Raw genomic sequence first — 72,089 nt, 5'->3', positions numbered from 1 at the left:
AGGGTTCGAATTACTGCAGGGTTCTATGGTCTGTTGGCAGGGTACCTTTCGGAGTAGTTGTCCTTGGTGGGAGTAGTGGGGATTGGTGTGAGCTCATAGGCTCAGCGGCCATGTTGTCGTTGGTGCTTCTTCCGGTTGTGGGGTCTGTCTGGACGGAAGGTAGTTTCGGATTTTCCTTCTTCAGTCCCTCCCTCCCTCATTGCAACCACTTCTGCTGTCGTCTTGCATTTTTGTATGCATACCTTTATTCCACAAATTAACACAGTCAGGCCGTTTGATAGTCAGGATGGCATCCAGGACCCGATGTACAAGAGCCTGCTCCCTTCCTCCTTCGTACCCTTAGATTCTTCTTCCATTTTAGCGTGCATCTGTGCCAAATGTGCTACTGCTTCTGACAATGTTCCATTGTCCTCGTCGTTTGCCGGTGTGAATGTGCAGCAGAAACGTCCTATTTTGGCACAAACTCCTCCTTCCATTGCTGTGAGGAGATCCAGGACGTATCTGTTCTGTAGTGCCACCTCGTATTTCTCTAAGCACTTCTTGAATTGTGTTGGACCTGTTCACTGTTGAGTTTATAGTCATCATCAGCTCCCAGCACATTATTTGGAGCCACTTGGCGTTGGCATAAGTTTCAAATCCGGGATGTATCAGTGCTGAGAAAAACATAGCAGTCCTGCTGAATAACCTGTGAGATGGTGGCACCTCATCGAGTGCCATCTCCGACCGCCCTCAAAGGTAATTTCCTTCTCTTTTTACACTCCTCAGTGTCTCCTTTTGGTTTGTAGCATTACTCTGAGGGTGTTGTGTTGATAGCTTCGATCTCTTCTTCCTACTGTTGCCTTCATCCATTTTGGGGAAGTCATCTGTTTTGACATGTTTCTTAGGCACTATCAACAAGGGTATGTTGACATGTACCAATGAGCATATTCCTCCCCAATTTGGTGGGAGTTTGTCATATGCTTTGGACCCAGAGGCCCAATAGTGGTCCATCAGTACCGCAATTCCTGTCCCCATTTCCGGAATCTTCTCTATTATTTGCAGCCTTCATTTTCACCTACTTCATCATCGCCTTCGTGCTGGTAACACAAGGCAGGTGTCGTCAAGGGGATTATTGTGAGTGGTCCGTCTTCCTTATCCACCCAAGTCAGTAGGCTTGCACCTTTAGCCCATTCCTTGAGGCACTTATCATTTTCTTTTTGAACCTTGTTCACTGCTGCTTTTATTAACGTCAGCGCCTCGCTCCCCACTACTCCATCCTCCCTTTTGTCTTTTGTGTACACTTTCCCACTGTACTTCAACATCTACCAAACCCCAGTTATCAGAATCTTCAAGAAACACAACATCACATGCCACAACTACGCAGACAATACTCAAATCATCTACAAAATCAAAGACACCCAAGCCGATCATTCAAACCTAACCGACTGTCTAAAAGAAGCCTACAACTGGATGAATACCAACAACCTGAAAATCAACCCAGGAAAAACAGAAATCATGATCATATCCAAAGACCAAGAGAAGGAAACTGCCATCCCATGGCCAACGGAAATGGGAATCGCACCATCACCATCTAAGGTAGTAAAAAATCTGGGAGTCCTGATGGACAACACCCTAACCTTAGAGTCGCAAATAAACAAAACAGTCAAGAAACGCTTCTTCCTCCTCCACACGGCAAGAAAAATACTACCTTTCCTCTCCTTCACACACAAAACACTCACTATCATCGGCCTCATCATGTCAAGTATCGACTATGCAAACAGCCTCTGCCTAGGAATACCAGAATACCTACTAAAGAAGCTACAACGGATCCAAAACACAGCAGCCAGACTACTCCTCAAACTATCCAGAAGAGACCACATCACCCCTGCCCTAAAAACACTACACTGGCTCCCAGTAAAACACTGTATCACCTTCAAAACAATGTGCATAACGCACAGGGCAATCTGCGGACAAGGAGCAGAATTCCTTCAAAAGAAAATAACAATCTACAAGCCAACGAGACCCCTCAGGGCAACCAACGAAATCCGCCTGGAACTAAAACCTTACATCAAGAAAAAACTCGGAGGCACCGCCTTCTACCACTTAGCCGCAAAAACCTGGAACAACATCCCAAAAGAAATAAGGAACACCAAAGATCACCTTAAATTCAGAAAATTATTAAAAACCTGGCTCTTCAATACCAGAGACCAAAACCGAAACGACAGTAAGACAAACGACTAAACGGGAAATGACATTGACAAGCCCCAGAACCGACTCATAAGCACTCAGGGCACCGGGAGGGGTGAGTGGTGCACATGCGAAACCCACGGAGACGGAGGCAACAACCCCAGCCAATCCTTACCATCCCCTACCGCCCTATAGCTACAACTAGGTACCACTGAGTTATGGAACTGGCGAGATACCACCAATCACCACACTAACTGAGATATGGACACTGGCAGGTGCACTAGCCATGTGGGTGGGGGTGAGGAACATGCAAGGTTGTTGACGGAACGGGCGGAAGAGGCAGCGAGATGCTCAAGGGGCCTCAAATACAAAACGAGCACGAACCTCCAGAGGCACATGTTGCCCAAGCACCCCATCGATCGAGATTACGCGAGCCCAACTGGTCAACCCAGGATAGAGATGCCAACTAACCAATACCACTAACAATTTCCTCCTCTGCATACACCTCTCAAACTCCAAACCAAACACAACCACAAACCTCCAGCACAACAAACCGCACAAACTTCACCACACTGCAACAACTAAACAATAAATGCACATAAACCCGCACATCATTACACGACGACTTCCGGCCGCATACACACCAGGCCCAGCCGACGGACCCACCGGGCAGAGGCTGCCAACAGTACATCACTGCTCTCTTGCACTTTTCCAGCCTCCACCCACTAACTCACCTGCCCTCCCTCTTTCAGAGCCACCAGAGCACCAGGGGACCACTCCGGTGGTGATAGTGCGCGGTACAAATGTCCTTTAACATTAACATATACCAAAATCTATGGTCATTCCCAGCAGCCAGGCTCGCCTTCTATCTCCTTTGCTCTCCATTTGCAGGGTAAGTATTCCAATGTCACTTGTTTAGTTTCCCCCTTTTCTGGACCATAAGTTATGTATTGTAGAGCTTCAGTGTGTTGCCAGTAGTTGTCCATCATCAGTAATGTCTTGATGAAATTGTCTTCGTAAGGAAATGTTGTCTTGGACCTCCACCTGAAAGTTGCCATTTTCCCTTGGAATCTTCCTCGTGTTTGGAACATTGCAAGGTACAAGAGGCATTGTGCTGTTGCTGCTGGTACTTCCGTCGCTATGAATGTCCTGGAGGCGCTCATGGCATATGGGATCAGTGAGCAGACATAGCAGCTCTCCCGAGTTATATGCTTGCCAATTTTTTACATGTACTTATACCACATGTTGTTTGTTATGTGTGCAGTGCCGGTGAGGAATGTGTCAACTCCATTATTGTCTGTAACAACTCTACGCTTACCTCTCCTTACCTGATCAGCAGTGTCTTCTGTACCACTTGACACAGTAGTCCTTACAGCTTGGGTGGGGGAAATGTTAGCATTGGATACAGCAGAGGCATGCAACGCTAGGTACAGTTGCTAAGAGACCTGTTGACAGCAGTAACCACACAGTTATTGAAATTACTTTTAATAGTAAGACCATTATTTCCCTTTACTTACACTGCTATTGAGTGACTCCCGAGATGATAGAGTTGCCCACCTGAAAATCACGATAAAAAGTGTTATTGTTTTAGTATTTATAAGTACCTTTAAGCTCAGCATACTAAATAATCACTCAATGCCCATGCAAATATTTGTTCCCAAATTTTCTGTATGGAACAGTGTCTGGGTGTGGGCAGGACAAGGTGTGCGCTTTGCTCAAGTTGTGGGTATATTTGTACTAGATACTCCAGGAAAGTGTAGTAGTAAATTTGTGGTGATCGAGGTCTAAAATGTGTAGGCCTTCTTATAGCATGGGTGAATTGATGAGATAGTGCTTCAGGGTGTTCAATAGGAAGCAACATCTATGTCATTCCCTAATATCAACGCCTATCAATACCTACATATTAACAATCAACAGTCGCCGAACCCTGCATGTGCGAATAAGAAGAATGTTAAGACAGTGTTAACACAGTGCAGTGACCCATGAGACTGTGCGTGCAGAATGAGCAGATTCACTTAGAGTGCAGCAATATTTTTTACAACATTTCATTCGAGGCAATAGAAGAGATGTTGTACAAGATATGTATGTATCCCGTCCGGGTGCTGATTGCTCCAGCTATGGGGGCGATGTTCTTTTACTAGTCAATTTGTACCAAGGTTGCAGTGGGGGTATCAGGGACATGGGAGCATCCGACCATCGGATGGCCAGTACACTCTTGTTCATTTATATTTAGGGAATCATCCATTTCTGGAGTGTTTGGTATTGGGGCATTAATACTGTTGGGAACGTTGCTTGTTGCTGTAGCGTTGGCCCTGTCAATTTCTGTGGAGGCATGTTGGGGCGAGGCTGATGCTTTGTACGGCTTGATGTCTTGTGTGTGATGCTAGATGGACCGTCCTTCAAGTTTAACGGCCCGTTCTGTGACTGCCTCGACAGTGTTTGGGCCCGTGAACCGAGGCGCGTTCCAACGCCTCGTAAAATTTCTCAGGAGCACCTTGTCTCCTATTTTAATGTGCAGTTATTTTTCATTTTCTGGGATGTTGTCTTCTTGTGCGTTATCATCTGACCTCCCCTTTACCTGTTGTATCTGGCGAGAGATAAAAGAAGCGCTAGAAACAAGTGAATTCACATATTCATACATTTCAGTTCCAAAGATTTCGGTGGCACCTTCACAATCCCTTAAAGCCCTCATGTATGGCGCTAGTGGGAGGTGCATGCGGCGCCCTGTCACCACCTCGTGAGGCGTCAGATAGTGGTCAGACCCAGGTTTATTTCGTAATGCAAACAGGGCCAGAGGCAGACAGTGTAACCAGTTCTATTTGGTGCTTTGCTGGGTTTTGGCTATGCTTTCTTTCAGGAATCCATTGAGGCATTCACACACGCCATTTGCTTGCAGGTGATAGGCACATGCAAACTTGTGCTTTATCCCTAGCAGCGCAGTTATGTGTTGGAACATTTCATTGGCGAAGTGAGGACCGTTGTCGGATCGCAGGACCTCACAGACTCCCCATCTTGGGAATACTTCTCGGACCAGGAATTTGGCTTCTCTGAGAGCGTTGGTGTGGGAGCATGGCCCAGCCTCTATTTGGCTTGAGAAGGGGCAGACCACCACGATCATGTATCGGTAGCCTTGACATACGTTGTTCATGTCCACGTAGTCAATATGGAGATGAAGAAATGGGCCTGCAGGACAAGGAATTGCTCCTCTTATCACCCTTAGTGTGTGTCCAGCTGTGAATTGTTGGCACATAAGGCAATTGCAGATGAAGTTAGCAACATGGGCATTTAAATCGGGACAGAACCATGATTCTCCAATGCTTGTTGCAATGACCTCTTTCCCTGTGTGTGTGGGATGATGTAGTTCTGTTAATGCTGTTTCCAGTAAAGCCAGAGGCATCACTACTTTCCCTGTATTATTTTAAGACGTCTGTAGGAGACATTGAACACCCTCTTTTTACCCAGAGTTCTTTTTCATCCATGGGTGCGGCTGCCTGTAGTTCCATAATTTGAGTTTCTGGTAAGTGGTTGTACCGCTCTTTCATTAGCATTTGTCTCACCCTTTTTGTTTTTCTTTTAAATGCCACATTTCTCCAAAATATGATGCTAGTTCCGTTGGATATGTAACAGCCTCTATTAGCTCTCCCAACAGTAAAGCATGTTATACAGGGTTCTCATCTGCTCTCCTGAACCCTCTTCTCAACCATCTTGCTAGCCCAGAGTGTACTGTTGATGTCACATAGGCACTGTCAGAGTAAATCGTAACCCTCTTACCATCACATTCCCTGAGGGCTAGTATCAGAGCCACTAACTAATTCTGCTGCCTGGGCTGAATATTGTGGAGGTAATCGTACACTCTTTACTACTTCACCTGTCCAATCCTCCTTCAACCTGACCACTGCTGCTTCTGTTCTCCTTATACCATCGGCTTGATCAATTGTTGAAGACCCTTCAATGTACAGTACCTCTCCCACCTCCAGCGCATCTTCCTCTACTTTCTGTGAAAAACTCAATGTTTTATGTGCAATCATGAGCATATTCTCCTTTCTTGTACTCCTCTGTCAGGAATTGTGCTGGATTTACATTTTTGAGCCTTACTTTTTTCATTTCAGGCCGGGATAATATTATCTCATACCCTGTTGTTCGTTGTGTTGCCAGTGTGCTTTTTGGCTCATGCAGAATTGCAAAGAGGGTGTGTTCCACATACAGTGTGGTGGAGCATCCCATAGTTATTGATGGTGCTTTTTCTATTGCAAAAGCTGCAGAAGCCATGTGTTGTTTGCAAGGGAATTGTCCTTTCATCACCGGATCTAATTGTCCACTGTAGTAGGCAATTGGCTTGTGACCCATGCTTGTCTTCTGTGTCAGTACTGCTTTTATAACCAAACCATCGGAGTGTGAGAAAAGAAAGAATTATTTTTTGTAGTCTGGGGTCGCTAGAACTGGAGCCGTAGATATTGCTTCCTTTAGCTCGTTGAATGCCTCTGTCATCTTCCTAGTCCAACCCAGCTGCCTTCTTTCCCTCTGCGCTTCCTTGAGTGCTGTGAGAAGAGGACATGTGTAAGTGCAGTAATCAAAGACCCATGCGCTGCAATAATTGCATAACCCTAGGAATTGTTGTAACTCCCGTATCATTTTTGGTTGGGGTGTGTCAAGTATTGCTTGAGCTCTTTTTGGTGTTATGTGCCTGCCGTTTTGAGAGATTAGTTGTCCAATGTACAGTACCTACTTTTGACAGTACTGGAGTTTGGCCTTGTCTACCTTGTACCTTTTTCCTGCCAGTACAGTAAGCATGTGTACTGAGTCCTTCTTACATTATTCAGTGGTGCTGCAGATGAGTATTTAATCTATGTATTGTAAGACTGTGCTTTCTGTTTGGACATTACCCAAATCCATCTGTATTATTCTGTTAAAGATGGATGGAGATTCACAGTATCCTTGTGGTAATCTAGTGTGCTTCCATTTCTTGTTGCGGTACATGAAGCTTGTCAAATCTTGTGAATATGGATGCAATGGGATTGAGAAAACAGTGTTTTTGAGATCAATAACGGTGAAACATGTTGCTTCAACTGGGATGCCAAATAAGATTGTGGCAGGGTTAGCCTCCACAGGGTACTCTGTTTCTACAATATGGTTAAGGGGGCGTAAATCATGAATGAAATGTCACAACCCCCCATTCACCTTGCGAACGGGGTACACAGCAGGGTTGCATGGAGATGTCTCATAAATACCTTCATCCGCTTCTTTTGTTAAGGGGTATTGTCTGACCCTTGGTAGGATAGCTCCTCGTTTCAACTCTATCTGTACTCCGCCTATGCTTTTTATGCACCCTACATAATAAAGACTTGTTGTCCAAAGTGTGTCGGGTACCTTTGCCAGATATTCTTCACAGAAGGGAGGTGGTGCCTCCAATGCCATTGCCCTTTTCTGTGCCACCTCTCCGTATGTTATGCGCAACCAGACGTACACGCTCATCCCCAACATCATCTCACTTTCCCCTTTCTCTTGTGAGAAGAGTTCCTCATCGGACACTTGTGTTAATCGACACCCTTCAGATAGTGCAATTATTGCCCTCCATGCCTTCCCCTCATTATGGGGTGTACAGCAACCCAATCCTCCCTTGCCACAATTCCCTCAATATCAATTGACACAAATGCTCCCTCTTTCTCATCTGCTGGTGTCTCTGGCCTAAAAAGGTACTCACCTGGTCTTCTCCAAACCTTCCCTGCAATTCCGGGCAGCCATGCGAGGGCCATGTCTGTCCCGTATTGGAACAATTCTGGGTCAATTGGCTCCCCCCTCTGTACACGTTTCCCACAATATGCCTGTAGTATTTGCCTGGCAGTGAGCATGTGAATCCCTGGTGAGGCGCATACTACGCCTTTGTCTGTAAATGAGATGGCCATGTTTAGTCTGCTCATTATGTCGCGTTCCAATATGTTTACATGTGCTTGCTTAGAGTAGAGTAGAGTAGAGGTAAAGATAAGGAGATGTTATCAGTAAAAGGAACCACTTTTCAAGCTATAGAGAATCCTTGAGTGTGCATGGCATCACCTGACAGTGTGTATTTCCCCTCCCGTATGCATGACCTAGTCGCCCCAGTGTCAACAAGAAAAGAAAAGGTTTTGTCACCTATCGCCACCTTTATGCAAGGTTCCTCCACAGGAATAGGTGTGACCAACAGGATGGGACACAACAAGTTCATCTGTGGGCTGTCCTATTGAGGATATAATGACTGTCCATCCCCTGTGTAGGGGTTATGTCCCACTATGGTTACCCCTCCCATCCATGTCATTGGCACCATTGCCGTCGTGTCCATGGGTTGTGACTAGTTGTCCTGTAACTGTGTCTGTTGTTGTGCAGTTTGTAACTGTTGGGGCAACTGTCCTGCAATGTGTTGTGTTGTTTGTTGGGGTGCCGGTGTTTGTGGTGTCATTGCCATTATCTGTTGTTGGGTCTGTGCTCAATGCATGGTTTGCTGTGGCATAGTTTGTTGTTGCCTGTGTGAAGGTTCTCTGTGTAGTAGCCTGTCTGCCCACCCTGGTAGCTCTGTTGCCCTTGTTCACCCCAACCTTGTTGCATCCCTCTGCTCCTACATATGCGGGAAATGTGACATAACTGCCTGCAGGTCCAGCACTGGGGTGGCTCACGTGCTTGCCATGGGAATCCTCCTCCTCCTCCCTCACCCTGTCCTTGTTGCATCTGCTGTGAGTATCCCCTGAATCCCCCTCCTGGGTGATGTGATTGTGGTCTGAAGCCCCGCCCTGTTTGGTATCCTCCCCTTCCTCTACTGTTATCCTGGTAACCACCCATTTCCATATACCCTCCTCCCGTTTGTGGTACGTATTGCTGCATAGTGTTGTATTGCTGCGGTAATTAGAGTTGAGGTTGGGGTTGTTATACTGCCGTCTGGGCTTGTGGGACTAGCCTTGTTATAAGCGTGCCTTCTAGTGCATATTTAGATCATTTCTTTTGGACCAATTTTGCTTCATCTGCCTTCCTGTCTTCTGCTTTTTGCTTCATCTTTTCTTGCCATAGCCTACAATGGTGTATTATAGTGAGCTGTATTTATGACCATGCTTTAGCCTCCATCCCTACCAATCTTTTCAAATGTCTCTGTACTGGCTCTGGTAACCCTTGGAGCAAAATGTGATAAAAGATAGCTGTATTATTATCCAACAGCTCTCTAGTTTTGTGGCGCCAAACCTCTTGAATCCCTTGGATGAATTAACAGGATCTTTGTTGACACGCATCTTGCGTGACGTAATCACTCCTATATCTGATGTGTCGGGGTATTGTGTTCGCAATGCCTGCCATACTGTGTGTCTGCATATATCTGTTAGTCCTATCGCGTGGGACGTATGTGGTATGCCCTGTGCCCCGGTCAACCCTCCCTGCGGGCATGAGTGTCTTCTGTTTTGTATTATCGCGGCCCCATCCCCGGAAGGTCTTGGAGCCTGTTGTTGTAAGGTGTTTGCCGGGCCACCCCTTCTGTTATGTCTTGAGTTTTGTTGTCAATGTCCTGTCCCCCGCTCCTCTCTTCTTGTGCTCTGTACTCCCATGACATCCTGCCACCCGTTCGTGTTCTATAGAGTTTACCAGGCCCCTCCCTTTCTTCATCACTGATTTTACTGTCCCCATCCATCTAATCCTCCGAATTGCTAAATAATCTGTTAGAGAAGGTCAATTTACGTGGAAAGGGATAGCGTAATGTTACTGTGTCAAGATCAATGTTTGTGAATCCACATGTATTCTCCACCCCCTCTTCCCCCGAGTGTGTGACCTCGCTCCCTGCCGTATGCACCTTAGACGTACTCGTGCTGCCCACTGTGCATGCGTTAGAGGCGTTTCCATTATGTTGTCCTCCCCGTTGCTCTTCATCGTTTGTTTTCCGATCTAGCTCTTCCTTTATTGCTTTGCTCACCCTTTTGAGTGTCCGTTCGTTCCTCTGATCACGTTCTTTTACCATCCTTGCCAACCTTAACTCCTTCAATCTCCCCTCTTCATATTTATGTGTTTGTTGCAATAGTATTTATTTTCTCCAAAAAGCCATTTCCCTCACCGTCTCTTCCTCTCCCTCTATTTATTTCCTTCCTTTCTCCATCCCCGCAACTTGCTATGTTCCCTTTGTGTTTCTCTCTATTACCTCCTTTGACTCCATCTCCAGTAATGCCAAACGTTCCTTCCGTTCCTGCTCCTGCAGCTCCAGTTCCCTAGCTAACTCTCTCTTCTGCTCCCTGACCTCCTCTTCCAATTTTGCTTCTTCATCTCCCCGCAGTTGCCCTTTGCTTGCCAGATGTGTTGCCCTTCCTTTACACCTCTGTCCCAGCTCTATTTCCTTTAATGCCCTTGTCGCACCTTCTATCTCCCCTGTTGTGACCCCTTGTAATTTCAAAAGTACCTGTGCCGCTACCCATTCGTCTGGACCTATTCTTGCAAACTCATTTTTTGCATGCCGCAGCCCTTCCTCGCCGAGGCCTGGGATCTCGGCCTACCCCCCCATCCCTTGTTGTTGGACGCTTGGGGCATAAACGTTTGGGGCATATGGTGGCGGTTTATATGTGGGGTTTCAGTATCCTTCTGCAGCTTTTAATTCTCGTGATTCCTCTGCTTCCTTTAGCTGCGTAACGGGTATAAGCCCTGCTGCTCCTCCTCCTCCTCTACGTCATCGGAGGTGACCCTGGGTGGTGCGGGAGCCTATGGAGCGCAGGAGTTCGCTCCCTCCTCCTTCACCCACTACAGACTCATCAACCATGGCCTATCCTCCTGGAACATACGTCGCAGTTCGAATATCTCCATACGTTTGGCTAATTTCTTCCCTTTGTATGCGCTCTGCAAGTGGGTCAATAGTGATTGTTGCACGTCTTTGGAGAAACTGCCATTAGGCAGCCATGGTCTTCCTAACTTCCCTTCCGTACCTTTGGACCAGTGTGTGCTATATTTTACAATTTTGTCTTTGTAGGGAGGCAATGTTTTGCAGAGGTGCTGGATGGGAGTTACTAGGGTTCTTGATCAGCTATAAGTTGTTCCCCCACCCCTCTGAGCGAATACATAGCAATCTTATATTTTACCTGACTTCTAGTCGAGGATTTCGATTCTCTGCAGTCACAGGGGAAAAAACTTTGGGTATTATACAATGCAGGTTGCCTTTTATTGTCTATGAGCCTCTGCGGCCCTGCACCTTACGCAGCGTACCTTGTACTGCACCACCTTCACCAGAGCTGCCGTAGTCCGGCACACCACCTCAATCATGCGTAGGCCGCTCGTTCACCTGTCTAGCAATCCCAGTGCGGTACTGCTAATCCTTCACCATTTACAACACAATGTCCTATGCAATGGCTTATGGGTGAGGTCGCCAAACTAAAGTTCACATGAAAGAAACACCTTGTGCGTGCACAAAACAACAACGAGTTATTTTGACCCCACAATGCCCCACAGCTGTCTTCCCACCTCCCAGGAGTGGAGTATGCTTATCAACTCTATATCAACTCTGTGATTAAACTGCACCTGTCGCATCGCCTGATGTGTGATATGCTTCTCACCGGGGAAATTTAACCAGTTAATGCACCTTCCGCAATCTAAGATACCTCCAGCTAACTCTTACAGGAATATGTCATCTATTCACCGAACTAAAGCCTCCGATTTACAGGAATGAATCACATCTACATCTACATTCACAATCCAAGTCTATCGAGCGGTCGATCCTTCGTAACACAAGAACCTGTTGCCTCGCAAACCTAAACACTCACTAATCATAGAAAAGGGACTTCTACCTCCGCTCCGATCCCTACCACCATACACGTGCTACCAACACTTCAATGCCAATGATGATCACAAATTACATTCCCCTTGTTCTATTTACACATCCCCCCCCGACACAAGAATGTGTTGCTTATTGCGTAGACCACACTTACTTTTGTTCCACATCTGCCGGCACTGCTCGGCTGCTCACTCCCCGCTCTGCTCGTCTCGCCCCCCTCTGGACTGCGTGCACACCTCGCTGACCGCGGGCGGATAATTTTGAAGTCAGCTCCCGACAACCAATCTCCGGTTGCTCTGTCTGGTTATCTCGCAATTCTCACGAGGGTCCTGCCATCCTCCGAGGTCTGACGGACGAGGAGGCAGCCCCTGGCCAGGCTGACGTCACAAACAATCTTGCTGGGGCCTCCAACTTGTTAGGGAAATTTCTGGGCAGGCGAAGCCATGCCAAGGGTCCGCGGACTCCCAGCTCCTGAAGTCGAGGTCCACACAAGGAGTAAAGGTTTTTGTGGATTTAGTACAGAAAACAAAACGCACAGGGGTCATATGCACGCAGGGAAGTTCAGGCACATCTCCTTGCATTCTGGCACGCAGGCCAGTTTTGTAGACATGTGATGTCACAGTATGCGTTACTCAGCCGGCTCCCTCCCTAAACCTAACAGCACTCAGGATTGGCCACTGAGTGGTAGTTCCAGTATAGGAACCTATAGGGAAATTAAATTATTGGATGCCGCTGTGCCAGGTGGTGTACTTGGATCATCCCCGAAAATTGCTACTCTAAAAATGTTACATTGGGTAAACCCTGTGATTGGTCGATAGCCCCCGCCATCTGCTCCCAGATTCCAGTGTCCTGATTGGTCAGGGCGCAAGCCCCCAAGCCTGGGACAAACTCTTTTCCCAGCCTGCGAGACACCTGTTTTCGTTACATGTATACTATGTGTCAGCGAGGTGCAACTATGTGTTTGCGTTATACAATAGTGCGTAGAAGACTAATACCATGAGAGCGTTCCATTCCCATCGTACAAGGTAACTGGAGAGTAGCGAGTAGGTTGCGAACCATTGTCTAATCGTGGGACGGCTGCTCTTTCTCAGCCTCCAAGTTTTGGCCCAATATCAGCTCGGCCGTGTCACCTGGTTGGAGACCACACTTGCAGGCTCAATTGCTTTGAATTAGCTTATATTTTGCAGAGAATATTCTTTGCTGCAGCCGGTGTCACCTTGGCTCTGTGTGTGTGGAATGCTGTTCGCAACATCGTGGCCTTGGCTGCCTTAGCCCCGGCCATAACGGTTCTGCTTGTACAGCATCTTGTGGCTTGAGATTTCTATGAGACGATCATAGCCTACTGTACTTTTCCTAAAACCTGCTCTGACTTCTATTATGTGTTCTTCGTAGTGTCCATGGGTTAGTGTGTATCATGGTTGATCAGGTCCCTCGGGTGCTCCTGTTTTTCATAAGGTTAGTTGCATGTAAGCATTTGCAAGCACGTACACAAGCTATTCTGCTTTCTTGCGTTTCTGCGTTGCTGTTGCGAGCTTAATGGCAAAATAATAAACGTGCCGACAGTATGTATATGTCACTGTCCTCTAACTCATAGGGCTGTACGTGTGTGTTCTTCGTGTAGATTGGGTGTGTGAGTGCCCCGATTGTGCGGACTGAACGTGTGCTTCCTGTCTAATGTAGCTATGGCATCGTGATGTCTCTAACGACTTGAGGCATGGCTTCTTGGCACTTTTAGTCGATTCTGTCCATGTAGTCATCTCCAGCTCTGTCTTGTCTCTCCTCATCCACTTTAGGTAGGGTTCAAATTACTGCAGGATTGTATAGTCTTCTGGCTGGGTACCTTTTGGAGTAGTTTTCCATGGTGGGAGCAGTGGGGATTGGTATGAGCTCATAGGATCGGCGGCCATGTTGCCGTTGGTGCTTCTTCCGGTTGGGGGGTCTCTCAGGATGGAAGGTAGTTTCGGATTTCCACTCTTAAGAGGACCTGGGGTCTACACTGTACTTGTCACGGATGGCACTCTATTATGAGTGGCACAGGACACCCAGGAAGGGTTTGGGTGGGTGTGCCAAAGTAAAGTGGACAGATAAGTACACACACAGCTGAAAGAAAGGAGAACGAAGAGTAGGCAAGTGTAGCAAGGAAAAAGGTACAGAATGGATTCCCTCTTGGGGTGTATGCAGATATAGGAAAAGAGTATTCCACGGACCTTAGGAAAACTCTAGCCTTCCGCACAGTTTGCTATAACAGAGGCCCACGCTGTTTGCTCATGGCCTGGAACAACAGCTATGGGTGTCTGTAACACAGAAACGAAACAAGGGAAGGGGCAGAGGTTGCCTGACGGAAACCAACAGACAAGCTCTGTACAAGGGGTCTACAAACAGTACAGGAGAAGACACTAACAGACAAATCCTGGGAAAAGGAGGTCGAAATAGCAAACTATCAGAAGGAAATGAAGGGAAAGCCGTACAACGGGATTGGATAGGAATAAAGAAACAGAGGGTTGAAAACAAGAAAGAAAGGAAGGGAGCAGCAGTCAGGAAACAGGGGGACTGCAGTAACTGAAAGTAAATAATGTAGGTAAGCTGTTGTGGATAGCAGAAGATGGTAGGGTACAAGGTTGAAAGCTCAAAGAAGCAAGGAAGCAATGAGCAAGCCCAAAAAGGAGCAGGGCTGGAAGGAAGGAAGCCCAGAGGGAAAGGGCTTAGGGCAGCGGAGTGAAGCAGGCTGCATGGCAAGGAGCCCTGAAGGGCCGGGCAGCAAGGAGTGAGCCCAAAGGAGTAAGGCCGATGACTGTAGAAGGCTGCAGGAGGACTGTAGAAGGCTGCTAGACTGGAAGCCCAGCGGACGAAGACTGTAGGTTGAAGGCAGCGGAGCCTGATCGGCTGCAAGCCAGGAGCCTGGAAGGTAGCAGCGGAGCGTGATCGGCTACAAGGCTGGAGCCTGGAAGGCAAGGACAGAAGGTAGCAGCAGAGCGTGATCGGCTGCAAGGCTGGATCCTGGAAGGCAAGGACGGAAGCTAGCAGCTAGTGTGATCGGCTGCAAGACTGGAGCCTGGAAGGCAAGGACAGAAGGTAGCAGCGGAGCGTGATCGGCTGCAAGGCTGGATCCAGGAAGGCAAGGACGGAAGGTAGCAGCGGAGCGTGATCGGCTGCAAGGCTGGAGCCTGGAAGGCAAGGACGGAAGGTAGCAGCGGAGCGTGGTCGACTGCTATGCAGAGAGCCTGGCAGGGCACTGGATCAAAAGCAGGAGTAAAGAGGAACCGCATACAAAGATCTGTAGCTCGAAGCAAAAAAGGTGCTGAAAGGACTCTTAATGCAAGAGCCTGAGCCCCTGCAGGCAGCAGCTTATATACCGCCCTGCCCAGCACTGTGGCAGGCTAATTGGTCGCACCTGGATCAGCACACCTGCAAACAATCTGCCTCCTCCCTCTCTGTTCCTGAGCTGGTGGGAGCAGAGCTGATCCCTAGGGCTTTTGGGGATTGTAGTTCCGATGATGAGCAATATGAATAGCCAGGAATAGATGGTTATAGCCAAGTGCATTGTGGTAAGTGTGGTTTGTTGGAAAAAATAGAAAAGCACCAAAGTCTCGCAAATGGGGAATAAGGTCCATATTGATCTCCAATGTATGCGCCCATGGCGCAGGCATGACAGTATGCCCCTCTCCAGGCTCCCTGAAGGTTGACCAACAAGAAGAATGTCTGTCACACCGTGAAAGAGTCTTATTCCAAAAAGGCACATCATGAGGCACCAAAAACTGTTTAAGGTTGTTAGGTGGGAGTCTTGAAGGACGGAGACAGTATCAATGTTCTGAACCTTTGATGTAGAATTCAGAAAAGACAAAGTCTTTGAAGTACAAAACCCAACAGTGTGTTCAGAGGAACTGTGAAAGACTGCTGCAGGCTCCATGGCAAATCTTGCTTTGAAAGGCAACAGTAAGGTGTTGGAAGGTGGAGCCCGAGGTACAGCAGAGTTGGTTGCTCTAGAAAGGTTTTCCAAGGCATCAGATGCGGCAATGGCAAAGTCAAGATTAGCCGCCGAAATTTCAGGAGTCACAGTGGCGGGTTCTCCATGATTAGTAGGAAGTTCAGAAACCACCGCAGCAGGGAGATCATGAATGACTGTAGATATGTCCGATGCTGTAATAACTGAGAGTGTGGGTGCCGTAGAAGATACAGCGGGCAGTGACGCACCTGAGACTGACAGAGTAGAGTCTGGTAGTTCTAGTGCTGCAGAGGCACCAGCAGGAACAACCAGAGCTGTAGTCCTAAAAGAAAAATTGTTATCTGACTTAGCAACCGGTTCTGTCCGTTCAAGCAGAAAGGAAGTGGGTGCTTCTACTGCAGAAAGAGTGATGTGAGTTGCTGCAACAGTAGCAGATTTAGAAGGAGGGGCATCAGAGATTGGGTTAGTAGATACAGTAACAGGCAGTATGATAGATGTGGGGTCAGGATAGGATAGGCGTTCTGAAGGCTGATCTTCAAAGTCTGGTGTGCTCAGATTGCTAAGTGGCTCTGGGGTATTGACTGATGGAAAGGCTGTATTCCAGACAGGTTCTGGGTATTGTTCTGAATTAGAATTGTGGTCTGGTGTACAACAATCTTGAGTTACTGTGGCTGGAAGGTGAAAGAGCTGTGTCAGACTTTATAAGGGATGCATATGCTAAATTTAGGTCTTCCAACTGCTTGGTATAAGTCTGTATCCTTTTCTGCGTGGCAATTTCAAGCCTTATCATATCGATCTTTAAAGACAGAATATTGGGTGTAGGACATAGTGTCAGAAGGTCTGGAACATTGTGTCCCTTCATTAAATTTTTACTATGTAAATAAACAAATTCATCATAGAGATCTTCGTCTGTCTTCTAAGGCGTAGGAGTTGTTCTTGAAGCAGATATGTACCATTAGCCTGATCTAAAGCTTCAGAATCTGGTGTAGCAGATAATTTGGTTGTAGCTCGAAGCAAAAAAGGTTCTGGAAGGACTCTTAATGCAAGAGCCTGAGCCCCTGCAGGCAGCAGCTTATATACCGCCCTGCCCAGCACAGAGGCAGGCTAATTGGTCGCACCTGGATCAGCACACCTGCAAACAATCTGCCTCCTCCCTCTCTGTTCCTGAGCTGGTGGGAGCAGAGCTGATCCCTAGGTCTTCTGGGGATTATAGTTCCGATGATGACCAATAGGAATAGCCAGGAATAGATGGTTATAGCCAAGTGCATTGTGGTAAGTGTGGTTTGTTGGAAAAAATAGAAAAGCACCAAAGTCTCGCAAATGGGGAATAAGGTCCATATTGATCGCCAATGTATGCGCCCATGGCGCAGGCATGACAGTACTTAAGAACCAGCCTGCATCACCTCCTGAGAGCTAAGCCTTGATTGCTCGTCCATTTCTACCAATAATAGAGAATCTTGGCTGGGATGCTCTGTGCTTCTACTTTGCCATATAGAGGGCAGGAGTACAGGTAACCCCCTCCAGTCTTTACACCCCTCACCAGGCATCATGCCTGAGGAGGGACAGCAGCACCATTAAGACTGAAAAGGTGAGCCCGTTGGAAGCCGAGAATTTTTTTTTTTCTAAGCATGAAGCTCCTGTGAATGAACTGGAGCTGTAGGCTTTAGAAAAAATGCCTCTGCTTCCAGCAGCCACACCTTTTCTTCGATAATGGTGGCGCCGGCCCATAGTCATCTCTCGATTGAAGGGATGCCTTGCAGGTGCCTGCGGCCACCGTTATGAATGAAAGGCATTTTATTCTGAAGCCTGAAGCTCTCGTACATGAGCTAGAGCTTCATGCTTTGGAAGAAAGCCTAGTCTTCTAGCGGCCGGGGCTGCCAGGGGACATTTGCGAGCCCTGGCAGTGCCCCGCCTCACCACGATATTTCTGACCCTGCCAGAGCTCGGCCCCTGCCCACTTAAAGCCCTGGTCACCCCATAACATGATACGTGCGAGGAACAGGCAGACAATGGTTGCAGGGAGAGTGGATGGAAAAGCAAGATTGAGGAGGGGGGTCTTAGGAAACAAGTCCATCCCATCACAAATGTTTTGTCTTTTAAGCTTGAAACAATATACCTTACCTCCCTGTACTTTTGATATTTTGCAGGTGTATGGTAGAAATGGTGTAACGCACAATAGTAATTGAATACAACTTCTCTGTGTGTGTTGGCCAGACCTGCCTGAGGCATTGCTGTTTCCCTCCATATAATGTTTTGAAACATTGTAATTTCTCTTCCAAAACCAGCAGGGGTCCATCAGGATACTTTTTTCCCAGTCCACTCTTCACAGTCGATTAATGACGCGTTCTTGGTGAGACATAGTTAATGATAGAGCTGCGCTCTGCACTACTCTTTATGTCTGATTGCTCGGTAACAACAGAATGTGTTGTGCTCTAAAATCTCTAACAGCACTTTCATGTCAAGAAATAGTCCATGGGGGTCATTTTCTAAAAAATGTAAGTTACATTCGAAGGCACCGCCAACGTTTACACTTGAAACCCCTCAAAGCAATTTTAGACATTTGCAAAGACGAGGTGCAAGAAAAAAAAGTGTTAAAAGGGGCGAAATCACACTTGCGCCATTTTCATCCACTACGTTTTGCAAAAGTGCTTAAATGATGCCTGCAATTTATGCATGGCAGACAGCCTTTAAATTGGATCCCTGCGGTGTGGGTCTGCTTATACTTTACTTTGACAAGTTTTACCGCACTGCGAGGACCCAGAGGCTTATGGGCGCAACACAGGCATACACAAAAAACAACAAAAAAGTACTAAGAGAGAAAACAATCCAGTATCAGGACAAAGAAGGTTTGAGGATCGATGGCGCTATCTGAACAGTCGTGCTTTCAGTTCCCGTCTGAACAGGTCAATGGAACCCTCCGCTCACGAGTTCGGACGGGTTGAGTTCCAGGCTTTTGGAGCAGCAGCAAAAAATGTCACCTTTTTTGACCTGTGTAAGTGAGCATCTATGCTCCATCAGCTGGTGGTTGCTATTAGATCTCAGTGCTCTGGAGTTAGATTTCTTCTTAATGACTTCTGGAAGATAAGCAGGACTCACGCCCCTCACCACCAACAGACGGAACTCAATCTTCGCTTCAATAGGAATCCAGCCTAAGTCCTGTCTCGCCTTTGAGACATGATCTCGTCGTTTGAGGCCAGCTATAATTCTAACGGCACTGTTGTCTTATTATTTGAAGTCTGGTGCAATCGGATTTACTTATTCCCACTAACAAGCTGCAACAATAGTCTAATTTGGAGCCTATAGTGGCGCTCGCTATTGTCTGAGTTATTCTTTGATATAAAAGGACAGACTTGCGGCAGCAACTAGGCAGCACCAGAGACTAAACTATTAACTTGGGCGTTCATAGTCAAAAACAATGAACCCCCAGTGTTTTCACTTTCTTTTTTGTCTCGAGTACCCAAGCCGCCACTTAAAAAGTGCCATATTCTACACCAGGCTGTGTGGTTCTGTTGGGGATACCTACCATCATCAGCTCTGTTTTTTCTTTATTTAAAGCAAGACCATTATCCACCATCGACACCGGAATAACATGACGTACCGCATTCACTGTGTTCACATCCTCATCATACGAGAGCGGGATGAAACGCTGGGTGTCATCGGCATAATTTGTAAATCCAATGCTATTCTCATCTAACAGATTAAAAAGGGGAACTGTAAAGATGTTAAAGAAAAAAGGAGAGGGGCAAGCTCCTTGAGGCACTCAGACTGCAGCTGAACGGGTTCAGCCTCAGCCAATTCGCCACAAACCCTAGTCCATCTATTTCCTGAGAATGAGTGCATCCACTCGGCTGCCTTATCAGAAATGTCTGCTACTTCTCTCAACCTAGTGATGAGTGAAGAGCGATCCGCCAGGTCCAAAGCCGTGGATAAGTCCAACAGCAGCAGCAGTGTTGAGTGTTGTCTGCCCTTTATCCATACCCTGAAAGAGTCTCGACTTAAAATCCAACAGGGCAGTTTCCGTACTATGTCCCCGTCTAAAACCTGACTGCCTCTTATTTAAAACATTATGACTGTTAAAATATTCTAAGATGTGCCTATATGTGATACAATGTAACATTTTCAATGTAAAAGGGTATTCGTGATGGGCCTATAGTTAGATGGATCCAGAGGACAGAGACTGGATTTGTTTGACAAACGTGTATTCCAAGCACTCTTAATATCTTCTGGCACATGACATTGTGGAATGGAGGAGCCTTCTGTAATGATACTTGCAGGACATGTGTCTCTTTTACAATTTGTTGGTTTTATCTTATCGATAATACACCAGGTACAAGAAACACAGCAATCCATCAATTGCAGGAATTTGTGTCAGAGGGACAGATCCTGTTCTATACCAATATTACTCCTGAAAAAAAATCCCCACCCCATAGGGGCAAAAAGACATTAAGACATGTCTAACACATGAAAACCTGTGTTTAGCACCTTTTTATGTTCTGGTACTTGGCAAATGGACCACAATGACACTAGTACAATGCTGTGCTGGTTTAGTAGTTGACACTTACAATCAAGTTTGATCTAGGTCTAAGATTGCAAAAGATTAATTGTGTTAACATGTTATTGTACTAATTGAAAACAATTAGCAGCGGTGGAAAAATGCATTCGATTTTGAACTGCTAAAGACCTTCTACATCAGATGTTAGACAAGAAATGAAGAGAGAGAAATCATCCTGAGAGTTTAAGATAGTTGAACAAGGAATGCAGTGCTGGGATGATATTGCCATTTAGTCCAATACAAGTTATCATAGCTTGAACTGAAATCATTGTTTTGAGTGGAGGAACACATCAACAAACCTCTTTTTGCAAAGGTTCAACATCGAATGAATCTTGAATCTCTGTTGACAACACCTGACGGATGTGACATTGGTGTTTATGGGGCATTGGGGAATTTCATTTTGAGTCTTAAAACAGGTGACATAGTGCTGACACTAAAGGATGGCTCATTGATTTAGTTAAAATTGACATTCAGGGGCTCATGAGTTTGGAGGATTTATGCCAGGATTACTGCATTCAATAACGCTTTCCTGATGCGGTAATCCTGGCAATCCACGCAAATACAGCTGTGCCAATGTTAGGCATCTGTGGATGAGAAGTTACTGAAATACACCATGCATTATTTTCTAAAATCTCTATGTATTATTTGACCACATAATGATGCCTTATTTTCAAAATGTGGTATTCCTGGGAATACCGCATGCAGTAAATAATGCATCATGCATGCTCAGGCAGGAAGTATTTGAAGCACTGTCATTTTTGCCAGTATCACCAAACTTAATATATTTATCCCCTCAGTGTTAGAAGGGAGGTGAAGTGGATCCTCTTCCACCAGCATAAGTTCTAAGATGACATAAGAAGCCGGGGGACAGACCTTCCTATGGGCAGTAAAGGTCTCCCTGGTTCCAGTAGAGTGGGATGTCAAAATGTCACTTTCCCTAAGGTATTAAAATTCCTCTTACTGGTCCCATCATCACCCAACTAAGCCAGCTATAAAAAATCCAAGTGTTAGTTAGCAGCATGATGAAAAGAGTAAACAACATTTTAATTGCCTGCTGCGAATAGGCTCTTTTTCACTTGCTGCCTGATTCAGCAGTGTAAATTACCCATTCGAGTAGCTCCTTAGAGCTGAGATAACGCAACCTTTATACAGATAATCCTCACACAGCTACTTAAAGAGCAAGACTCCAACCTGCCTGAAGGTACGTATGCACCAACCACTTCAGTCGACTTCGACCACAGGTATGGCTACCCGCATGCATGTACCATAATGCAGCGACAAACTACGACATAAATTTGGTCTTGCTGGACACTTATAATTTCTCTTACCTCAACACAATCCTCTCCAATTCAGCACCCATCCATGTGCCTGACCCCATGGGTAGCTTAATGGAGCTCGGCCAGCCCACCTAACTCCATAATTTAGCCAAATGCACACATGCATTTAAGTCTACAGACAACTTTCCCATACCTTGAACTTCGGTCCCCCGAGGGCGTTCCCAGGACAAGAGCATCGAGGCCATATTAGTGGGATAAAGGTGCTATATAAACGACTACTACTACTTAACATTAGGTTACTGCTGAAAGAGGAGAATCCGAGTCATTGAAGGAAAGAACTATAAGGAGAATGTGGATTACCCAGTAGCAACCTCTCACCTAAAGATGCACAGCCCCCAAACCCCATGTAGAAAGAAGTGCTCATGCCTAACTGCCCACATATCCCATGTGACAGGATGTAAGACTGGAGAAAGGGATGTAGACAATCCTGTGGATCCCCACTAAAACACTGCCTAAATTCTCCTCCCAGGGGTCCAGGGGGCAGATGCTTCCTGATCCCAATCCTGGGTGTGGTGTACTGTGAGAGGATCACCTGGGTGGAGAGAAGGCCCAGGGTAGTCAGGTGATTTCACAGGATGAGACATGGTATTGTTCATTGGACGATAGTAAGATCGTTCCCAGAGAGGTTATAGCATCTTGTCATTTAGATGAATGCCAGCCTAGGGTTAAAACGAAATCAGCAAACTATAGGACAAAATTAGCTAAAGATTTAAATTTTTGGCAACCATTCTTTTATACCCCTAAAACACCATATCCTCCACAATGTCAAAGGTATGCAAGCAGGGGTGGCAAACCTATGATGTTCTATGTCCCATCTGTCTCTAAAAAGTTAAACATATTTACTCCTATTATAATAACATCAAGTGAGAAAAACCTTTACTTAATACTTTAGAAGATGTAGAAAAATTGAAACGTTCTACAAAGGAATGCATGTCCCATAATCCCTCTGGTACTGTGAAGAAGAAGGGGGCTAAAGAGACATGCAGGAGTTCATGTCAGGCAGGCAAGCCTAATAGCTTTTGACAGGGTCAGGTGATTTGTTTTAAGGGCCTGTACCTAAAACCAATGAACACACCTGTGGGGCATAAAAGGTTACTGCAGGGAGGAGCAGTAGAAAGAAGCTGGAGTAGGAGCTGGAAGGTTGGCAGTAGCAGAGTAGAAGGAGCCGAGCATGAGGCTGGCAGTTCAGAAGGAAGTGTGACCACAGAAGGGACTCTGGAGCTGAGGAAGGGCAGATTTCACCTGCAGGCTCTGAGTTGGTCTTGTGCTCACACACCCTGTTTGGCTGTGGCAGTATTGGAAGAGACTGTAGTAAACAACCAGTCTTTCCAGTTGCATCTATTTGCCGTGAATGCAACGCTGAAGTCGTGCATCCACCAAGGACCCAAGTGCAGAAGCAAGCCGAGGGGAACTGGAGAGCGGAAGTCACTCCTTTGATGAAGCCAGATCTGTGACACTAGTGCAGTAGAGGGGTGTGGATCCCAAGAGTCCCTGCAGCAGTAGTAGTTGAATAAACCAAGTCCGGAAACAGAAGCAGCTCGCAGTAGCAGTGATTGTGAAGTCAGAGAAAGTGAAGCTCCATACTCCAAATCAACTAAAATACCTTGCCAGTAACAGTAGCCGGATTTCTTATCACTTGCGTGCATATTTGAGTGAGATAAACGTGTTCGTAGAAGTGGGAAGCCATATTAACATTGGAAATGTAACATGCGATAAAAATATTAAAGCTGAAACACCTGCGTGTTGTAATAGCCTTTTCTTTTCCCATTGTTAAGGCTAACTCAATGTTGAGCGGTTGCATGGCTCTTGTTAATACAGAGAACGCTGCCAGTAAAGCAAATTAATCTTAATTGTCTCGCCCAAAGCATTACAAGTACCGTTTTCACATCTTGAGAAGTTGCGCATGGAACATTGTTTCCAATGGTTAGGAGCTGATCAAAATTTGGGAACGCATAACTTTGAAGTGGCAGTTCAAAGGCAAAATGAAATCACGTGTGATTAATTTAGTTTTTATTGGACAGCTGATCTCTTGCAACATCTTGAACGATGAAACAGAAGTTATAATAGCAGTACAAGCTGGGCCGAGAACAAGTACAGCTTAAGCCAATAGACCAAACCCTAGTACATCATACACAGCTAATTTAAGAACAGAATACTATTGTTTAAGAGTTGTTGAAGCTGTGTTACCTCAAAGACTTCCAACATTAGGGTTAACAAAGGCTATCCAAGGTTGGAAAGAGTGGCCCTATAACCTTGGGATAACCACTGAAGAAACAGTGTATTTGAAGCTGGAGAAGGGGACTGTATACCTGTTCACAATACCTGTAGTTGGTAACTACAAGACGGAAGGAAAGGCAAATAGGCTGCCTTTTCTTTTGACACAATAGAGAAGAGTGCCTTGGCAACCTGTAGAGGTGGAAGAAGTCTTGTGGAAGTTGCCTAACCTTATAAATCGCAGTAGCAGCAAAGGAGCAGAACTGTGGTCACAAATACAATTGTCAGAACTGTAGTAGCTGAATGTAGCAGAAGTCAAAAGTCAACTGTGGGGCAAGGGAGCCTGTGCTGTGAGAAACCAGAAGGTATCTCACCCGCTAGTCCCTGGGGGTCTCTCTCACAGGTGGCCAGGGCACGACCATCACCCTTGGATCCAGACCCTGGGGGTGGCCAGTGCGCAAGGATCACTTGCGTGAGGGATCTTCGGGGAGTGGGAGTGGGACACCTGATGGTGAGACGCGGTATCCCTTTCTTTCCTGAAACACCTTTACCCCATGCTACCCAGTACGATATATGGAAACTCACCCACCCCCCTTTTCCTGCATGAGCACTTTCACACTGACAGCCCGCTCTGGGAGAAAACAGAATCACACCCAAACCGTGTACCTGACATATCCTACTGCTATGGTCAGGCAAGGTCAGGCAATTAGTGCTACCATTCATACCTGACTTCCATTAAACTTCCCCACACAGATAAAAGGTGGAGCACGAGAGCACACTCAGAGCGACTCAAAGCGCACAAAGGAACAGCAGTTTCAAGACGGCAGCTGAACGAGGGACGAAGACAGCAAACCACGAAGGGTCCACGAGGGAGAAACCCTTGACCTTTCAGGCGGAAAGTTGTTACTTTCTAGACACCTTCCAATTTCAAAGCATGAGGCCAAGAAACCAGACGGCAGAATTCTGTATTGTGTGTCAGAGATACCCGCGTCCCTCCTGCACAGCTGATCAAGTAGGAGAAAAGCAGCAGCCACTGTGGTACTGTCCTTTGCTCCAAGATCAACACAGCCAGTGATTTGGGGAAGCCTATTCAAGACCGGTCTGTGTTGAAGTCAAGGTTGCAAGCGGAAACATTGTATACAAAGAGCAAGGATAAAGATTGTTAAATGCATGTGATGAAAGACACGAGGACAGCCTAACGGCTGGTGGATGTTTGAACTGTAGCAAAGAAGATACAATATTCGTGACAGAGTGATCTGGCACTGCGAGTGTCCTCAATCAAAGGTCTCTGTAAGATATTCAACCAAGAAGTGGCAGAAACAAAAGTAAAAGATAAAGAATAAGAATTGGTGTGAATCAAAGTGACCCTGCGACGGTTTAAGCAAAACCCATTGCGCAATCAAAAGTCTTTGGTTTTTGATACAAAGTGGTCTAAGCCCGAAAGAGGGGGATCCGTGGTCCAAGCCCGAATGAGGGAGATCAACCGTGAACATTATGCTAAAGGGATTGGAGCTCAAACGAGGGGGATCTGTGGTCCGAGCCCGAATGAGGGAGACCAACCGTGAACATTGTGCTAAAGGGATCTGAGCCCGAACGGGGGGGGGATCCGTGGTCCGAGCCCGAACGAGGGAGACCTATTGCGAACCTGTGAATGTGAAAATCCAGATAAGAAACGAACGTTGGTGTTCGTTTGTTACGTCAGGCTCTCTGCCATAAGAGACTGTCATTGGGAGAAAGACTTTGGCAGAAGGTGCTGATACCTTTGCTTTGAACTGTTTCCTCGTGGCCAAGAAGCCAGAGTGTGTGTGAAGCAAAAAAGTGCAACCTTGTCCCGTGCTGGAAACATGGTGAAGGAAGGCAACTGCTCACATATCCTGACATCTCCTTTCTTGAACACTTTTCTTTTGCCAACACTGTTGTCCAACACATTTTGTATTTAGAAGTAAGGATTGGCAATAGGTTTATTAGTATAGGCTCTTTTATTTTGACAGAGACTCCACTAGGACTGCCTTATTATTATTTGATGGTCGTAGCTTGCTCCCATCCTTAGATTTAGGATTAGATAGGCATTCAACTAACCCACTGAAGTTCAGTAAACAACCTTGTACTGTGATCACTTGTGTCTGTTTTCACTGATTGATACCATGCCTTCCTTACAGTGCTCACAGTTTTATCAGGGGAGTTTCTCGAGAGAGAGAGAGCAATTCCTATGCAGAAGCATCCTGACAAAACTGTATATAGCAGATGCAGCGAAAGTTGCAAACAGAGGAGTTGTTAAGCAGACGTTGTACTTTTGTGTTCACCCTTGTTCATCTTTTCCTGGAGAGATGCTATCTGGGGATACCATTTCTTTATGGAACTTGGAAATGGGGATCTTTTCATCCAATTTTAAATCCACTGGTTGCAGAACTGCAACCAGTGGATTTTTATTTGTGTGAACTGTTGTTTCTTTGGCACTTTGCAAGAATGTTCTTTTCCTTGGAAGAACTGAATTTGGGAGATTTCTGTGGGGAGCAAGATCTGCCCAGAACAAGTATAAGTCATCCACGTCACTGGTTGCTTGGTAACCTTTTCATTGATGCTGTTTTCATGTTTATTAAATGTTTGTTATTTAGTCTGAGGGTTAGTGTTGGAAATGCTAGGAGATTTTCCCTTAGACCCTAGAGAATACTAAACACAGTCTTCAGTCTCACATTACCGATCCCTCACAGGGACCAGAGGTTTGAGGATCTGGTTTTCTTTGGGGTTCAATATTATTTCAGTAGAAGCAAAAGATTAGGTAAAATACCCAATCACACAGCCGCTCTCTGAAATCCCAATCTGGGTTTTATATTAGTTGAAATTTTACTAAATGCGGTTAGTGTGACCATTACAGCTGATTCATGAAAAAATTCAAAGTGGTTGTAGTTTTCAAGGTCGGTTTTATCCATCAAACCAAAGTTTTTTTAGTAAAGAAGTCACGAATAATCACTAATATCGTTCTTAGTGAGGAAGGATTTGCCACAAGTCACTCTATCTGTAGACTTATATTGTGCCAATGCATTTCGGAATAAAACAATTCCTTCATCAGGGCAAGTCTAATCCATTTAAACATAACATAACATATGCATACAATTGTGCCAGCCATATCATGGATAGGGTCCATATATAATCAATCCCATTTTCAAAAAAGGGGCATGTGTGTGTAAAGGTACATAAGGTAATGGACCATTTTCCCTCCTAAATCAGTTACATGACACCATTACTAACCATGGTACTGATCTGTTTTCTGCATTTTCTTTATTTTCCAATGTTTCCTGCCTTCTGATTCTGCATACGATACTTCTGGGTATGTGCAATCTGTCACATTTTTAACCATTTGGGTTACGTCATTTTATTTAATCATTTTATTTAACCATGTGAATGATGACTGTTTATGTTCATGTTCATGTTTACACACACATGCCCCTTTTTTGAAAATGGGATTGATTATATATGGACCCTATCCATGATATGGCTGGCACAATTTTATGCATATGTTATGTTATATTTAAATGGATTAGACTTGCCCTGATGAAGGAATTGCTTTATTCCGAAATGCATTGGCACAATATAAGTCTACAGATAGAGTGACTTGTGGCAAATCCTTCCTCACTAAGAATATTAGTGATTATTCGTGACTTCTTTACTAAAAAACTTTGGTTTGATGGATAAAACCGACCTTGAAAACTACGACTTTGAATTTTTTCATGAATCAGCTGTAATGGTCACACTAACCGCATTTAGTAAAATTTCAACTAATATAAAACCCAGATTGGGATTTCAGAGATTCTGTGATTGGGTATTTTACCTAATCTTTTGCTTCTACTGTTTTTGGGCTTGGGTGTCTCCAAACCTTTTTCAGCCGGCTCCTGTGCACTGAACCATATTTATAAAAAAGTATTCATCACATTGGAGACCTTTAAGGATACTAAACAGACTCATACTCCCGTGGTGCCCACTCATTTGCTTCCCGTTCAATATTATTTCACCTATACAATATTTGTATTGGACTGTGTGGTCATGGCAATTTGATTGTTGGCATTTGATTGTTGGCATTTGATTGTTGTCTTCTCTCTTCTAATAGGGTGGTCCCGCCCATACCTCCTTTCCCCCTTCGCTGCTTGTCTTGCCTTGCATATCCCCTCCTCTCTCCGCTCTTCTCTGTAAGATAAGAATTTTAATTGTAAGATTGGTTGAATTTCAAATGTTGTACCATGAGCATGCATTCTGTGTAATGAAAAAGTGAATGATTTCTCTAAAGTGAAAGATACAATAAAGATTGCTGTCTTCTTGAAATAAATACTGCATGGAAATTGCATTAATGTTTCCTTAATGAAGAGGAATGCTCTTTTGTTTCTTTGTCTACTTCTGAATTGAGAATGTTTGGCATTGAGTCAATATCAATGGTTATTGGCTGCATTCTGAGCATTTTGATTGGCTAAGAGGAGGTTGCTAGTGATTTCTATGTGCTAATGCCATATATGCTCCAGTTTTGTACATAAATTGCCACTTACAAAGGCTCTATCATAAAGGCCAAGTGCTTTAAATGTTGTGAGGGTAGATCAGGGTGACCAGCTGAGAAAGAAATATGCATAGCATAGATCATTTGGCCTACAAATAACCCAGATATTTTGAACTATGACTCCCATCATCCTTCTGTAGATAACACTGAGATAGAGACTGCTCTGACAGTACAAGGTACTGACAAGATTGAAAAAGCAATCCTTCAGTAATGCTAAAATAAATGTATTAGTTAACACAACATAACAAAAAAGAGATTAATACCATACATATTAAAAATCACAAGGTACTTTTGAATTGTACGTTGTATTACAATCCCAGCGATGGTGAAGTGGGTAACAATGTACACGCAAATGTACTTTGATTCAAAACATAATGAGCTTCTTGTTCACTGCAGTGAGAACATGAAGCAGTGTGTGAACTTGTTTGTCTTCTGAGTCTTTTATCATTGGTAAAGTATCACAGGTTATCATCTCTACATGTTTCTGTTCAAATAAACATTAGTGTTGAACATTCTTCAGGAGTTTCATCACCCAGATTTTAAATTGTTTCGCTGTGGTCATTGGAATAATTCACAGATCGTGTATCTTGTAAATAGCCTTGGCCTGTCAATAAAAAACACAATGAATAGTATAAGCTATTATTGCTAGAGTTCTATTCTGCAATCAGAATGATTCTACAATCATCCAGTTACCTAGCAAGATTTCTTTCGGGACGTCACTCCCTCTCTGCGACTAAGTGAAAGCTAACACTTGGAAAAATTATTTCATTTTGCAAAAACAATGCCCTTAGAACTGGCCTTAACTTACCCACTAGAGAACACATATCTAATATAAGAAGAGAACAACAGTCAGCAACAGGATTTCACTTAAAACAGCCTTGTTAACCTTTAAGTTTCTTAATAATGCAGCTCCCCCCAACTTGCGGAGAGAATAGTGAGAAGAACATTGACCCACCCCATTAGAGCTGCCAACTCCCAAGTTTCCCAGTTAAGGCGGCCCAGTATTGGAACGCACTCCCACTTGACCTTAGAATAGATCAATCATATTACAGTTTCAGACGTAATATTCTCAAATGGCTACACTCCAACGACCTCCATGACTAACTTCGTACTAGCTAGCCTCTTGCCACCTAGCATCATATGTATATATGTATATTCCTCCCCTTACAAATTATCTGGGGAGCAGTTGAATAGTACTGTGGGACCAAACCAACTCAAGTCTTAATGAACTACATCAATTGATAAATGTGTATACATTTTAGTAACAGTCAAACACTCCCAGATATTTTATTACCACCCACCCCTCAAACATGATTGGACAAAACATTTACAAAGAAGTTCCACCTTTCTCAAATTCGCATTGGTCATCGACAATGTTTGCCGCCACCTTCGGATCGTGTTTGAAGACCGCCTTTGCTGGGGATTGCTCCGTAGTCGTTTGTGACATCATGGCATAATGAATCCAAAGTCCTAACACCTAGCACTCCTGTTGTAATAATGGTATTTTGCAAAGATTGTCGTCCTGGTCAGATCCTTTTGAAAAATATATATTTTGTAGTTTCAGGTGCAGAGGAGAAAACATCAACACTGGCATATTGGTTGTCTATAAAGCAATAATACATTTTGTTTGAACTACTGATTGAACTGTGATTTATAAATATCTTGAAAATACTACTAAGGAAATCCACTTGCTGATAGGTGTATCAACATGACAAAATCAAATGCTATAAATTATTATCGACAGACTATATGCATCCTATGTAGAAGGGACCATCTGTCTTCCTAACAGTTTGGTTTACCTTTGAGCCCCAGATAGTGTGCAGGGGACGGGAGTTCCCTAACAGGGAACCCTTTCTCTTATTATCATGGCATAAGGAAACATTCACGTATAACATAATTCATTACTTAGTAACAACTGGCCTAGAGTATTTTAATCTTAAGTGTGATTGCACATGGTCAACTTGGATATTTTAACAATACGAGGAAGGGCTGAACAAACAAGTTCTCATTGAACTACTGACTGTGATCTCATCTGCCCCAGCCTCCTGGCTCCTGTTAAAACCTTCTAATTGATGCAACCACTACTCAACAAGCACACCTCCGGTTTTACCCTGTGAAAACAATTGAACACAGGACAAGCTGGCCTCAGATCCATCTTTATTGCCAGCCGAAGCAAATGGTCAAACCCCTCTATGCGACTTTAATGCAATGAGGAAGATTACATCTGTTCCTTGCGGAACTAAGCCATAAACCTATGTCCTGCATAATGGCTGGACTTCTACTTGATAGCTCAATATTCTTCCATCAACCCAACTAGCCCGCAAAACCAGAATCTCCCAGCTACCTAAAATGCATTGTGCAACTGTGAACTGAAAAGTCTGAATAAACTCACAAAACCCCAGCACATGCAGATTTTTATAAACTCCTTATTAAAACTCCTTTTATATGTAAAAGTAATCTATCCCAGCCATAGCTAACTACACTCAATACATATGAAATTGCAACATCATGCCCAGTTCACCGCCACCCCCAGTCATCAATATGGCGCATGCAACACAAACCTCTCATAATCATAGGGACCCTTCCTGACCACCCCAACATTCCCGCCTTTAGGTAATACTTTAACTAACAGAACATAATCATCTTCTTGGTAAATTACCCTATATTCATCCCTCATGCCAGTCCCAATATGGACATATTCCTCTACCGAACAACCCCAACTCGTGCTCCCACCATTTCTGCAATCTACCCGCTGCTCCACACAAGCATGCTGATTTGATGGCGGATACAAGACAACTTCAGTTTGAGTACCCGTTGTGAGAAACCTGAGGATATCCTCACACCTACTCCCCTTGGATCCTCTTCTCCGGTGGCCAGGGAAAGGCCATCACTTTTGGATCCTGACCCTGTGGGTCGAGTAGCGAAGGAGGATCACCTTGGAGATTGGGAGAGGATATCCACAGGTGAGACATGGTATCCCCCTTTTCATTGTGAGAACCAACCTCACCCTTCCCTGGCTTTTATGCGCTAATTGAAAACCATCTCCCCTCGTTTTCCCATATTCAACCCACTGTAGTACTGGGACGATGAAGCGGCGACTTGGAATAGTGAACACTAGTAAGTCATTTCACCACTCTAGTACTGAGACAAGGAATACCAAACGAAATGAAGGTTTTTGGAAAAGATATGACCTGATGAAAGGTTTGTGTGGAAATCATGTAACACCTATTGAAAGCAAAGCATGAGCCGTATGAAATGCATTGGAAAGCAAGTATGGAAGGTTGTGAGAAAGTATGAAAGCAAGGTGATGAAGCACAAAGTGAACTATATGTGGCAAAGCCAAGAGACTGGCAAAGGAAAGAACACATTGTGGCAAAGCCAAGAGGCTGTCAAGGAACAGCCAAGTGAATGTGAACCATCACATAGGTACAGAAGGACCTGTGTTTGTTAGAGAGCCTAGGGTTCCTGGTTGCGTGACCTGTAGTGGGTGGACCATGTGGTCTGACAACTGCACCTCGACTGAGTAAAGCCCAATTGTGAAAGACAAAGAGATTGCTGAAGTGAAACAGGAGAAAACAATCTGAATTAACTTAATAGAAATCAGAAGGAGTATAAAGTTGGTCTGGAGCTGTTTCTGAACATTGAAACATTGAAAATAAGTACAAGGTGACAAGCTGAGCTTGGGAAATAGAATCCCGAGGCTTTGTGAAACTGTCTCCATCTTGGGGAAGAGAACCCAGAGGCTCCATGGAACTGTCTTGAACTACGGCAAGAGAATCCTGAGGTTTTGGGGAATTTTCTTGAACTTGCGGAAGGGAAACCCAAGACCTGTGTGGAACTATCTGAACTTGGGGAAGGGGAGCTGATAACTAAACCAGGAGCTGGAAGAAGCTCAGAACTTTATTTGAAAAACGTTCTTTTATTTCTGACATCCCTATACATTGTTTAGATTTAGTTGTGAGGGCAATTATAGGTTTGGACACAGGCAGACTTTTAAGTTGAACTTTCTGACTCAGACTTTCCTTAGTTTCTGTCGGTAGGGAAATACCACCTTAGCAAAGGACAAGTTAAGCCTTCAAACATCCTGACATTTGAGTTAATAAAACATTTCTGTTTGAACTTTGAATCTGTTGTCTGTGTCTTGCCTCATTATCCCTTCACACTGTATGGGATGAAGCATTGGTGGCCCTAGACTTGGACAGAGTTACAGTCATCATGGCAGCAGCTGTTGGTACCTGGGCAGAGCAACATCGGTTCTGCAAAGTCATAAGCTTTAGTGCACGCAGCTCTTCCCTAATGTTACTGAATGCTGAATCTGAAGTGTTCACAAAGGGTAAAGGTTCATACCTGGTCAACTGGAGCCATTTGGAAATTGGCCACTGCTTGGGTGCCATGAGGGATGCAAAAAAGGTCTCAGTGTGGCTAACCAGCCGGTTTCAATTGGGAATGTCCGCTAACGCCTGTGATGAGGCTGCTGAAAGGTAGTTAGATCGTCTCCTATGTTGCAATTGTTCCTGATTTTCACCATCAACCATAGTCTTTGGTTTGTCCATATAAGGTGATGAAAGAGACGCAAAGGGCACAGGGGACAAGGCGGTCACAGATAGAACTTCAGGCATTGGACGGGCCAGAACTCGATGTTCTTTTGGAATTACAAGAATGGGCACATGAAAGGTAGAGAAACTGCACACACCTCGCCAGGCTGGAGGCAAATGCCTGTATACATTCTGTCCACAGGTCAAAAAGTTACCTAGAAGAGCAGCCGTACCTCCAGACAGATCTGCGATGTGAAGCGGGCGGCTGCAGTTCCCATTTGTGCCACCAGGCACCATGCCAAGACCCTTAATGCACATAAAAGATGGTACGTGTCTGTATCTTAACAGCTTTTTCAGGCTCTTTGAGCCACGTCAGATGTGGCAAATAATTTCTCACACTGTCCCACACTCTTATTTAATTCTTGTCACTTGTTCTTCTGAGAACACCTCAATTCCTGCAGCTCTTCAACTCTTCACACCTTGCTCCCATCAATTTGTAGAAAAAATAGCCCCTTCTAAAGTAAATTGGGCTCTTTGAACACACCTTTATGTCTTTATGCTCTTTACAATGAGCAACTGAACAGTTTTCATCGATTGGTATGATTGATGCCACAATTGACTGTTCTTTAAACTTCCCTCTAACTCTGCACAGGGCCAGGTGCACTAGACATAGTGCATCTGCTACTTCTACCTCACTCGAAACAAACACCCTAGGAACCCGAGAGGCATGGGGGCTGAGAGAGCAGATGTATCAATCTCCTACGGATCCCTCTCTCCCCACCTTCCTCATATGGCTATACCATATGTTATCCGCTGCAACACCATGTGCATTCATTGTGGGATCTAGTTCATCATCCCCACTATCAAAAAGATCATTATCAACATTTATTTTTTCTCTTAACATTATCTCCTCAGATTCCATAAACCTAGACAATTTTACATTTTCCATATTAACACTAGTTGTTATCTTCAGATATTATGACACAAGGACCAAGAAAACAATGAACACATACATTTTCACACAATTTTCAAGCTTAGACATTTATTTTCAAAACAAAATTATTCAAATTCCAGATTTCTGTTCGCACCCCCCTTTGCACTGAAATGAACACTGAATCCTTAGGGCGTACTTAACTTTTATGCCTGCTCCTGTGCCAGTGGAGGCCTGCCGGTATCTCTTCGGGTATCACTGAGGTGTATCCACATCTTGTTGCCCTCTACTTTCAAAGCAGTCAGAGTTGAGTAGATCACTTGGTGAGGCCCACGGAAACGCCACTCGTTTCAACAATGCACAAGCGTGCAGACATAGATCTGGTCCCCGGGGAGAAGCTGTGTCTTGAGTTGATCATCAGTAGTCTTGCCGTTTTCTCCAGCTGTCTGTTGGTGAGAAGATACAACCCGTGCAGATATAATCTTAACACTTTTCGTTAAAGCCCTAAGGTACTCCCTAAACTCCTCCCCTAGGAATGCTAAGGTCTTGTGTGAATCTGATGCCATGCGTACAGGTGAGAGAGCTGTGTGTAACCTACGCCCCATCACGATTTCATGAGGGCTCAAGTGGTGGTCCTTTCTTGGCTAATTTCTCAAGTAAAATAGCACCAGTGGAAGGCAATAATTACAGGATTTCTTTAATTCACTGCACAGTTTGGCAAAATGGGCCTTAAGGACCCCATTGAGCTAAACTGCACACAACCTATGCTTTATTCCTTACAGCAAATAGATTTCTGCGAACAAGACATTAAGGAAGTGGGTTCCATTGTCAGATTTTAGAACCTCACAAATTACCCACCACAGAGAGACCTCTCACCAGAATTCTCGCAACCTATTTAGCATCAGGATGTACGCAAGGACCAACCTCAAACCACCGCGAGAATGGACAAGCTACCACCAATAAATATCTGAAGTTACTGCACCTCGCAATCATGTCCACAAAATCCATGTGGAGCTTCGTGAATCTACTAGAGTGCCTGGGCAAGACACCCTTCACTGACCTCATGGTATTTTAGGGATTGAACTCCTTGCACACTACACAATTCCCTACAAATCTACTTACCTCTTCTTAGTATGCGACGGGTAGTGTAGTTGCTCTAGATCCAGAAGAAGCAGCTCTGCAGGCATTACTACCTTCCCCGTCACCTCCTGTCTCCAGAGAAAATCTGTGGGTGAGAGAGCACATACTCTATTTTTCCAGTGCTCCTATTCTTTTATAGGGGCTTTCCCTTGCATCTCTATTATCTGAAGCGCCAGGACTGCAGTGTGCGTGGCTGGTAACTGTAGCTTTTGTGATATGGTATCCATTTTCTGGGAATCTGTGAAAAGTAAATATGCCGGTTCCTTTGCCGCCTTGTCTGCGGCATCATTCCTGAGAGCTATTGAATTAGTGTGGTTATTGTGGGCAGCGCATTTAACTAAACCTATTTCTGCTGGCAAAGTTAATACTAAATTAATCGGGATAGCAGTGCAACATGCTGGACAGCATGTCAGGCCTCCTAAACCCTCTTCTCGGCTACCCTGATAGCCCAGAATGTACAGTGCAGGTGACATACACAGAGTAAGAATAAACAGTAACTGCCGTTTCTTTTCTCATTTCTAACATCTCTATGAGTGCCACTAGTTCCGCCGCTTGCGCAGAGTAATGAGAAGGCAACAGTTTCTTCAGTCTGATCCGGTATTCCCCATCCACAAGACCTACGATAGCTGCACCCGTATGCCTCTCACCCGTCTCCTGGTTGATGACCCCTAAACAAAAATCATCTTTCCCCCCTGCCAGGCATCCTCTTTCACATTCACCCTATCTTCCTCTTCTCCCTCCTACGTTGTGCAATCATGAACAATGTCTTCAGGCTGCACTGGCTCAGTTACAAATGTCGCAGGATTGACTAGGTGACATTGCGCGGGATGAATGGATGCATTTGGCAAAATTACCTCATACCCATTAATCTCTCTGAGTCGTTAATCTAGACTTAGACTTTGTTTAAATCACAAAAAGTGCATGCTCCACATACAATGTCACTGGGCAACTCTAGTAATGGTCAAAGATTTTTGAATTGCAAAAGCTGCTGCCACTAGAGCTTTCTCACAAAGGAACTGTCCCTGCATCACTAGGTCTAGGAGTCCACTGTAGTAGGCTATAGGTGTTTGGCTGAGCGATGTTTGCTGGGTCAGGACTGCTGTCATCACCTGCCCGTTCAAATGTGAAAAAAGAGAAAATGGCTTCTTGTAATTCGGGGGGGTCACCAGGAGCAGAGCATTACTGATTGCAGACTTGAGTCCTCGCAAAAAACAAGTCCCCATTGCCTCAGACCACTCTATTGGACCCTTCACCTTCTGTGCTTCCTTAGTTCCCTGCATTAAGGGCCTCACATAACTAGAGTAATCAAAAATCCATGATCTACAATAGTTACAGAGCCCCAACGACTGCTGCATCTGTTTTACTGTGAATGGCCGAGGTGTATTCTGAACTGCGATGGCTCTCTCCGGCTTTACCTTTCTTCCTGCAGGTGATATTACTTGCCCAGAATATGAATCAGGGAGAGCTATGGTCCTTTTTTAGCAAATCAGAAACAAATGAATTTTCATTTGTCTTTATATAGTACTTTTGTGATGTGCAGCTTCATGAATGCACAACACTAACCGCAGACACATTACAGAAGACTAAGGGCTTATGAGGTTTTAGTTTAAAATGTCCACGCCATACATTAGTCCTCAATAGATTTTAGGTATTTGTCATATGCATCTTCACTTAGCAGGTCATCAAGTTCAGAAGGTTTCTCCACAGTCATTTTGATCAACCAAGCTTCTTCATAACAGGATTTGTTGACCAGTCCTGGATTTTCTTCAAGAGCTTTGTTGATTTCTGTAGCTTCACCAGTAAGGGGTGAGTAGAGCTCACTTGCAGCTTTCACACTCTCCAAAGAGCCAAATTCATCCTGTTTATTCACTTTTGATGCAACTTCGGGAAGACCACAGTAGACCACATCTCCTAGAGCTTCCTGTGCAAACTGGCTGATTCCTACTGTTCCAATACCATTTTCCACAGATTACCATTCATGCTCTTCTGTGAATTTGTGACCTGATATTAAGAGAGGTGAGGTTGCAAAGTTTCTGATAGTGGACAGACGTTGGCATGTCCAGGGAGTGGCAAAGGGGATCCGCTGCACGAGAAGAGAAGCAGCTACAAAATCAGCACCAGCTAGTCCATGGCAGCAAAGGGTCTTGGGGCTGGGGCTTGCTCTGCTTACTGCTTGCCCAGAATATACTAGCTCTGTATAGCAGCATTGTCATTTTTCTTTGTCCACTTTGCACCCCTTCCCTGTGAGCTGGATGAGGAGCGTTTTGTGTATCCTCCACACTGCTCCTCTGAATTGCTACTGACTAATAAATCGTCCACATACTGAATTACGGTACTCGACACATGTAAATTCCTCATATACATCTGACCTACCCTGTTAAAGACACAAAGAGATTCACAGTACCCCTGGGGCAACCTTGTGTGCTCGAATCTTTGACCATGATACGTAAACACAGTGAGGTCCTGAGAATCAGGGTGTACGGGAACAGACAAAAATGCATTTTTTAAAACAATCGCCGTGAAGGGGGTCGCCCCAATAGGGATGTTACAGAGAATGGTGGCAGGATTCGGGACCATCGGAAATTCCACCTCAAAAATATTATTGAGGGGTTTGTTCGACAGGCATGGTATCAAGAGAGATGCAGACTCAAAGATGTTAGTTTCAAAACCTTTATTTACTAAGGTTCCTGGGTTGGTGTAATGCCTAACTGGCCCTAACTCTAAAGGGATGGATCCCTTAACTGATGTTTCTAAGGGCCGTCAATGTCTGAAAGTCCAAAACAATAATTTGTCTGTGTCTAAACATATGCTTGTCCTCACTCTTTACAGAAATGTGTTAGGAAGTCTTCAAAAAGGAGAAATAGTGGTTCAACAGAAAATAGGAAACCAAGGTTGGTTTCAGTTGATTTTTTCACCAAGTGTAGTTTGGTCAATGTCACAAAAATGAGTTCAATCAAAAGGGGCTGTTCGTAAGACCTTCTCCACAGGTCCCTTGCAGTATTCTCAAATACTTTCAATGTCTTTGGTTCCTTGGGATTCCCTTCCCCAAGCTTCAACTTGTCCAAGTTCAACAGTACAATAGAAATATAACACAGTTCCTCTTTCAGCTTCTCTGGGTTCACTTACCCCAGCTTCAATTCCTTCAGTATCACAATTGTTAGGCCTCTCAGGGTTCCCTTCCCCAAGCTCAGGCCCCTTCAGTTTCAAACACAAGTTCAATTTAACAACACAGTTTCTCGTGGGCCTCGCTGGGTTCCCTTCCTCAAGCTCAGGCCTCTTCAGTTTTAAACAAAATGTTCAACTTGTCAAGATGGGCCTTTCTCTTGTTTACAGCTCCTTTCACACACAACCTTCTCATGGGGTAATATCAGAGAATTTCTAAAACGCTAGATTCTTGGCTCATCCTAAGCACAACCACTCTGATCTTTGTCCCCTCTCTGTATTTGCTGTACTTCCTTCTCTTCTAACATTTCCTTTACCAGCTGCTTCCTGCACCCCTCAGTTATCGTACACTTGGTTGTGCTCACTTGCACCTTCTTTTATTTTCTTTCTCAGCTTGCCGTGCCCCTGGCACCTTCCGTTTGGGTTCCGTTTCTCTTCACTGTGCCTCTTGCACATTCATTTCTTTGCTTTTGCACACCCTTACACCTTTCCTTCTCCTTTCTGTGCCTCTTGCACACTTGTTTTGTTCACTGGTGCTCACTTGCGGCCCCAACTTCACTCTTGGATCATTCGCACCCTTCTTGTTTCTGTCTTTCCATGAAACACTACTGGCTTCCTTTTGGCTGAGGCAATGCTGGTGTTTCCAGTATTTCTTTTTTATATATGGGTCCCGACCTTTAACTTTCTCATATATGCGGGTCCCATACACCTTTGGCTTTCTTATCTAACTTGGCTCTTCACTATAAGTCCCACAATGCCCTTCTTCCTGTGGACAATAGTGGACTTTAAGTTCACAAAAGGATTATTTTCTCTCGCATTTCTGCTTTGTATCACTTTACACTCCTTTCACTTGCTTTCTGTTTCATGACTCTGCAATCTGTCACTTGCCTTTTGTTCTTTCCCGCTTTACAGTTTATGCCTTTCTTCCCCTCTGCTGCAGTCACATGCATGCTTCCAAGTTCCTCACTCATTGACTTTCATGAAACACACAGGGTAGCGTTGTGTTGACAGGCAGTCACTTCAGGATGCACAGGGTTGAAGCCAGGGTCTCACCAACTGCCCCTCAGACATATTTGGGGCCGGCACAGGTCCCAAGGGAATGAGCATTCCACTGAACGCTGCCAGCAGGATGCAGCCTGCCTCACTCAGGCTCCTTGGAGACACGGCTCCCTCGCCATGCTGCAGCCCCTCACAGACACTGAGCCAGTGTATCAGCACAGCATTCTTCTCCAGCCTCCAGCTCTTGCCACTCTCTGCTCCTTTGCTTCTCTGTCCAGACAGTATCCCCAGCTTGCTCTCTGCTTCTGACAAAAATTGGACCAGGATTGAGAAGGGCTCCCCTGGTGGACTCAGTGACACAGCATCCCTTCTGTTCTCTAAACTGCTGCTCTGCCTGCATTCTCAGCAGTCTCTTTTCATATACCTGTGTTGTGTCAATAGGCTGCAGATGTGTGGTCAGGACTGGGTTTGCCTGGCCTTCAATACACCAATTAACAGGACATGCCTGTCCTCCAGTCCTGAAAAGAGAGTCAAGTGGAGTCAGGTGTAAGTGATCATTATTAAATGCCTGGCCCGGCCTGACTTGAGGAGTTTCTACAGTATGGTTCCCTTTCTTTCCTCATGGTGTTTCTATGGATAATCCTCACTGCTCTCGGTTGCCTCTTCTTCTCAGCATTAGTTGGAAATGGGGAGGGGGGGATGGAATGGGATTGGAAATATCCTATGAAGGCTGAGGAAGAGGTTTCTGATGGCATATGGGGAGAGGAGGAATATCATGTCTCACCCTCGGGTATTCTCCTCCCAATCCTTCATGACCCTCCACTCAGGTGATCCTCCCTCGCTTGTTGACCCGCAAGGTCGGGATCCAAAAGTGATGGCCCTTCCCTGGCCACCTGAACAGAGGATCCTGGGGGAGTAGGTTGGAAAACACTGTCAGGTTTCGCACAGGGTGCAAATCCTAGACAATATTCCAACTGGACCTCTTTGCTTTCTTCACAGGGTAGTTAGCCGTACTGCATGGGGACACAGAAGGTTGTATGATGCTTTGCTTTAACAGCACCATAATGGTCTTGTAAATCCCTTCATCCGCCTCCCTGGACATAGGTTACTACTTAACCCATGATAATATCACCCCGGGTTTCAATTTTATCCACAACGCTCCAACACCCTTTATCAGCTCTACATAATGAGAATTGCTGGTCCATAAATGATCTGGCACTTCCCCAAATCCTCTTTTCTATATGGTGATGTATTTCTAACAATGAGCATGGTCTGTGGTACTTTACTTTTCTCTATCACTATCTGGCATGGCACCCCGATTTCAGAGCCCATCTCTCCTGTGTGTTCAGTGTCTTTGAAGAATTGATCACCAGACACCTCCCTCAGCGACCAGGTTGGATCGTTGCACAGAACTGCGTGCCATTCTCTGCCTTCCTCATTCATGCCTGAGAGAACCACCCTGTTCTTCTTGATCACTGCAGCCTCTAAGAGAATTGTAACACTGGTGCCTGGTGTTATTTCTTGCAGCACATCAGGCCAAAATGAAAACTCAATCAGTACCTGTCACGTCTGATTTCTGACCCCCGGGACCCAACTCAACAAAACCATCATCCCATAAAGAAACAATGCTGAATGTGCGGGAACCCCTCTGATCGTGCTGTCGCTACAATAGGCCTGAAAACCTGCTGCTTCCCTTACCAGATACAACCCTGGGTCAAGCATACTATGAAAGCAATCGACACATGAGTTGACTGAGGAGATCTCTGCCCAAGACATTTGCCAGGGTGTCCTTACAATACAACAAAGCGGCAGATACATTTTGAGTACCTACCTTAATATGAAGATATTCAGCATAAGGAACCAACAGGATAGCCCCAGAGAATCCTTGTGTCTCCATCATTTTGCCTGACAAGGGCAACTCACCTTCCTTAATGCAAGATTTTGTAGCCCCTGTGTCGACCATGAATGAGAACTTTCAGTCACCTACCTGCAATCTTATCCATGGTAGTAACAGAGTCTGCATCTGCTGAGCTCCCATGTTAAAGTACTGAAGCCGCTCATAACAATCTCATGACACGTGACTCAACCTTTCACATGACCATCACTGAATCCCATAGAATCCTCCATAACTGTTTCTCCTCGGCCCATTAAGCTGAGGACCCATTTCTCCGAACCTGCCAAATGACACGCTGCCTCATGGAATTCCTCCCCTGCCCCTCAGAAACCCTCTAATTGTCCTTGGACCGGCAACATACCCGCCCATCCACCCCTGTGTCATACCCAATTCACTGTGTCCCAATTGTACCTGCTGTCCCTCCATAGAATTCGTAATTACTGCCCCTTCTAGATACATTTTCGCCAATTTCATTTGAACAAGTTTACCCTCTGCTGTTTGTGCCTGCTCTACACTTTTCTTCTCTTTTTATTGTCTTCTTTTGCAAAAATGCATACTATGTGCTTGAATCTCCAGCCAACTCTTGGCCTCCATTCCTACCACCTTATCTACGTCATGCAGGGCTTCCTTAAGGAGTCCTATCTTTAGCATGTGATAAATGATTGCCACACTTTGATCCAACCTTCCCCCGTCTCTGTTCTCCACATCTCCTGAATTAACTGAATGTGTGCGGCAGGATCATCTTCCAATGTCATGGTCTTGACTAATATCAAATTTATATCTGGCATATTCGGATACATAACACAAAGGGCCCCCAAACCTGTGTCCTTTATTTGATGAAAAACAAAGGGGTGGTCTGGGAATCTCTCTACCAGCACGAACACAGCCCAATTACCTGTTCTTGGGTTAATTGATGAACGCTGCTCCATCATGGGTATTCATGTCTAGCTGAACTCCCATATATCCCACTTTTTTCCAAAGCTCATCTGACCACTCCCTCATCAGAGCTGTGAATAGAATTTTCATGTCCCCTATGTCCATTCTGACACCGGCAGTATGTTTCTTCAATGCATGAATCCACTTCCCCGTTGCTGCATTGAGTGAAGGGAGTGTCTTTGTCAGGTTATTCCGGTCCATGTGTGACCACGGTACATACTAGGCCCTTCGTTGACCCTTCTGCATTAACAGAAACTGAGTTACACTGGATTTAACTGGGGACTTCCCCATCTCACCTCTAATGCTTGCAATGACCATGCGAGTACCCGGGCACGTCCTATGACTCCATCGTATATTACCTATCTCTGCTACTGAAGTGGGAGGTAGGGTGACTACACCCTCCTCTCATTGCTCAACATTCCAATCATCATCATCCTCCTCATCGTCTACCCCTGCTACCACATCCCCTGACCCTTCTACAGGCACAGAAGCATACTCGACACTGCCTTACTGATAAGTGATGCATTGAGTCTCACAAGAACCTGCCCATGCCTCCACATTCCTTCTTCTACATCCTTTATCTGTCTTTCCTCCTTTTCCTCCTCTTCATCTCTTTGTCGTCATAGCAGCGTTTTTCTCTTCCTCCACTAACCTCAGCGTTTCCTTCATTTTTTCCCGCTCTTGTGTCTCTGTCACTTCCTGCAGCCTAGCCTCTATCCTAGTAGGAAAAGGCCTGATCTCTTTCTCCCACAGTGTTGATCTTCTATTTGTGCTTCTAGCTGCCACTCTCACTCTCTCTCTCGTTCCTCCACCCTTAATCTATCTGCTAGTTTCACTTCCCGCTCTCCGTTCGTAATCTCTCTGCACCCTGAAACATCAAAGGAGTCACCTTTTCACTTCCTTTAAAATCCCAATTTCTAGGAATCGCAGCTGACGGAGGCGCTACCTGTGTCCGTCTCGTAGCCTCTGGAATAGCCGCTGTGGAAAATGGAGGTGCAAACGAAGAGTCTGTATACCCCTCTGCGGGCGATAAAGGATAGCAAAATATGGGGGAGGACCAGAAGGAACACCCTCCTTTTTCAGCCCCTCTTCTACGATTTTAACACTATGGCCATTCCTGCCATTTTCATACATCTGCCAGAGTTTTAGCCACTTCTCTAATTTTGAGCCTCTATGCTTTGTAGTCAAGAAGGTATCAAGTTCTCCAGTATCCATGTGCTCCCCCATGTTCCGTTGACAGGCCAATGATACTTTAGTATTTTCGCCTTATAACCGGGCAACACCTAGCACAAATGATTCAACAGAGTCTCCATACTGTATCCCAAGTTATCAGAAAATAGTTTCACAAGACCCTGATACCAAGCCGAACCCGCTGCACAAAAAATGTTCACCTAAATAACTCCCTTTTTAACCTTACCCAATCCCTTAGACGGTTTATAGTGAAAAAACCGAATTATAAAATCTCGAAAAAAAAAATCTCGAGTCCAAAATCTCGAAAACAAAAATCTCGAATTTTTTTTTTAATACGTTTTTATTTCGAATTTCGAAATGGGGGGGGGGGTCTTTTTTCTTTTTTTTTTAATTTTACCCTTTTTTATACTTACCTGAACCCACAAATACATATAAATAAATAAATAAATAATTAGAGATTTTTTTTTTTCGAGATTTTGGTTTCGATATTTTTGTGATTCGATATTTTGTTTTCGGTTTTTTGACCGACCACCCCCTTAGACGTTCTTCACAGTCACTCACCATACTCGTTTATACTACAATTACCTCACTCATCTATTTTACTTCAATCCTACTTCTCACTCATACACAAAAGACAGCATCTTATCAAATAAACCACTCCACCAGCCATTATCTCTGAGATATCCCCACCTCTCGAGCATAGGAGGGGAGAAATGCTTTCCACTGAAGTTCCGTTGCTCTCGATTCTCTCTTCTTTCATTAGTATGGCCATCTCTACTAAAAGACTGTATTTTCCTGACTCTGGAGGTTTCCCCTTCACCACTTCGGCTAACCAAGAAGATCGAGGCGAGGGCTCTGCCTGCACCGCCGATTTGCCATACAGACTGCCATGGGTATACTTCAGGAAGGTATGTACGGTTGAAGTTAACATATGATGCTCCCCCCCTTAGGTGAGGGCTCCTTAAACCTAACACTTGCAAATTGCTGGCTGCATTACCACTGTTTGCTGCCTTTATTATTTATTTATGATTATTTCTCTGTTTCTCCTCTGCTTCGCATTTTCCACTTCTCCCCCTTCCATGCACTTTTCCCCTCCCCCTCTCCCATGCACTTGCGCGTTCTCAATGTCACTGGGCCTAGTCAGATCGCTGTTTTGTTCTCCCCTGTTCCCCTCGCCTTGTTGTGCTCTGAAACAGTTGTGTATGAGCGTGATAGAAATAAACTATTAATATCAATATCAAAAACCAGACAAGCAAACTAAAGGGTACCATGGTGGGTGTACCAACTAGGATACCACCTCATACCTCTAAAATAATAAACTAGGTAAAAATGATATACAAGGGACTTACAACACAGAACAGTTCAATCACTCCATCAAAAACATCCACTTTTCCAATCCCTGCAACCTCAACTAATTCAGAACCCCTCTATTCCAATTCCACCCTTACAAACCCCTTAAATCAAAAAGATAACAACCCACTTTCCCTCCTTGCTTTTTCTCCAAAAGAACACTCGTGGAACCCAAAGTGCTTTGATGTGGTTCTCTGTCAAGTCGCCCTACACAGCTGGACCACAGCACCACGCCTCTGGGCAGCAGACGAACCTTTAACCAATATGGTGTCCGCTGGCCTCTCTTTTTCACTGTGCACTGAAAACTGGTCCCCGCAGTGACGTGCCACAGCCGAGTGGTGTGGACAGAAGACCCTCGGAAAACCTGAGGTCCCTTCATGGTCACCAATTTTGTTGTGGCAGACTACTAATTACTTTAGCCAAAACTGGGTCCACCACCTGGGGAGGAGTGAATGTTTACATTATCCTGGGAGCAGTTTGCTAGTACTGTGGGACTAAAACAACTCAAGTCTCAACGGACTACATACATTCATACATTTCATACTTATTAGCAACAGTCAAAACACTCCCAGATATTTTGTTGACACCCACCCCTCAAACATTATTGGACAAAACATTTACAAAGAGGTTCCATCTTTTCCAAATTAATTCTTTCTTATTGGTCATCAACTATGTTTGCTGCCAATTTTGGATTTTGTTCGAAGTCTGCCTTTGCTGGGGATTGGTTCGTAGTAAGTCGTGACATCATGGCATAATGAAACATTCACCTATAATATAATTCATTACTTAGTGACAACTGGCCTAGAGCCTTTTAGCCTTAAGTGTGATTGCACACTGTCCGTTCGCATATTTTAGAAATACGAGTGAGAGCTGAACAAACAGGTTCTCTTTGAACTACCGATTGCGATCTCATCTGCCCCAGCCTCCTGGCTCCTCTTAAGACATACTAATTCATGCGACCACTACTCAACACGTAAAGCCTCTGGTATCACTTTGTGAAAACAATTGAACACCGGATACCCTGCCCTCGGGCCCATGTTTATTGACGGCCCAAGCAAATGGTCAAACCCCTCTACGCAACTTTAATGCAATGAGCAAATTCCATCTATTCCTTACGGAACTGTTAAGTCATAAACCTATGTCCTGCTCGATGGCTGACCTTCTACTTGATGACTCATTCTTCTTCCGTCAACCCCCCAAGCCTGCAAAACCATAATCTCTCAGCTACCTAAAATGCATCATGCAACTGTTAACTGCAAAGTCAGAATAAACGCACAAAACCCCATCACATGCAGATTTATGTAAACTCCTTTTGTATGTTCCTCTGTGTGTATGTTTTATAAATATTATTCTTTTTTTACCGTGGGATTTTGGGGCAGGCCACCCTCCGCATGCAGATTGAAACCCTCTACTTCTCCCAGTTTCCATGTATTTCAGAGCACACCGTGTTTAGATCATGTTCATTTTACATTTGCGGCTTTAACATCGTATATTTCGACGTGCGTGCAAACCTAATATGTATCAATTCTAAACAAACAATAACACTAAAAGTAACAAATTCCAGTCATAATTAACTACACTCGATGCATACGAAATTGACACATCGCGCCCAGTTCACCACCACCCCCAGTTATCAATGTGGCATGCGCAACACAAACAGCTTGTAATCATGTGAACAATGTGATGGTGGGAATAGGACCTATGAATGCGCTCTGCCCACCTCAGAAATTGGGGTGGGAATGAGCTGCGTAACTGGCGAGCATGCGCTTTTCCAATGGAGTAAGTGTATGCACAACACAGCAGTTCATATGAAGACGCGATTAACACTTGCGATCAGAACAGCATCAAAGTACTATCTGGGGATTCAGCCCAATAAACTAGGTAAGTGATTTTAGCAGTGGATAGTGATTAACACAGGGACAACATTTTAATAGAAAAATGTGCACGTCGTTAAGAACACTTTTTATTACTAGGTTTTTTGCATAAACAATGAGCCCCACGGGAATTCAGAAACATGTGTTTCAGTAAGCCAAGACTACACAACCTTGTTTGCTCAGACTACATCTTCAAGACCTCATGCTTTTGCTGTCATTGGTGAGTTCATTCTACCTTCGAGTTTGGGCATTAGTCATAAAGAAGCATTACGTCATTTCTTAAAATATTTCTTATATAGTCATCTCATAGATTGTATATTATTATTTTTCATTAGACATTGGACACCTAATGGTACAGGCAACAGTCACAGTTTAACCAAAGATTTTTGATACCGCACTGCATCTTTAAAACAGATTCCATAATAGAAAGAAGATAGGTGAGTTCTACATTTAATGAAATGCTAAGATCCAATTTAGCATGGAGCAGCAGTACTTAGCATGTTCACTTATCATTGCAGCTAACCATGGGCCCATGTGGATAGGAGGAATATAAGATTTTGCCATCTAATTTCGCTTATTAAACAGCACTATTTTTAGAAAATTCTCCACAAATATAATCATAAAAGCCATAATGGCCAACTCACACAAAATTAATGCCATTTAATGACATCTAGTCTTTGCTGTCACTTCTGGTTTGTTCACCATATGAGCCTAATTAACCAGATATATGACATACAAGTGTCACAATAATAGTTTATACTTCTTTTCAACAAAGACATTGTTTTTCTTTCTGTCCTCTCCTGGATTTGCCTCTGCACCTCATAAACACCCTGACTCAATTTTGGTATGTAAATCGTTTTTGTACAATGTGCTTTTTCATAATTTTGAGTCCTAATTTTTGTTCACATGTGTATCCAACATGATATTTTCTGTGACACACTGTATTTATTATTTTGTCTCGTGATGTCAGCCTTGAAGATGACTTTTTGTCGAAACACGTGTCGGCTGACAAGCAATCAAAATATTAAATAATACTATACAATTTAATGTATTGTTGATTCATTATGAGTTCTAAGTAAGGACAGAACTACATAACGCAACATGCTCAATAGGGTAGAGCGCGACAAGGGTGTCATATCTTTATGACGCTTGTAATCATGGGGACCCTTCCTGACCACCCGAACAGGAGCAAAACAATTTACTGTCAATAATATAAAAAAGAGATAGTTTTACTGATGAAATTACATTATGGCTACCTTTTTCCAGTCCAACAGCATTTCTATCATTTATACTCAAATCATGCTTATGTTAAAACCATTTCAGTCTAAACAAGCTTACAGTTCAAGTGCGAACCTTCTAAGGACAACCTTGATATTTAAATACTACACAATAAAACCACATTTAATCTGCTGAAACGTTTTGTCCATTTACTTTACTCGCTATTAAACTAGCATTTTGTTCTTTCAGCACCACAACTGCATAACCTATATTTCTATTATCACCATGTGCTAATAGCCGTACAGGCCTCTAGAGGGGTCATTTATGCTTGGGATAATGACCCTTCCACAATTTATGGCCCATGTAACTTCAGGGCCGGTCATTATTCTTCAATAGTGACCCCTACCTCCATCTATACAACTACATCACTATTCAAACTAGTATTTGGGGCAATTGCAGCTACCAAGCTTTGGGTAAATCATCTGGTAAACCATCTGCACACAAACGTGACGCTTGGACATAGGGCCTCATTACGAGGTATGCCGGTAAGGCAAAAACGATGCCGTTATGGTACTACCGGCATCGTTTACCGTCCCGTTCCATTCCAACCCCCAAACCTGGTATTAGCGGCACACTAAACAACGGTGCCGTTAATAGCGGCATGGGCGCGTACACGCGCCCCTTCAGGGAGCAAATACCGGCATGCCGGTAATAGGGGGTAATTCCAACCCACGCATACATGCAAATACCGGCATCGCGAAGCCGGTAATCACGGGCTGCACGATGCCGGCCATACAGGCATCGCGGACCACCCACAAACAGAAAGCTGGATTCAAGGCAGCTGCCACAGGTGCACACAATCCCCACAGGTGGAGTCAATGAAGGCTGTGCCAGTATAAACTGAGCACACCCACACACCACAACCCCCCCCACAGGTGTAGACAATGTAGAGTGGCCCAGTACAAAAGGAGCACACCTACACACCACACCCCTTCCTACACCAAAATGCTACCACTAGCAGTTGCAATCATGGCGCTGGAGGACATGCCTATACTGCTACAACTACAGCAACAACAGCAACAACAGCAACAACTACAGCATCAAGAACAGGCAGCACAGAGGAGACGCAGGAGGAGAAGGAGGGTGAGGCAGGCCCAGCAATTACCACCAGCGCAGCTACCAGTGCCTCATAGGCAGCCACCAATCCCTCGCACCAGACCCAGCCCATTCAACCTAACCCCTGAGCAGATCCACACCCTGTACCGGTTGGACCGTGACACCATCACCACCATAGTGGACATGATACAGAATGACATTGCCAGACACATAGAAATACGCACTGCCATCTCCCCACTATTAGAGGTGGTTTCTGTGCTACACTTCCTGGCCACCAGCACCTACCAACACACAGTGGGCCAGCTGCATGGCATTTCACAACCACTATTCTCACGCATGCTGAACCAAGTGCTGGATGCCCTCTTGAAGCACACAAGCACCCATATATCCCTACCACGGACTGCCCAGGAGATAGCCGAAACCAAAGTAGGCTTCCATGCACTGGCAGGCATGCCTAATTGTGTTGGTGCCATCGACTGCACCTATGTGGAATTGGTAGTCCCCCATGCCATAGAGGCGATCTACCGCAATCGCAAGCAATACCACTCCCTCAATGTGCAAATGGTATGTCACTCCAGCAAGATCATTACACATTGCTGCGCCCGATTTCCTGGATCCACACATGATGCCATGGTACTGCGCACCTCCACGCTACCCCGTCACATGGAGCGACATGCTGGACCACATGCCTGGCTGCTCGGTGAGTTGCACAACAGGGCCATGGCCATGCTGTGGGGCACTGATGTGTGCGGATGCAGAAGGGCGGGGGCTACTGCACCCGGGTGGTAAAGGGGGGGAATAGTGCACCTGGGTGGGAAAGGGGGGGGGAATAGTGCACCTGGGTGGCACTAGCCAGTGAGTGTAGAATGCATGCAGAGCTAAACACTCCTCACCTGAACCAGCCAAACGGAGCATAACACATTACTGGGCCACATATCACAAATATTGCATATGGATGACAACAAGTAAGAAGCACAACCAGAGCACCATGCTGATGGCAAGCAATGCATGACTGAATAGGATGGCAACAGTGGCAATGCGGCTAGTGTGACCATGCATAGTAAAGAATATGCAGCATGATTTGGAGGCCAAACATTTTCGCACTACCACAGCACATCTGCCAGAGCATGCATGATTACACCCTGCATCATCTATTGAACCCCATCCAGTGTACCACACCTCATTACAGTATACATTGCATCTAGGTGACTATTTTGTACACGTACAGGGACATGTGCATGCCCACAACAAATAGCTGCTGCCATGACCGTGCTCCCTGAAGGTGTCAGTTCAGAGTGACACACACCTATTTGTATCTGCTTGCAGGTGATGGAGGATATCCCTTGAGGCCGTGGCTACTTACCCCTGTGCGGAACCCGCAGAACAGCCATGAAGAGGAGTACAATCGTGTGCACACTCGTACCCGTGTTGTGATTGAGCAGACCTTTGGCTTGTTGAAGGCGTGGTTCCGCTGCCTAAGCAGGTCTGGTGGGGCACTCCTATATAGGCCTGAGTAGTTGGCGAAGATCACCATGGCCTGTGTCATGCTGCACAACATGTGCGTCCGAAGGAATGTACCACTGCCACCTGACATTGACGTGCATGGGCCGGGTGAGGATGAAGGGGATGGAGACGGAGACGAAGGAGCCCCTCTGCCAGTACGTGATGCACAGGATGGCCATGCAATACGCCAAGCACTAATTGACGAATACTTTTGAAACGCAAGGACTATAAATGTAATGTGCCTGTGACACACTGTCTGCATGTGGACATGCACACTTGTTTTGTTAGAATTGCCCCACTGCACACCATCACAGATTAAATGTACATGCACAAAAATAAGTATGTCCATGTCATGACGCCTACCCCCGGAGCACCAGGCCAGGCCCAGCACCCCTGGGAGCAGGCATCACGCCCCCGGGTAAAAGCCCAGTGGCCCTTTATAGGGGCTCTTTGGACTCTGTCCTGGCGCCGTTGGCGCCAGGCTCATGTTGGACATCAGTCCTGGCGCCATAGGCGCCAGGCTCATAAAGGGAAGTGTTTGGTGCACTTACCTGAAGCAGACCATGCTGCACACTCACCTGATGCAGACCATGCTGCATGAAGAACCAAGCCAAATGAGGCTTATGAGGGACTTTTTTTCTGAAGGAACTATTTTGTTACTTGGGTGTGGCTGTGGAAGAATACTCACCTGGAACTTTTTCCAAGGCTATTTAAGCCACACCCGGACAGCCACACGTGCTTCGCGTTGTTCTGCATTCCAGCAGCTGAACGCTCACCGTGTCTGTTCCTGCACCAGGACTCCAGCCACGCCCGCCTCGAACCTGGAACACCTGTAAGGGAATAAGAGAAGAGAAAGGTGAAAACCAAGAACTATTTCAACCTTCTTACCTGCATCCGGAATCTTCACACCAGCATTCCTGAAGGAAGACTTCCATTTTAAAGCACCGCGTTGCTCGCTGCAGCGCCGCGCTTCACTCACCTGTTCCCGAGACGCCAGCCGGCTCCATCGCGGCTCTCAGTGCCGGTCGCCACATCTCTGCACCACACCTAAGGGAGAGAAGAAGAGACAAAAGGTGAGCAAGGGAACACAAGAGGAAAGTCGGATTTTCAGCCATATAACTTACCGGCTATTCTTGGTGAGCCATTCCACATCTCGGGTCAGCGCCTCATCTCTGGCAGGTACCGCACCCCGGCCCCTATGGGGAAAGGGCAAAAGACATTACTGAGGAATTATAAAGACATTTAGAGGGGTCGCCCTCATCACTGACTCACCTGATTTTACCCCGGCAATTTAACCCCTCAACGCATCGCCTTTGTTCTGCACCTGAAATAAAGGACAGAAAAAGACAACATAAAAGGATGCTCACACTTGAACTTTTGCATCTTCATACTTACGGCGTACCACTCAGTAAAGTCAAGTGGATTTGCCAGCGCCATTCTGAAAACCAGTGAAGTAACTGGACGAACGCGCGCCCCTGCACCAGAAGCAGGATGGAGAGTTCATCCTCCAAACCATAAGGTGAGCTTAAACCGGGGGTTTTGGAGGAAGTCAGAGGAGAACGAAGGGGGGAAAGGGGGGAGCAAGCACATTATTCAGCAGACAGTTAATCCCCTTTCTCATCTGCAGAAGGATATTCCTACGCGCCAGACAAGCAAGATTTGGGGTCCTGTTCAATCGGTGGTCCGAATTCTGTGCATCACGCTTGAAGAGGCCACAGCAACCCAGACCAGACCAGCGCCTCCGTGGGAGCCAGGTGAGCGTTACAGAACGCGAAGCCTTCCTACAAATTCCCACCCAGGCGCTATGGAAACTTCCGAGACTGACCAGTTGGCCCAACTACTGGGGGAATTACGGGCCGAAGTACACGCCGCTCGTCAAGAGACTAATGCTCTCAGGAGGGAAGTGATTGTAACAAAGGAAATAGCTGGTGACCTGGCTAGACAGCTTTTGCAAGGTCAAGCTGGACAAACTCCTTTACCCGGTTCCGGAGGGAACCCCACTCCTGTGCTTTCCAGTAACCCGGTGCAGATTAATCTACCTGGAAACATGCCGCTAGCCCCACCCAAACGCTTTGCTGGGGACCCCAAACGATTTGCCGTATTCATTAATCAGTGTCGTTTGCATTTCCTGTGCAGACCTCGGGCCTTCCCTAATGACCAGACCAAGATAGCCTTTGTATTGTCATATCTCAGCGGCAGTGCTGCCGATTGGTCAGTTCCACTGATAACTCAAGATGACCCGATTCTTCGTGATTTTCAAAGATTTCAAGCAAGCATGGAAAGATTATTTGCTCGTCACTCCCAGGGGCAGGCTCTAGATGACAAACTTCTATCTCTGCGACAGGGCAATCAAGACCTCCTTTCCTACATTGCAACCTTTAATAGACTAATTGTGGAAACTGGGTGGCCAGAGGATAAAAGAATCACGTTATTTTATCGAGGTCTACGCGGAGAACTTAAAGATGCCCTCGCCCAAGTTGTAAATCCGCCCCAAGAGTGCTCTGAATATATAGACTTAGTGATCCAATTGGATCACAGACTGCAAAACAGAAAAGCAGATCGGTCCAAGTTTGAGACCCGGGTGTTAGTCAAGACCCACGCTAACCTCAATGGGGCTGAAGCCTCAGAGCCAATGCAAATCGGAGGAGTTAAAGGACCTTTAACGCAAAAGGAACGTGAAAGAAGACGGCAGATGCACTTATGTCTTTATTGTGGATCCTTTGGACACTTTCTATGAGATTGTCCGACAAGGCCACCCAGGAAGGTGGTAGGAGCCGCTGAAAAAATCCATGAAACCTCTGTATCGGGAAACGACCCCGCCCGACAAGCGTAGGGGTCTGCTTGCCAAGCTTGAAAACGAACTCTCAGACCTCGCATTTCACTGTGCCAATGGTCCTCGTAGATCCGGAACAGCCTAAGCGGTTGCATGCAATAAAGGCATACATTGATAGTGGGGCTATAGGAAACTACGTGGATCGTGAATTGGTCTCCAGGAATAACCTCCCCCTGCGTCCTAAAACCAGCAAAGATGTCATCACCACAGTCGATGGAACCGAAATTGCCTCGGGACCGGTAACACATTCCACAGCTGAGGTAACACTTGTAGGTCCGGACGGCCATCGGGAGGCAGTTGTGTTTGATGTAATCAAGGCTCAACAGTTTCAGGTTATACTCGGAATCCCTTGGTTAGAGACACATAATCCTCGAATTGATTGGTGAGCGAAGAGAATAACCTTTCCAGAGTGTGCACGAACCTGCTACCCAGAAAATCTGAAGGTCAGACTAGCATCAGTAACCTCTGTCTCCATGTAACTACCTCCGGAATACCAAGACTTCCAGGACGTCTTCCAAAAGGAAGAGGCCAACACGTTACCTCCTCACAGATCGTACGATTGCCAAATCAATCTGGTGCCCGGTGCACAACCCCCTTGTAGCAGAATTTATGCCCTTACTGAGCCAGAAAATCTGCATTTGAGACAATATTTAGATCAATACCTAGCCAATGGTTTCATTCGCCCGTCAAAGTCTCCGGCATCCTCGGCTTTGTTCTTCGTGCCAAAAAAAGAAGGCGACCTTAGCACTTGTATCGATTACCGCGCATTGAACCAGATAACTGTTAAAAATCGTTACCCTCTGGCTTTGATCCCTGAACTCCTTGATCTGGTGAAGGACGCTTGCATATACACCAAGTTAGATCTCCAGAGGGCTTATCATCTGGTACGAGTTAAAGAAGGCGACGAATGGAAAACGGCCTACCGTACAAAATATGGGCTATTCGAATAGCAGGTGATGCCTTTCGGGTTGTGCAACGCGCCTGCTGCCTTCCAATTCTTCATGAACGATGTCCTTCGGGAACTCATAGACGTCTGTGTTGTCGTGTATATCGATGACATTCTGGTGTACTCCTCTTCGGAATCTGATCACAGAAAACATGTCAGGGCAGTCCTTGAGAAATAGCGCCAGCACAAACTGTTTGCAAAGCTGGAAAAATGCGTTTTCCATACCACTGAGGTTGAATTTCTTGGTTTCATCCTGACACCTAAAGGGGTCACGGAAAGTGGATGCCATCCTCAAATGGCCATCACCTAGTTCGATGAAAGGTGTCCAAAGCATGCTTGGTTTTGCCAATTTTTATCGCAGGTTAATCCCAGAATTTTCATGGGTGGTGCAACCCATCACTGCACTCTTGCGGAAGAATAAACGTTTTGAATGGACCGAGGAAGCTGAACAGGCCTTTCAGGAATTAAAAGCTAAATTTACGTCCGCACCTATTTTGAAACATCTGCGTCCTGATCTCCCATATATAGTCGAAACCGATGCATCCAGCTTAGCCATAACCAACCAACTGCACCCCGTAGCATTTTGGTCCAGAAACTTCTCGCCGCCGTAGATAAATTATGCAATCACCGATAAGGAATTATTAGCCATTAAGTCCACCTTTAAGGCTTGGCGGCATTATCTTCTTGGCGCCAGGCATACCATCACCGTGGTCACTGATCACCGAAATTTACAATATTTAAAAACTGCCAAGGCTCAGTCTTCACGACAGCTCCGATGGGCTTTATTCTTTGCTGTGTTTGATTTTGTAATCACCTACCGTCCTGGCTGTAAGAATGGCAAAGCGGACGCGCTATGTCGAATTGGAATGGGAGAAATGGACACAAACTCAGAACCTGTGCCGATAATTCCCGAACAAAGAATCTTGGGGATAACCACTTTACAAACCCTTGAAGACATTCAAGCACGGGTAAAACTATTCCTGGACTCTTCAGCCTTGCAGGATTGGATCAAAAGGGGGTCTGCCTTTTCAATCAACAATGGCATACCTTACTTCCAAGGACGTTTATTTTTGCCAGAAAAGGAATTGCAAGAACTGGTTATTTCCCGTCATCACGATACTCTGATGGAAGGACATCCTGGCATTGCCAAAACAGAGGAAAAAATTAAACAACAATTCTGGTGGCCGTCCTGGCGAAAGGATATTAAATCTTCCGTGATGTCCTGTGGAGTTTGCGCCCAAAACAAAGGTCAAAAAATAAAATCCGCCGGTCTTCTTCAACCCTTAGACATTCCACCAGCACCTTGGCACACCTTGTCACTAGATTTTATCACGGACCTGCCCTCTTGTAATGGATACAATACTATTCTGGTTGTGGTAGATTTATTTTCCAAGATGGCCCATTTTATTCCGTTGAAAGGATTACCTTCAGCTTTTGTTCTTGCCAAGGAATTCCTCGAAAATGTCATCCGTCTGCATGGATTCCCGTCCATACTAATCTCCGATCGGGGAAGCCAGTTCATTTCTCGTTTTTGGAAAAAGTGTTGTCAACTGGCACAAATCGACGTAAGACTCTCAACCAGTCACCACCCACAGACCGATGGTCAGACAGAGAGAACGAACGAGACCCTTGAACAATATCTACGATGTATGTTGCACCAATCGGAGGGTAATTGGAAGGACATTTTATGGGTGACTGAATATGCATACAATAACTCGATACACTCTGGAACTGGTCAGAGCCCCTTTTATACCCTACATGGCATCACCCTCGTACTTCAGACCTGGACTCACCTTTGAGCCTCGAAATGCCCGCAGTCGACCATTTGCATTCTACGATTACTCAAGCCTTCAAGGATGCTACTGCACACTTACAACATGCGAAAGAGAAATACAAAAAGAATGCGGATCTGCATCGCAAGGAGGCGCCTCCATACCAAATAGGGGATCAAGTATGGTTGGCTACCAAACACTTATCACTCAAGGGACCTCAGACTTTTAATCCAAGGTATTTAGGCCCTTACTCGATCAAAGCTATGATTAACCTTGTGGCAGTCAAGCTAGATCTACCAGCTAACATGCGGATTCATCCCGTCTTTCATGTGTCGCTTTTGAAACCAGTGCAACCAGGAACCAGATTAATAAAGCCACCAGAACCAATCCAGATAGATGGGGAGCCTGAATTCGAGGTGAAGAACATTTTGGACTCTAAGATCTCAAAATCAAAACTTTTCTATCTAATTGATTGGAAGGGGTACGGGCCTCAGGAAAGATCTTGGGAACCCAGCGACCACGTACATGCACCTCGGCTAGTAAAAAGGTTCCATCGGAATTTCCCGAACAAACCGAAACCTCCTGGGGAAAAGGCCTTGGGAGGGGCCTTGGGGGGAGTGCTGTCATGATGCCTACCCCCGGAGCACCAGGCCAGGCCCAGCACCCCCGGGAGCAGGCATCACGCCCCCGGGTAAAAGCCCAGCGGCCCTTTATAGGGGCTCTTTGGACTCTGTCCTGGCGCCGTTGGCGCCAGGCTCATGTTGGACATCAGTCCTGGCGCCATAGGCGCCAGGCTCATAAAGGGAAGTGTTTGGTGCACTTACCTGAAGCAGACCATGCTGCACACTCACCTGATGCAGACCATGCTGCATGAAGAACCAAGCCAAATGAGGCTTAGGAGGGACTATGTTTCTGAAGGAACTATTTTGTTACTTGGGTGGGGCTGTGGAAGAATACTCACCTGGAACTTCTTCCAATGCTATTTAAGCCACACCCGGACAGCCACACGTGCTTCGCGTTGTTCTGCATCCCAGCAGCTGAACGCTCACCGTGTCTGCTCCTGCACCTGGACTCCAGCCACGCCCGCCTCGAACCTGGAACACCTGTAAGGGAATAAGAGAAGAGAAAGGTGAAAACCAAGAACTATTTCAACCTTCTTACCTGCATCCGGAATCTTCACGCCAGCATTCCTGAAGGAAGACTTCCATTTAAAAGCACAGCGTTGCTCGCTGCAGCGCTGCGCTTCACTCACCTGTTCCCGAGCCGCCGCCCGGCTCCATCGCGGCTCTCAGTGCCGGTCGCCACATCTCTGCACCGCACCTAAGGGAGAGAAGAAGAGACAAAAGGTGAGCAAGGGAACACAAGAGGAAAGTCGGATTTTCAGCCATATTACTTACCGGCTATTCTTGGTGAGCCATTCCACATCTCGGGTCAGCGCCTCATCTCTGGCAGGTACCGCACCCCGTCCCCTATGGGGAAAGGACAAAATACATTACTGGGGAATTATAAAGACATTTAGAGGGGTCGCCCTCATCACTGACTCACCTGATTTTACCCCGGCAATTTAACCCCTCAACGCATCAACTTTGTTCTGCACCTGAAATAAAGGACAGAAAAAGACAACATAAAAGGAGGCTCACACTTGAACTTTTGCCTCTTCATACTTACGGCGTATCGCTCAGTAAAGTCAAGTGGATTTGCCAGCGCCATTCTGAAAACCAGTGAAGTAACTGGACGAACGCGCGCCCCTGCACCAGAAGCAGGATGGAGAGTTCATCCTTCCAAACCATAAGGTGAGCTTAAACCGGGGGTTTTGGAAGAAGTCAGAGGAGAACAAAGGAGGAAGGGGGGAGCAAGCACATTATTCAGCAGACAGTTAATCCCCTTTCTCATCTGCAGAAGGATATTTCTACGGGCCAGACAAGCAAGATTTGGGGGTCCTGTTCAATCGGTGGTCCGAATTCTGCGCATCACACTTGAAGAGGCCACAGCAACCCAGACCAGACCAGCGCCTCCGTGGGAGCCAGGTGAGCGTTACAGTCCAGCCAATGATTTTCTTGCACACAACGGGTGTATTTTCAAGACATGTGATAATGTGAACAAAATCCCCTCAAAACGCCCAATGAACTACCTCACCCACACTACAAACCCCAAATGTCCCCATATGTCCGACAAACGCTGGTCCCTTCACCAACGTACATTTTCAAAATGTCATTGTCTGCCCACTCTATTTCTTTGCAATTTTTGGATCCGGGGGTGCCATGGTCAAGCGCCGTGCACTCCTCTGCATCAACCGCACGGGGCTCGATTGGGCCGAGGTAGAAGGGGTTGTGGCAGTGGAGGTGTCCATGATCAGTCCCATGCCTGCCCCAGGGTGTGGGCACTGCGTTTGAGGTAGATACGCAAGCAAGGCCTGTGTAAGTGCCCCCATACACTCCCTCATGGCACGTGTCGATGCCTCAACAGCAGCAGTGTTGGCTGCAATGGCTGTGGCAATGGCCCTCATGGAGTCATTCCCGTTGGATATTTGTTGCCGCATGAGTTCGAGCATCGACTCCTGTCGGGCCTTAACCCTTGACAGGCGAGCCTCGATGGAGTTGTTGGCTGCAGGAGTACTGGCGGGCGGGGTGGAGGATGGCAGGGTGGTGGATGGCAGGGTGGTGGTAGGCAGAGTGGTGGTAGGCAGGGTGGAGGATGACCCCTGCGTGGGGCCCACGTCCAGGGCACAGTCCTCCTCAAAGAGGGCTATGTCTGAGTCTCCAATGTCAGAGTCGTGGAGGCAGGGATTGTCCATGCACTCGGCCTCTGTAGGGTGGGGTAGGCTGGTAATGGGGCTTGGGGTGGGTGTGCCGGACATGATGTCATCCTCATTGTCCACTTCTGTATCCACAACGTCCGCGGTGGCTGGCGGAGCGGGAATGGAAATGCCTCCCACTGTTGTGGGTGGCTGCTGCTGTACTCTGGCTGCAGGTGTCTCCTGCAGGGTTACTGCCCGGTGTGGCACACTGCCTGTTGCTCTGGGCAGTTACTTGGATGGGGGGTGGCGGTGGCCCTGGTCCCCTGTCCTGCATTCCATCTTCCTCATCGGTGCCTGGGGAATAGAAGAGATGCAGGTCATCAGTGATGGTGTCACATGGCAGCTATGATGTATTGCGCTGCGATATGTTCATACCATGCATCAAATTATTTCTGGGCTGTGGCATTTGGTGTTCTGAGGGGGCTTGTGGGCAATGAATGCATGGCTGGTGGCATGGCATTGGTATGGTGTCTGTGTGGTGAGTTCCATGGGCACGGTTGGGTCATGTTGCACTTGTGTTGGCATTGGGATTGGCACTCAGCATGCGTGTGTTGCAGGGTGTGCCACACATTCTTGATTGGATATGTTGATGTGGGCCTGGGACATGCATTGTCTTGCCTAGTCTCACTTGGTTTGGCCTACATGGATGTGATGGGTCACTCACCTTCTTCTGTGGTTGATGCGGTTCCCGCCTCCTGGTCTCCAATTCCCTTGATGGATTCAGGGTCAGTGAAGGTTTTTGTGGTCTCCTCCCATGCCGCCAACTTCACTGGGGAGTGTGGGCCCCCGCCTGTCACCATTGCGGCCCTCCTGTTCTCCACCTGGATCTTCCTCACCCTGAGGCGGAGGTCATCCCAACACTTCCTACAGTCACGCACACTCCTTGGGGTGGTTCCCACTGACGACACCCTCTGTGCGACCTCCTGCCAGACTTCTTTTTTTTGGTTTGGGCCGCATGCTTCATGTCAGTACTCCTAATCGTGTCCGCGTGCTGGGCCAGGGTGTCAGCAAGCATGCTTAGTTCAGCGTCTGAAAAACGCTGTTTTCTCTTCCTTTGGGTTGCCTTCTTGGTAGCCTTGGACATCCTGCTTCTAGTCTGCCACAGAACAACACGTAAGAACTGGTGGTTGTGGAGGATGGCAATGGATTGTGTTTTTAAAGATGGCCGCCGGCCCATTTCCCGTTCCTGCGCGATGACGTAATTTCCGGGTCCGTTTTTTGTGAACACGGTAATACTGTGCCGGCAGGGGAGTTGCTAGGTCTGGAAAAGACCCGGGGCTAAGCTGATGTCGGAATTGTTGGGACTGGGGTCTAGCTAGTCTTTTGGCTGTAGCTCCTGAGATTCTATCCGGGGCTACAACCAAAAGATCAGGGGCTGTAGCCCCCTGAGCCCCCCCTAGCAATGCCCCTGCGTGCCGGTATTACCGTGCCGGTATTTAGGGGTTGTTATGAGGTGGTAATGCTATGGGCAGACCCCGCAATGCCGGTATAGGGGGGTTGGTGGCCCTTTACCGGCATGGTGGTATTGCCACTGCCGGCATGGGGGAACGCACGTGCTCGCGCACTCCTAATCACCCGCTGTTAGCGGGTTTGGACGAGCACGGACCTGCTCATTCCGGCATGCCATAATTAACCTGCTTTTACCGGGCAACTCGTAATGAGGCCCATATTGTCAGTGAGCAATGCCGTTAACGCCAGGAAGGTTCGACATATCATCCATTTTACATCACCTGCTTTGGTTGGGCTTCCATTTGAAAGGAATATTGATTTAAAGAACCCGGATTTGCCCTTCATTCCAGACTGCATTATCAGAGCTTTTTTTCGGCGCGTCTTAAATTGCACGTGACCTGATGTTTTTTGTTTTACATTGTGTGTGTATGGGGAGGGACGGCAGCATAGGGGGGAGGGGGCGGCAGCTGGGTTAATCCCACTCTGGCGCCGGAAAGCCCAGATCTTTTCATTAACCGGCGAGGAACAGCAGGGGCGTGGCGGGTGCAGAGGGGGTATTATATGCGGTCCTGGCTCGTGACCTGCTTTCCCGCTTTTTTGTAATTCCCTCTTTCCTTTCATGACTGCAGAGAGCGCGCTTTGCCCGGTTACCAGGGTACACAGCAATGCCTTAATGAGGCAGCAACATGCACGCATCTGATCTCCTAGCAGCACGTGGCGCAATTAACGTACACGTGAGCTTTTTCTTACGCACATACCTCATATCCAATTTGTTCCTTAGTCCATTCAGAGGTGAAAGGTTACGGCACTAACAGGCTCTGCGTGCTGGGCCGGGTAGTCAAGCGTGCTGTAGGAGCAATGCCGTGTTCTGCGTTTTTCTATCACAATTTGCTTTTGTCCTTTTAAAAATCGACTTATTTAAAGCACAATCTAAGAAGGATCAGTGGGTCAATGCCTGCACTGTAGAGTTATTTGAGAATCGCAAATCTCCTTCGCCTGTTTCTTCTGAAGTTTATTAAATCAAGAGTTGTGTAGTGTGAGATAATCAGCATCTAAAGAGGCTCCATTTTGTAAAGCATTTTGTATTTATATATTGTGTATCGTGTGTCATATTTGTAACCCTTTGCTCCTCTAGTCGTCATAGATCTATGTATGAACTTTATTTCACTCCATGTAACTGTATTCTATTCCATGTAACTGTATTTCTTTCTCTGTAACACTGTAACTAAGCTTTGCATATTCTTGTAACTGCTGCGCCCTGATACCCCCGGGTCTTGTGCTCATTACAAATAATAAAACAAACAAACATAAAGTACTCTATATACATATTCGATTATTGGAATGATTGTAGAGCCGCGGAGTGGACCGCACCAGGCGTTATGAGTTACAGGCTGAGGACAGTAAGGGTCTTCATTTAACACGATGTCAGAGGCCATAGCACATGACAGAGCCCGCTCTGTGGGTTTTACTTGTGAAGTTAAACCACACTTCTCCACTTTACCACCGGATATCAGTTACAGCTAATCTGAAGCTTTCAACTCAATTGGCTATGAACCAGCCAGGCCGCAACCCTTGAAAAATGTGTTGCACGTTGCTCCCTTCCTTCCTTCCTACTCTGTCCCCTGCCGGAGTCACAGCTCCACTACTTTTTTGGTAGACATCTATCACTGCCCTGAAGACCACCCTGCACGCATCAGCCGCCTCTTCAAAGAACTCAGAGGGACCTACCCTGGCAGGCAGTGCTTGCTGGTGCCCATCGCCTGCGAGGAACTAGCCATCAATACCGCTGCCTAGCGCGCCGAAAAACGTACTATCTCTGAAAATGAATGCCATACAAGACGCCTGGACAACCCCCCAGGGGCGGACTGGGAACCAAAAGAGGCCCTGGAAATAGTTTTCAAAGTGGTCCCATATTACATATTTTCAGCAAACCCATCCCTTTTCCTATGGGAAACTGTGGAACCACCACACAAAAGAGACCCAGGGTGCAGAGGCCTACCAGGAAATCTCCAGAGTTGCCTATGGGCCAGTCCAGCCCTGACACCCCCTTATCCCAAACTGAGGACTGCTGAATAAAAGACGAGGAAGAAAGCCTTCACCAACCACGTCCTGCAGCTCACTTCCTGCTTTTGTCTGTACCTGGCGTGCATCTACCTGCACCAATATATGAATTGAAGGGACTTATTGATGCCTGCTATGTACTACTACAGCTGCCTGCTATGCAATGACAGAAGTGAAGATCTGCTCCATTTTGTTATGTTCTGCCCTCTGTATCGACATATTAGAAAACAAACAATTGCATTGGTTTTAAGGCAATTTGATTTTCTTCAGTGCCGCACCGCATTATACAGTCTTCTCTCACCCATTCACCACTTGCCACCTGAGCCTTTTTGTTACATCTCGGGCAGGCATTTAAGATGAGCAGGGATTACTGGCAACGCATGTTGTTTTTAAATACAAAGCTTCTAATAGAAAAGGTTGAACGATATGATTTGCCTACGATACACTTATTAATTGACTAGGAACAAATGCTGAGGATGATATCTATAGATGATTCACACCCGGCGAAGAGCGCTCATCCAATCAGGTGGCTGGAACAGCAGGCGAAAATGCACATTCTCCATCCCCTGTTTCCAGTCACCCAAGGCACTTCCCCGGTTGTTGCCATTTTTTGTTTGTTTTTAATGTGGGGAGGCAACAGGGAGCCTCTCCCTGTTACCTCCCAGGCTCCCCCCAAAACAACCCGGTCCCCTTCCCCAGCTTCTACTTCCCCACTTACCTGCTGGACCGGAGCTTTGTGCTCCAGTCCAGCGCAATTCCTGCTCCCAGCCGCCGCCATAGAAATGGAAAAGAGATGTAGTCCCTTTTCCCTTTCGTGGTGGCATCTTGTTTTCTTTCCTCAGGAAATTGGCTTTGCTTGCACAGCCCATCTCCCAGGGGAAAAAACATTTGCACCCCAGTTAAACCCCGGGTGTGAATGCCTTTCACCCCGCTGTGTCCCTCGCTGACGACCTCGCTTTGCTTAGGCCTACCTAGGCTCGGGCTGGCGGGCTATTAACAGTCATGTGCCGCACCCCACAGCAGTGGTGAAAGCTATATTTCAATGGTCCATCCAACCATAATATTGGAATTGCTGTGTCACCTTTCGCTAACTCACGTAGCGCAGACTTCTTTACGTTTTTATTCTTGAATTCTGTTTTATATTTAAATTGTAACAAGATGAAATGTCTATTTGTATACGTCTTTTTGATGGATTTTATTCTGAAATAAACGTATGTTCATGTAGATGACTCTGTTCTTTATGTGTATATATGTACTAGGTGTTGCCTGTTTACCGGCTACTTTGTGAAAAATGATGAAACTACGTCTCTTCAAAGAACATCTCATGAGCTGGTAATCTAAGGAATATCCCGAACCCAGTATAGCTCCATCATTCCCCTTCTAGCCTCTGACCCCTTTTAGCCTGTGACCCCTTCTAGACTGTATCCCCTCCTAGCCTGTGACCCCTTCTAGCCTATGACCCCTTCTAGCCTGTAACCCCTTCTAGCCTGTATCCTCTTCTAGCATGTATCCCCCTCTAGCCCGTGACCCCTTCTAGCCTGTGACCCCTTCTAGCCTGTATCCCCTTCTAGACTGTATCCCCTCCTAGCCTGAGACCCCTTCTAGCCTGTAACCCCTTCTAGCCTGTATCCTCTTCTAGCATGTGACCCCTTCTAGCCTGTAACCCCTTCTAGCTTGTAACCCCTTCTAGCCTGTGACCCCTTCTAGCCTGTATCCCCTTCTAGACTGTATCCCCTCTTAGCCTGTCACTCCTTCTTGCCTGTGACCCCTTCTGGCCTGTGACCCCTTCTAGCCTGTATCCTCTTCTAGCATGTGTCCCCCTCTAGCCTGTGACCCCTTCTAGCCTGTAACCCCTTCTAGCCTGTATCCTCTTCTAGCATGTATCCCCATCTAGCCCGTGACCCCTTCTAGCCTGTAACCCCTTCTAACCTGTGACCCCTTCTAGCCTGTATCCCCTTCTAGACTGTATCCCCTCCTAGCCTGTGACCCCTTCTAGCCTGTAACTCTTTCTAGCCTGTGACCCCTTCTAGCCTGTGACCACTTCTAGCGTGTAACCCCTTCTAGCCTGTATCCTCTTCTAGCATGTATCCCCCTCTAGCCCGTGACCCCTTCTAGCCTGTGACCCCTTCCAGCTTGTAACCCTGTCTAGCCTGTATCCTCTTCTAGCCTGCGACCCCTTCTAGCCGTTGACCCCTTCCAGCCTGTGACTCCTTCTAGTCTGTATCCTCTTCTAGCCTGTATCCCCCTCTAGCATGTAACCCCTTCTAGCCTGTTACCCCTTCTAGCCTGTCACCCCTTCCAGCCTGTATCCGCCTCTAACATGTGACCCCTTCTAGCCTGTATCCTCTTGTAGCCTGTATCCCATAGCCTGTAACCCCTTCTAGCCTGTATCCCCTCCCAGTCGGTGAACCCTTCTAGCCTGTATCCCCTCTAGCCTGTAACCCTTTCTAGTTTGTATTCCCTTCTAGCCTGTGGCCCCTTCTAGCCTGTAATCCCTTTTAGTCTGTGTCCCCTTCTAGCCTGTGACCCCTTCTAGCCTGTGACCCCTTCTAGCCTGTGACTCCTTCTAGGTGGCAACCCCTTCTAGCCTGTGACCCCATCAAGCTTGTGACCCCTTCTAGCCTATGACCCCTTCTAGCCTGTATCCCCTTCTAGTATGTGACCCCCTTCTAGCCTGTGACCCCCTTCTGGCCTGTATCCCCATCTAGCCTGTATCCCCTTTCTAGCCTGTAACCCCGCCTAGCCTTTATCCCCTTCTAGCCTGTGACCCCCTTCTAGTCTGTGACCCCTTCAAGCCTGTAACCCCCTCTAGCATGTATCCCCTTCTAGCCTGTGACCCCTTCTAGCCTGTATCCCCTTATAGCCTGTAACCCCCTCTAGCTTGTAACCCCTTCTAGCCTGTATGCTCTTCTATCCTGGACCCCCTCGCCTGTAACACCTTCTAGCCTGTGTCCTCTTCCAGCCTGTGACCCCTTCTAGCCTGTGACCCCTTCTAACCTGTATCCTCTTCTAGCCTGTGACCCTTCTAGCCCGTGACTCCTTCTAGCCAGCAACCCCTTCTAGCCTGTGACCCCATCGAGCCTGTGACCCCTTCTAGCCGCCTGTGACCCCTTCTAGCCTGTGACCCCTTATAGCCTTTACCCCTTCTAGCCTGTGACCCCCTCCTAGCCTGTAACCCCCTTCTAGCCTGTAACCCCTTATAGCCTTTATCCCTTCTAGCCTGTGACCCCCTCCTAGCCTGTAACCCCCTTCTAGCCTGTAACCCCATCTAGCCTTTATCCCCTTCTAGCGTGTGACCCTTCTAACCTGTATCCCCTTCTAGCCTGTGACCCCTTTTAGCCTGTATCCCCTTATAGCCTGTTGTCCCCTTCTAGCCTGTGGCCAGCTTCTAGCCTGTGACCCCCTCTAGTCTGTGACCCCTTCAAACCTGTGACCTCTCCTAGCCTGTGACCCCTTCTAGCCTGTATTCCCTTATAGCCTGTAACCCCCTCTAGCCTGTAACCCCTTCTAGCCTGTGACCCCTGTCTGCAGCCTTCTGCATCTCCTCTCACTATATACTTCCACCTGCCCCCTTAGTCTAGTCTAGAAGTCTAGTCTTCTAGTATGGTACGCTATAACTGCACACCCTCTTATACAGCGCCCCACTGCTTTCCAGCTAGGCTTGTTCTTTATTAATCCCAATGCATGCGTACACGATCCCCCATATCTCGTATGCAGTGGTTGGGTGCGGCTGGAGTTTTTTGTGTCCAGGAAATCAGAGAACAGGGATAATGCTCTCAAGGACAAGAAGGCTCGCCTCTCTCTTTCATTGTTAGAAAAACTGCAATTTCGTGGATTGATACCTTAGCCTATGCGCTATTCACCAACCCTATTGAGTTTTCTATGGTATTGGTAGTAAAAAAGCATCCAGCAGCGGGAGTCTCTCAGGTGAGAACCCTCCACAGTGCAGTGAAAGTATACTAAGTACTATTGAAAGACTGTCACGGGGCTTGGAACTAGTATTCTTGGTGAGTAGTCGTAAACACAATTGAATTATCATGCAGTTGCACAAACAATAATAATAATAATAATGTAGTCCACACATTAAATCCAGAGTGATCTCTTCTTTATATTCTAAATGTGCAATGGTCAAATAGCCGACACGTGTTTCGACCAATATGATCGTTCTCAAGGCTATTTGTGTTCATATGTTCTATTTATTTAGAATAGAAAAGCGCATTACAAAGCGCGAGTATGCTAATCACCTTCAATGACGTGTATTGTTTACACTGTGACGTCATGCGTGATTGTACGCGTGACGTCATCACGTGCCACGTGACTGCCAATGCAGGACATGCCAGGGTTTGCCTTTATTACGGCAATGCAGGGTTAATTTCAGGACCATACGCTGGTCGCCATCTTTGATGCTGGAGTGGAGGAGACCCAGTCTGACGCTCGTGGCTGGCTGTGCGCAGACGCGAGCGGGAGAGAGCAGTGTTCCATCAGATGAGGAGGCGGACTCAGGCAGGGCGGAGCGGTGTCTGGGTGGAGGGTGCTGGGCTCGAGGAGGCGGAGCAGACTCTCTAGGCGGGTGCAGGGGGTGAGTGTGCTTGGAGGAGGTGGTAAGGATGGCAAAGGGGAATGGGAAGGCTGAAAAGAAGGGGGGGTGGAAGAGGGGGCGAAGAGGGGGAACAAGCAGACTGTCTGTGGAGGGGGGAAGTGAGGGGCGGCATTGCAGCAGGTCTCCACAGAGGGATGATGGAGGGGGGCTGGACCGGGGCAACTCTGGGTCGGGGACCCAGGAAAAGTGCGTTTTGGAGGGGCTGGGGGCCTCAGGGAGCGGTGTGTGTGAGGTGGAGCAGATGCAGGGTGACAGTGTGTGGAAGATGGTGTTGAAGCCTGATAGTCGTGTGAAGACGTTTCTGGGGGAGAATCCGGTGGTGATTGCTGGATGGGTGAAGGCGGCCGTGGGGGATGTCACTCGGGTGCTAGTGGTGGCTGGGGGCCGGTTGTTGGTGGAGGGGACGGATGCTGGTAGTAAGGCTAAGATTCTGGAGATGCGTTGTCTGGGTAGGCATGCGGTGCGAGTGTTTGACCAAAGTGGTGTGTCGTGTAAGGGGGTGCTGTATGGAGTGCCGGTGTCTGTGAATATGTCTGAGGTGGAAGAGCAGCTGGCGGATGTGGGGGTGGTGGAGGCGTGGAGGTTGGGGAGGAGAGATGCACATGGGGATGTGGTGTCTGCGACTGTGGCAGTGAGGTTTGCGAGGGCGGAGTGTCCGGAGGTGGTGGAGTTGGGTTACCAGAGGTTCTGTGTGAAAATTTATGTAGCGTTGCCTTTGAGGTGTTATAAGTGTCAGCAGTTTGGACATGTGGCGAGAGTATGCAGGAATGAGAGGCACTGTGGGAGGTGTGGTGGAGATCACGATATTAAGGAATGCAAGGTGGACACCCCCGGAGAAGTGTGTGAATTGTGGGGGGGCACTCTACTGCGTTTAGGGGGTGTGAGAGCCACAGGGTGGCGAGAGAGGTGGTGCAGGTGAGGGCGGCAGAAGGTTTGTCTTATGCGGAGGCTGTGGCAAAGGTGAAACCGGTACAGGTTGTGAGTGAGGTGAGTGGGAGCGAGCCGGTGGTGGATGAGGCTGTGGAAAAGAAGAAAGTGGTGGGTGAGGTGAAAGGCGTAGAAATGGTGGTTGTCCCGAAAACTGAATTTAGGTGCTTTATAGTGAGTGTGCTGGAGCTGGTTCAGGGGAATTTGTCTGTCATGTGTCAGATCTTACGAAAGGAGTGGTGGAAGCGGGGAGGAGGTTTTTGAATGTTGTGGATGTGTTGGAACAGGATGTGTTTAGGATGGTTGCTAAAGTGCGGAAGCAGAGTGGGGTCTCGGCATGAGGATTTTGCAGTGGAACGCGAGGAGTTTGTTGAGGAATGGGCAGGAGTTGAAAGCAGTGTTGTGTGGGGAATTGAATGTTGATGTGGTTTGTATTCAGGAGACGTGGTTAAGGGGTGATCTGACGTTTGTGATTCCGGGTTTTGAGTTGTTTCGTAAGGATAGGCTGGGGGGGGAAGAGAGGGGCTGTGGCTCTGGCAGTTCGGAAGGGTTTGGTTGCAAGGGAGATTGTGGTAGATGGAGCAGTGAAGGCTATCGGGGCGGGGATTCGGGTAGGGGGGTCGGAAGTATTGGTGTTGAATTATTATAATCCGTGTGAGGTGGTGGAGGTGGGTGTGCTGTCTGGAGTGATAAGGGGACATATGGGACCTTGCGTTTTGTGTGGTGATTTCAACAGTGCCAACACGTTGTGGGGTAGTGATCGGATGGATGCGAATGGGGAACTGTTGGAGGACATGGCGGATGAATTGTGTCTAGTTTTGCTGAATGATGGTTCGGGCACGTGGTTGGATGTGAAGACTGGGAAGTTGTCGTGTTTGGATCTGACCTGGGTGTCAGTGAATGTGATTGGGAGGTCCGTGAGGATGGGGATATGGGGAGCGATCATACTGGCATTTTGGTGACTGTGAGGGGTGAGGTAGGGGTCAGGTCCCCGATACTTGGGAGTCGGTTGAATTTTAGGAAGACTGATTGGGAGTTGTATAAGGGATTGTGTCAGGAATTGATTGTTCCTCGGGGTAGGGATGGGGGGTGGACAAATGGAATGAGAGCGGCGTCAGAGGCGGCAGTTCCGGAGGTTGTGAAGGGGAAGGGTGGGAAGGTCGAGGTTCCTTGGTGGTCGGTGGAATGTTCACGGGCTGTGGCAGCGCGTAAGAAGGCGAGGGCCAGGGCTGTGAGATCGGGAATGTTGGAGGATTTGTTGACATATAAGAAGGCTAAGGCGGGGGTGCAGAGGGTAATTAGGGAAAAGAAGCGTGGATATTGGAGGGGCTATTGTGGGTCCCTGGGGAGTAATTCTGGTGTGGGTGAGGTTTGGAAGCAGTTTAAGCAGATGTCCGGGTTAATGAGGCCGCAGGGTGGTATGTCTGTGTTGTTGAAAGGGGTGGAGGTGGTCAGTGAGGATGGGGAGAAGGCGAATTTGTTGGGGGAGTATTTTGCGGGAGTGCACAGTTCATGGAACTTCCCGGAGGCGGTGAGGCTAGGTATGGGTGTGGTTGAGGAGGAGAGCGGGAGTTGTTGGCGGATGTTGAGCCTTTTGAAGAGCAGTATGAGGTTCCGTTTTCTATGGTGGAGTTGGATGGGGCGATTCGGAAGGGGAAGTGGTCTAGTCCAGGGGTGGATGGGGTCATGTATGTATTTTTGCAAAAGTTGCCAGTGGAATCGAAGTTGGAGGTGTTGGCTCTGTTCAATGAGACCTGGAAGAGTGGAGTTTTGCCGAGGTTGTGGAAGAGAGCGATTGTGGTGGCGATTTTGAAGGGTGGCAAGGTCCCTACGGAGTGTAAGTCGTATATGCCGATTGCGCTGACTGTTGTGCTGTGTAAGGTTATGGAACGGATGGTGGTTGAGCGATTGGGGTTTTACTTGGAGTTGAATGGGTGTTTGAGTGATTTTCAGAGTGGGTTCAGGAGGAATCGGTTGGTGGCAGATCCGTTAGTGAGGTTGGTGACTGTTGTGGAGGAGGCGTTGTGTGATGGGAAGCTGGTGGGGGCGTTCTTTTTGTATTTGGAGAAGGCGTATGATATGGTGTGGAGGAGTGGGTTGTTGGTGAGACTGTTGGAGATGGGAGTGAAGGGGAGGATGTTTCGGGGTGATTAGGGCGTTTTTGGCTGATAGGACCTTTGAGGTGAGAGGGAGGGGGGTGATGTCTGAGGTTTGGAAGATGGAGAATGGGACGCCGCAGGGGAGTGTGATTAGTGCGATGTTGTTTAATGTGATGGGTTGATTCGGGCTATGGCGGGTATCGGGTGTCAGGTGTATTTCTTCGCAGATAATGGTGTGGTATGGGTAAGAGGGAGGAGTTTGTTGTTGGTGCAGAGTCGGCTGCAAGCTGCGATAGTGCGAATGGAGGAGTGGTGTGGGAAATGGGGCTTTTCGGTGTCTGTGGATAAAAGTGTGAGTATGGTTTTCTCGAGGAGAAGAGTGCAGCAGAAGTTGGACTTGGTTTTGAAAGGTGTGAGGGTGAAGAGCGTGGAAGAGTTTCGGTACTTGGGGGTGATTTTGGATAGGAAGTTGAACTGGAATTTGCAGGTGGATGGTGTGGTGGATAAGTGTAAACGTAGGATGAATTTGTTGCGGGCAGTGTCTGGGAAAGAGTGGGGTGCGCAGCAGAAGTGTTTACAAATGTTGTATAAGGGGTTGATTTTGAGTGTGATGGATGTCGGATGTCAGGTGGCAGTGGGTTTCATGGCGAATCAGAAGCTGCGGTTGGATAGGGTGCAGGCGAGGGCATTGAGGGTGTGTTCGGGTGTGATGAGGTCCTCACCAGTGAATGCGGTTCAGGTGCTTGTGGGGGAGATGCCGTTGGGGTTGAGGAGGGATGCGTTGAATATGAGGTGGTGGGTGAAGTGCAGTGCGAAGAGTGTGGCTCATCCGGTGCGTGAATGTTTGCTGTATAATTGGAGGTTTGACTATTATAGGGACCAGTGGAGGAGGAAGGGGGCCACTTTGGGGTTTCACATGTGGGAGAAGGGGGTAGAGTGGGGTGTGGGCGAGTTGTTGGCTGTGACGGGTACGGATTTGGTGAGATGGCCGATGTGGATGATGGGGTCTCCAAAGGTGTGTTTGGAGTTGGCGAGTGTGGTGTCAAAGAAGCGGGGTTTGCGGGGTGAGATCAAGGCTTTGGGTCAGGCGTATGTGGCAGGGAAGGAAGGGTGTAATGTGTTCACGGATGGTTCGAAGGATCCTGTGTCTGGGAGAGTGGGTATGGCGCATTATCTGGAAAGTACCGGGGAGTATAAAGTGGGGCGACTGACGAATGACGTGTCAATTTGTACGGCTAAGTTGGTGGCGATTGCATTGGCGATTGATAGGGTGTGAGAGTTGGGGTTTGAGAAGGTGGTGGTGTTTTCGGATTTATTGAGTGGGTTGCAGGCGATTGTGGCAGGGGATGGTGATAGGAAGGATGTGATTTTGGACATCAGGTGGAAGATTGATGGGTGTGTATGGGGGGATGGATCTGGAGTTGGCGTGGGTCCCCAGTCACAGTGGCATTTTGGGTAATGAGTTGGTGGATTTGGAAAGAAAGAAAGAATTACGGCAATGCGGCCATGACTAGTAGAACTGTGGGTGATGACGGTTGTGCAGGGATCGATCCCTTGTATAAGTAAGCATGAGCACAACAGCACATTTATTTTATAAATTAATTGTTCAGATATCACAACACACGCTTTTGTAATTGTTTTTGAAGGGCACGGGGACTAAACCCGGAGACTACATTTCTAAACCAGGAAGATATCCTTATTGATGTGAGACCGAACGGTCTAAAAGGTGGGCACTAACATCTCAGGTGGACCTTATCAATAATCAGACTAGTTTTAGTTACCTTAAATATAATATATTGCAAACACCGCATCTGAATTTGCAGACGTCAGCAGGAACAAGTGCACGCATATGGTAAGCTAACAAAATTGAAATGGAGACTTTTTCCAAATTCACACTTTGGTGTATTATTAGCATGGACCAAGGGCTCAGGACTTTTCCATATAAATTCAAAGGTGCCGCAAAATTTAAAAATGTAATAATTCCAGGGCTCTAACCGGGTGGTCATTTGTGGTGGACGCATGCTATTCCAAACAGCGCACAAGTACATTTTGAACTCAGTTTTTCACAACAATGCACTTGACATGGGAACGCCTTACTAAAACTTCATGCTATCTGTGACAACTATTGTGAATTGAAGTTGTTTTTCTTTCATTTTATTCATTTTGTCCATGGACGCTTGCTTTCTCAAAACTCGCATCAACCTGTGTGGTATGTTTTATAACATTTGTCTTTTATTACATGGT

At 46.5% G+C, this 72,089-nt stretch overlaps 1 protein-coding gene across 1 annotated transcript; it reads right to left on the bottom strand.

Annotated features, from left to right (window-relative positions):
• Window positions 1-36,745: 36,745 nt before the first annotated feature.
• On the bottom strand, window positions 36,746-59,509 carry LOC138487278 (glycine cleavage system H protein, mitochondrial-like). The gene is made up of 2 exons (XM_069613896.1): window positions 59,374-59,509; window positions 36,746-37,059 (listed from the first exon to the last, which is right to left on the bottom strand). Exons 1-2 carry the CDS (start codon window positions 59,507-59,509, stop codon window positions 36,746-36,748), a joined length of 450 nt encoding a protein of 149 aa, XP_069469997.1.
• Between the last annotated feature and the right edge of the window lie 12,580 nt (window positions 59,510-72,089).

Source organism: Ambystoma mexicanum, chromosome 9 (assembly GCF_040938575.1).
Source record: "Ambystoma mexicanum isolate Mex_15411 chromosome 9, UKY_AmexF1_1, whole genome shotgun sequence".
In the NCBI taxonomy this organism is placed as follows: Eukaryota; Metazoa; Chordata; class Amphibia; order Caudata; family Ambystomatidae; genus Ambystoma; species Ambystoma mexicanum.
Note: the sequence above shows the minus strand (reverse complement) of the source record. Positions and strands in the feature narration are given on the sequence as shown.

What these genes read in the sequence shown, in the direction of transcription:
- LOC138487278 (XM_069613896.1), bottom strand. Translation starts at nt 59,509, where the DNA reads ATGGTGACAGGCGGGGGCCCACACTCCCCAGTGAAGTTGGCGGCATGG. An exon ending in CGCATCAACCACAGAAGAAG is followed by an intron (nt 37,060 to 59,373) that starts GTGAGTGACCCA and finishes TTGGAACAGTAG; the next exon opens with GAATCAGCCAGTTTGCACAG.